The sequence below is a fragment of the Amia ocellicauda genome, unplaced genomic scaffold, assembly GCF_036373705.1.
Source record: "Amia ocellicauda isolate fAmiCal2 unplaced genomic scaffold, fAmiCal2.hap1 HAP1_SCAFFOLD_61, whole genome shotgun sequence".
NCBI classification, from domain to species: Eukaryota; Metazoa; Chordata; class Actinopteri; order Amiiformes; family Amiidae; genus Amia; species Amia ocellicauda.
Window position 1 is genome coordinate 448,909 of NW_027102991.1, and position 68,576 is coordinate 517,484.

General features: G+C 42.2%; 11 non-coding genes and 21 pseudogenes across 11 annotated transcripts; 1 reads left to right on the top strand and 31 right to left on the bottom strand.

The window, feature by feature from the left end:
* The first annotated feature begins 5,701 nt into the window (after nucleotides 1-5,701).
* LOC136739596 (U5 spliceosomal RNA) lies at nucleotides 5,702-5,816 on the top strand. Its single transcript, XR_010812920.1, has one exon. It is a non-coding gene; the product is annotated as a U5 spliceosomal RNA (small nuclear RNA).
* Nucleotides 5,817-24,404: 18,588 nt separating this feature from the next.
* On the bottom strand, nucleotides 24,405-24,523 carry LOC136739499 (uncharacterized; annotated as a pseudogene).
* A 224-nt stretch (nucleotides 24,524-24,747) lies between these two features.
* LOC136739602 (5S ribosomal RNA) lies at nucleotides 24,748-24,866 on the bottom strand. Its single transcript, XR_010812926.1, has one exon. It is a non-coding gene; the product is annotated as a 5S ribosomal RNA (ribosomal RNA).
* Nucleotides 24,867-25,083: 217 nt separating this feature from the next.
* Nucleotides 25,084-25,202, bottom strand: LOC136739624 (5S ribosomal RNA). Its single transcript, XR_010812947.1, has one exon. It is a non-coding gene; the product is annotated as a 5S ribosomal RNA (ribosomal RNA).
* A 211-nt stretch (nucleotides 25,203-25,413) lies between these two features.
* Nucleotides 25,414-25,532, bottom strand: LOC136739604 (5S ribosomal RNA). Its single transcript, XR_010812928.1, has one exon. It is a non-coding gene; the product is annotated as a 5S ribosomal RNA (ribosomal RNA).
* Nucleotides 25,533-25,749: 217 nt separating this feature from the next.
* On the bottom strand, nucleotides 25,750-25,868 carry LOC136739625 (5S ribosomal RNA). Its single transcript, XR_010812948.1, has one exon. It is a non-coding gene; the product is annotated as a 5S ribosomal RNA (ribosomal RNA).
* Nucleotides 25,869-26,079: 211 nt separating this feature from the next.
* LOC136739468 (uncharacterized) lies at nucleotides 26,080-26,198 on the bottom strand (annotated as a pseudogene).
* Nucleotides 26,199-26,413: 215 nt separating this feature from the next.
* On the bottom strand, nucleotides 26,414-26,532 carry LOC136739460 (uncharacterized; annotated as a pseudogene).
* A 223-nt stretch (nucleotides 26,533-26,755) lies between these two features.
* On the bottom strand, nucleotides 26,756-26,874 carry LOC136739573 (uncharacterized; annotated as a pseudogene).
* A 223-nt stretch (nucleotides 26,875-27,097) lies between these two features.
* LOC136739524 (uncharacterized) lies at nucleotides 27,098-27,216 on the bottom strand (annotated as a pseudogene).
* Nucleotides 27,217-27,436: 220 nt separating this feature from the next.
* LOC136739420 (uncharacterized) lies at nucleotides 27,437-27,555 on the bottom strand (annotated as a pseudogene).
* Nucleotides 27,556-27,771: 216 nt separating this feature from the next.
* On the bottom strand, nucleotides 27,772-27,890 carry LOC136739565 (uncharacterized; annotated as a pseudogene).
* Nucleotides 27,891-28,109: 219 nt separating this feature from the next.
* On the bottom strand, nucleotides 28,110-28,228 carry LOC136739492 (uncharacterized; annotated as a pseudogene).
* Nucleotides 28,229-28,438: 210 nt separating this feature from the next.
* On the bottom strand, nucleotides 28,439-28,557 carry LOC136739560 (uncharacterized; annotated as a pseudogene).
* Nucleotides 28,558-28,773: 216 nt separating this feature from the next.
* LOC136739426 (uncharacterized) lies at nucleotides 28,774-28,892 on the bottom strand (annotated as a pseudogene).
* Nucleotides 28,893-29,104: 212 nt separating this feature from the next.
* LOC136739442 (uncharacterized) lies at nucleotides 29,105-29,223 on the bottom strand (annotated as a pseudogene).
* A 215-nt stretch (nucleotides 29,224-29,438) lies between these two features.
* Nucleotides 29,439-29,557, bottom strand: LOC136739453 (uncharacterized; annotated as a pseudogene).
* A 210-nt stretch (nucleotides 29,558-29,767) lies between these two features.
* On the bottom strand, nucleotides 29,768-29,886 carry LOC136739506 (uncharacterized; annotated as a pseudogene).
* Nucleotides 29,887-30,116: 230 nt separating this feature from the next.
* Nucleotides 30,117-30,235, bottom strand: LOC136739500 (uncharacterized; annotated as a pseudogene).
* A 210-nt stretch (nucleotides 30,236-30,445) lies between these two features.
* LOC136739603 (5S ribosomal RNA) lies at nucleotides 30,446-30,564 on the bottom strand. The gene has a single exon (XR_010812927.1). It is a non-coding gene; the product is annotated as a 5S ribosomal RNA (ribosomal RNA).
* A 221-nt stretch (nucleotides 30,565-30,785) lies between these two features.
* On the bottom strand, nucleotides 30,786-30,904 carry LOC136739622 (5S ribosomal RNA). The gene has a single exon (XR_010812945.1). It is a non-coding gene; the product is annotated as a 5S ribosomal RNA (ribosomal RNA).
* Nucleotides 30,905-31,122: 218 nt separating this feature from the next.
* LOC136739421 (uncharacterized) lies at nucleotides 31,123-31,241 on the bottom strand (annotated as a pseudogene).
* A 214-nt stretch (nucleotides 31,242-31,455) lies between these two features.
* On the bottom strand, nucleotides 31,456-31,574 carry LOC136739543 (uncharacterized; annotated as a pseudogene).
* Nucleotides 31,575-31,798: 224 nt separating this feature from the next.
* LOC136739545 (uncharacterized) lies at nucleotides 31,799-31,917 on the bottom strand (annotated as a pseudogene).
* Nucleotides 31,918-32,137: 220 nt separating this feature from the next.
* On the bottom strand, nucleotides 32,138-32,256 carry LOC136739459 (uncharacterized; annotated as a pseudogene).
* Nucleotides 32,257-32,478: 222 nt separating this feature from the next.
* Nucleotides 32,479-32,597, bottom strand: LOC136739406 (5S ribosomal RNA). Its single transcript, XR_010812891.1, has one exon. It is a non-coding gene; the product is annotated as a 5S ribosomal RNA (ribosomal RNA).
* A 215-nt stretch (nucleotides 32,598-32,812) lies between these two features.
* Nucleotides 32,813-32,931, bottom strand: LOC136739523 (uncharacterized; annotated as a pseudogene).
* A 222-nt stretch (nucleotides 32,932-33,153) lies between these two features.
* On the bottom strand, nucleotides 33,154-33,272 carry LOC136739629 (5S ribosomal RNA). The gene has a single exon (XR_010812952.1). It is a non-coding gene; the product is annotated as a 5S ribosomal RNA (ribosomal RNA).
* A 209-nt stretch (nucleotides 33,273-33,481) lies between these two features.
* LOC136739631 (5S ribosomal RNA) lies at nucleotides 33,482-33,600 on the bottom strand. The gene has a single exon (XR_010812954.1). It is a non-coding gene; the product is annotated as a 5S ribosomal RNA (ribosomal RNA).
* A 221-nt stretch (nucleotides 33,601-33,821) lies between these two features.
* On the bottom strand, nucleotides 33,822-33,940 carry LOC136739528 (uncharacterized; annotated as a pseudogene).
* Nucleotides 33,941-34,155: 215 nt separating this feature from the next.
* LOC136739509 (5S ribosomal RNA) lies at nucleotides 34,156-34,274 on the bottom strand. Its single transcript, XR_010812904.1, has one exon. It is a non-coding gene; the product is annotated as a 5S ribosomal RNA (ribosomal RNA).
* Nucleotides 34,275-34,491: 217 nt separating this feature from the next.
* LOC136739567 (uncharacterized) lies at nucleotides 34,492-34,610 on the bottom strand (annotated as a pseudogene).
* Nucleotides 34,611-68,576: the final 33,966 nt, after the last annotated feature.

The following is a 68,576-nucleotide window of genomic DNA, read 5'->3' on the forward strand; positions in this document are numbered from 1 at the left end:
ATTAGAAATGTTAATCTGTGATTCATAACTCTAGAATGTGTAATATCATTTAGTTTTCTTAAATATAAATGTGTGTTGCATTAAACTGTTTTGTTGATAATTTTAGAAATAAAATCTGTCAACGCCGAGAAATATCTTCTCATTCCTGTTTAACTGTTTAGTCTGAAATTGACACAAGTTAATAGACATTAGATTATTGGTGGCCCTGCCTATCCTTAATCATTGAATAATAATCAGTTAAGGGAAATTGTGGTAACAAATAGGATCTTTCTCGGCACCTAAACGTAAATGAGACTGATATATATATAACGAGAAGTTACCTGACATAAATACTAACCTGCGTAGTTATTTAATGTCTGACTAATAATACTAACGAGAGACTCACCTTCGTCTTACTAACCGGTATTGTAGTCAATGTGTTTATAACCTTTTTTGTTTAACGATTTGTTAAACGGAATGTACGTGCTCTGTGCTGTCATAGCAGTAAGCTGAGAGAGGCTCGTCATGTCATCGCTGAGCTGGCTGGCTGGCTGGCTGGCTCTCTGTGTGTGTGTGTGTGTGTGTCTCTCTGTCTGTCTGTCTGTCTGTCTCTCTCTCTCTCTCTCTCCCTCTCAATTAAATTCATTTGTATTGTCAAAGCAATTGGACATGCATACATACATACATACATATATATGGAAAATAAACAATATGTGTACATCTCTTTCGGCATTAGTGGTGCCCTCACAGATGTGCAAGTTACATGACAGACAGACAGACAGACACACACACACTTTCACACACAGACAGACAGACAGACAGACAGACACACGCATATTATGGGTCTTTGTTGGGTAGTGAAATGGGTAGCATCAGTCGCAGTGTGGGTAATGTCAGGGAGCCAATCATAGTCCCCGTTATTTGCATATCGTGGCGCAAAGCTTTCTGGGAAAAGCAACTTAACACGTTTAGTCATGTATTTGTCCATAGTTTACACATGAGATGAAAGAGACAGTATGACGTATTGAGCACCTGGGATTCCTCATGTGTATGTGAGGGGCAGAGGAACCGGATCCCAAGTGTGCGTCCCAGGTGCTATAGGTTTCAAAGCATGCAGGGGAATAGGCACCCCACCCTGACACCTATAGAAGACTGGATAGGGAGATATAAATAGCAATGGGGAGACTCTTGTACTTGGTGTGGCTCTATCCATATAGTGGGGCCAGCAGCCACTTAGCAGGTGCAGCAATAGAAGCTCAGCCTGGGGAGACTGGATTTAGCATTTCCTCTCCATTTTGATAACTATCCATAATCATTTCTGCAAAATACTTCTATGATACCTATGTATGTTTTTTACTTGTACTATATTATACTATCAAGTATCAGTGTACACATACAATGTGACCTGTTACATTAATACAGAGGCCACGGAAGGCCAGATCACTAATAGCCACTGTCCCCTGATATTACACTTTTTTACAATCACTTTGGCACTCATTTCAGAACCTTGATGTCATTTTTCAAAACTCTAGACACTAAACTCACACCCGATGATCAAAATGCACATTTTTCAAAACTCTAACACTTTTTTACAATTGCTTGGATACAATACACATCAACCTCAGATCATTTGTTCATTGAACTAAAATGACACAACTTACATCAAAGTATTACCATTTCAAAATGCAATTCACACATTACATCTGAGATCACTGTCTATTCATTTCATTACAAAGATCTAACTATCAATTGATACAGCTGCTCAAAATGATAAGTGACTGTTGCATTACTCTTAATGCATAATTTTATGGAAACTGACAAACAATATTCCATGTTTCGATCATGAAAGTTTCAGGATAATGAGATCCATTGACACCAATAACCGAGGAGCATGAACCAGTTGGACTACATTATCTATGGATGTAATATTTCATCATCATTCATCATCATGTAGCACTTTTCCACACCATGTTTTCAGTGTGGAAGGAAAGTTAGAAATTCTTTCTCTAATACCTGTTTTTCTCTCTTGTATACTTAAGAAAGATAAGGTCAAGCTAGAAGGTCAGGCCAGAAGGTAGTTTGATTTCTGCTTGTTATTTACGATGAGAATCTTGGAGACAATGTCAAACAGTATGATTGAAGTGCCTGCTCCCTAATCCATGTGTTGATCTATGAACTCTGTCCTATAATGATATAAATTCTGCTTAGCTAACTTTTAAGATAACATAGTAATGACTTTTTGATTATAACCAGCTCTTTGATTTTTGTGTATAAAAGCTCTGACTGTTAAAATGAAGGCAGAGCGACTTTGGGATCTACTTGAGTCACTGTTCCTCTCCACGCTGCGTGTATTAAAGGCATTGCAACTAACGCTCCAACCTGGTTGAAGATGATTGTTCTTCCACATCAGATTTGACATTACTGTATGTATGCAGGCCCTTGTAATTGCTTTTCCAATACTGCCAACTGGTTATTGATGATTGATTTCACATTGTGGTACGAGTATCGAGTGAAATGAGTGCTATCCACCCCAGCAACACAGTGATAACATGGAGCCGGCAGGTCATCCAGGTCACAATAGAGGTCAAGCAGTGGGAGGAGGAAGACGTGGTGGTCAAAGGAATGGAAGGGGACATGCACCCCTTCTGAGAGGTGGTCGTGGGCCTCGTCATAGAGGAGGGCTTAGGCCTCACCAGAGAGGCAGCCATGGGCCTCATTTGAGAGGTGTTGGGGGAACGTGGTAGAGGACAAGGCCACGGACCAGACAGCGGCAGCAACAGCAAATAGTGTCCAGTGAAATCCGAGAAATAGTTGTAGAGCATGTTGTAAATCATGGCATGACCATGACTGAGGCAGCTACAATGATTCAATCAAACCTCAGAATCAACTCAGGATCAACTGTGGCCTCAATCATCAGAAATTTCCGTACTGAGAAGCGGCAAGTCTTCAGCATGCACTAAACATTAGGCTACTCTCAATTGTCAAATGACTGTATACTGCATACCAATGTGTAGCACAGAGTATAGTGTGCCTTTTGAAAGAAATGCAGACAGAGTGAAGCAGCTGATGACTGAGTATGTTCAGGTATGTTCAGTTTCAAGATGCCTCTTGTGAAAAATGGTTGTGAGAACCTGAACCAGAACACAGGGCTGATGGAAATTTAGAAGTACAGTAATCAATCCTTTGTTTTGCTTTTTACACTAAGCCAGGTGAGGAACACTGCAGTTGACATTTTACTGTAGTTTTGTTCTTTTTTGTAGCTAATTATTGTTGCATGGATTCAAAGAAACCTATGGTGTGATTTGATTGTATTGCATCAATACATTTCAGATTTTGTTCAATGATTCCACTGTGTCTGTAGTATTCTCTCTACTAGTCCTTTTACAGTGATGTATTTATGTGTAGTACCATAATGAAACATGTATCACATATTTTGTACTACAATATTTAATGATTGTACGAACAACTACACAGTGAAACTATCGGTATCTTCTGTGTTACTATGTTACTATGGTATTTCATGATAAATTAGTTATTTGAACCAACAAGTCTGCAAGTGCAAGGTTTCTTTAAAGATATGAAAGGCTGTCCAATGTTCAAAACATTGTATTGTGCAGTGTTACAAGTGATGACCGTTTTGAGTTTTGTGTCTAGAGTTTTGAAAAATGACATCAAGGTTCTGAAATTAGTGACAAAGTGATTGTAAAAAACTGTATATTCATCCTATTTAATGTGCTCTTTTAAAATGTACTTTTCTTTTTTATGTTGCCATTTCTGTTCTACCAATGTTTCAGTTGTTAGCCAAAGATTGACAGAGTACATCTCATACACACAGGCCAGACAGCAAGGATTTCTTTTTGAAATTCAATTACAAATGCTGCATGAATTCATCAATACGATTAGAGCTCCTGAAAACTCACTTTACAGCATCTCATTAGCAGTGAAAAGAAACCAAGAAAGTTGGGACAGTCGACTGTTTACCACTATGTAACATCACCTTTTCTTTTAATAACACTTATTAAGCACTTGGGCACTGAAGACACCACTTGGTTAAGTTTAGCAAGCGGGATTTTCCCCCATTCATCCATTATGCATTTCCTCAGCTGCGCAACTGCACAGGGCCTTCGTTGTCTTAATTTGCACTTCATAGTGCGCCACACATTCTCAATTCGGAGACAGGTCAGGACTGCAGGCAGGCCATGCTAGCACCCGCACTCTCTGCCTACGCAACCATGCGCTTGAAATCTGGGCAGAATGTGGTTTGGCGTTATCCTGCTGAAAAATGCAGGGACGTCCCTGGAAAAGATGATGTCTGGATGGCAGCATATGTTGCTCCAAAATGTGTACATCTCTTTCTGCAAAAATGGTGCCCTCACAGATGTGCGAGTTACATGACAGACAGACACTCATACACACTGTCACACCCACACACACACACACACTTTCACAGACAGACACATGCACACACACACACACTTTCACAGACACACACACACACACACACACACTTTCACAGAGACAGACACACACACACTTACATACATACATACATACATACATACATACAGTGAGGGAAAAAAGTATTTGATCCCCTGCTGATTTTGTGCGTTTGCCCACTCACAAAGAAATGATCAGTCTATAATTTTAATGGTAGGTGTATTTTAACAGTGAGAGACAGAATAACAGCCAAAAAATCCAGAAAAACGCATTTCAAAAAAGTTATAAATTGATTTGCATGTTAATGAGGGAAATAAGTATTTGATCCCCTATCAATCAGCAAGATTTCTGGCTCCCAGGTGTCTTTCATACAGGTAACGAGCTGAGATTAGGAGCACTCTCTTAAAGGGAGTGCTCCTAATCTCAGCTCGTTACCTGTATAAAAGACACCTGTCCACAGAAGCAATCAATCAATCAGATTCCAAACTCTCCACCATGGCCAAGACCAAAGAGCTGTCCAAGGATGTCAGGGACAAGATTGTAGACCTACACAAGGCTGGAATGGGCTACAAGACCATCACCAAGCAGCTTGGTGAGAAGGTGACAACAGTTGGTGCGATTATTCGCAAATGGAAGAAACACAAAATAACTGTCAGTCTCCCTCAGTCTGGGGCTCCATGCAAGATCTCACCTCGTGGAGTTTCAATGATCATGAGAACGGTGAGGAATCAGCCCAGAACTACATGGGAGGATCTTGTTAATGATCTCAAGGCAAACGTACAAAAACAGCAGGGGATCAAATACTTTTTTCCCCCACTGTACATACATATATATGGAAAAGAAACATTACAAGTATAAATCACAATAAGATGTAATAAAGTACAGATAAACAAAATGTAATAAAATGTGATCTTTTTGCAAATGCAGGGACGTCACTGGAAAAGATGATGTCTGGATGGCAGCATATGTTGCTCCAAAATGTGTACATCTCTTCTGCAAAAATGGTGCCCTCACAGATGTGCGAGTTACATGACAGACAGACAGACAGACACTCACACCCACACACACACACTTTCACAGACAGACAGACATACACACACACACACACACTCACTTTCACACAGAGACAGGCACACACACACACACATACATACATACATACATATGGAAAAGAAACAATACATTTATAAATCACAATAAGATGTAATAAAGTACAGAAAAACTAAATGTAAGAAAATGTGATCTTTAATACACACAAATATGTATGGCTGGTCGGATGCGTCTTGGACTCGGGTTCCTCTTCATTACGTATAACGCTTTTGCCTTTTGCTAAAGCTTTCCGTGGAGGGGATCGTGGGTGAGTTTGTACCATTTTTGGGAGGATCTGCCTTGTTGGGGCGGAGCTGTGATCCAGGTGAACAGCAGATCGGGCATAGGTGGGCATGTGGGCAGAGGAGTAGGAAGGCCGGTCAAGCAAATAAGCTTGCTAAGGTACGCAGCAGCAGCAAGCAGCCCCCCCATCCAGCCAGCCAGCCAGTCTGGCTGGCAGTGACTGAGTGGTTGACAGACGGCAAGCAACGGAATGTACGTGCTCTGTGATGTCATAGCAGTCAGCTGAGAGAGGCTCGTGATGTCATCGCTGAGCTGGCTGGCTGGCTGGCTCTGTGTGTGTGTGTGTGTGTGTGTGTGTGTCTATGTCTGTCTGTTTTTCTGTTTGTCAGTCTGTCTGTCTGTCTCTCTCTCTCTCCCTCTCAATTCTATTCATTTGTATTGTCAAAGCAATTGGACATACATACATACATACATATATATATATATATATATATATATATATATATATATATATATATATATATGTAGCGTAAGGTACACTTTTAAATTTCAATTAAAGAAGTGAATTCATAGTATCACCTTATCACGAATCCTGGAGTCTTGTAGAACTCAATTTCTGTAATAATTGGACGCAGACACCAATTCCAAAGATATAAATTGTCAAATTTATTTAAAAACAAAGACTAAATGTAGCACTACACTAATTATACAAAAGGGAAAAACTAATTAAAATTCAACTCTAGATCAACAAATCAAAGACAAATCACTTCCGTGACCAAATCAAAGACCATGGGATCCCATAGGATAACACACAAATCGTTAAACAAAAAAGGTTATAAACACATTGACTACAATACCGGTTAGTAATTCTAGGAATCACTAAGAAACAGTTGAAAGTGCTAAATTGCAGTTTCAGAAGATGAAAAAAAACTGTAACTGATGGGATATGTAGTACTTTATACTCGAGTGGTCTATGCGATTACACCCTGTTGGTGTTATTAAGAACGCCAAGTACCAGAATGCAGAGCGGGACTGTTTTTTGTGCCGTGACTTGTTGGGGGAAAAAGGCGCAGAAAAAACGGACGAGAAGGTGAAGGTAGTATGGCGGTGATGCACGCGTTGGTGAAGTGGGAAAGCGGGGTCGACAAAGACTCTTACAGCGTGATTCCCACTGCTTGCTTTCGCAATTTTGATTTATTCAGCATTGCTGATGATGACGAAGAGACGACTCGAAACTTCAGAGCAGAGTGGAGAGACACGAACAAACCTCCAAAAGGTGGATGGCCTGTCCATGAAGCGCAGATCATTATGACTGGTAACAATGTTTATTTAAAAAAAAAAAACATTAAAGTCTTTACATGCTATTTGATATATACAATCACAGTATATTTGAAATGAATGTTTAAGTTATTAATGTGTTGTACTTCTAACATACTCTTATAACATGGTAGATGGTGGTGAGGGCGCTAAAACTCGTCATACTTGACTGGCATTTGTAAGAACGATTTATTGTGTGTTGTGCTTTACAATAAAATCCCCCAAATCACAAAATAAATTAAACCAGATATAATTTAACTTCAGTTTTGATTCAGTGTTGGCTGTTCATCTTAATTTGTATGGTCAAAGCACAGTATTTTTATGACAAATAAATATAATCCCCAAATATCTGTGGACATAATGCAGGGTTTTATTTATTTTATTTTTATTTTAGGAAAAGAAGGCGAACTAAGAAGAAAACTTAATGACCTAACAAAAATGCCCTGTCCTAAAATGAAGAGAGTACCTAAACCAAACAAAAAACTTCAAATTTCAGATGATAGTGACCTTGATGAACCACAGTTACCGGTGAGATAATTACTGCAAATATTAAATAAATGTATTGCAGGATTGTTTTTTTTTAATCATATTCATATATATATATATTTTCATTTTAAACTCTTTTCCTCTCTGAATACAGCACAAAATAAGAAAGAAAACCGATGGAGCTTCAAGAATTAGATCCCGTCATATTCTACAGACATTTAAAGAGTCCAGTGAAGTTGAGCTACAGCAAAACGTTAAGCAGCTCGAAAAGGAAAACACAAGACTTAAAAATGAAAACCAATGTCTTCGAAACCGTATGGTTGATGGTAAGTTTTTTTATTTATAGCAAATAATTCCTTACCTTGATAAATGTTATTCTTCAGTAATTTAGATTCCAGAGTAATGTATTATAGTTGATCATACTGAAGTAATCTAGAACCACAATACAGACTCTTAATGTGCACTGTCTAATAGTTTAATAATACTGATTATTAAATAAAGTTTTCAACATAACTTCATAATCCTACATTAATGACTATATGCATTACATTAGACCTGGTAATTCTTGTATTTTATCTCTTTTATTTTTTTCGTAGCTAATGTTAATGACCCACAAAAAGGTCAGTTTGCCAATAACATAGAGCAAGTCTCTCAAGTATAATTGCAGGCATTGATGGTTTTGTTTTCACTTTGTATTAAATATATTACTAGAAATGATTATCATTTAATACTAAGGTTTTTTTCTCCAGAGATTCCAGACCTTTTGGACAATCTGAAAAAAATTGTAACAAAAGCCACATTGATCAGCAATGAAGACAAAAGTGTGTCACCATCAAGTGGTTCTGACAGCCCCACAGCAAATTGTTCTGAATCTGACAAAGAATCACCAAAACAGGTATAACACTCTTGGTCTACAATATTACAAAGACAAGGTAAAAATATATATATTGAAAACAAATATTGGTTGTAAACAATCTAATGATGCTACATTATCAGTTATATTCATAGTTATAGTTGATAATAAGAATGTAATTGAATTATGGGTGTCACAGATTCACTGACTTTATTATGTCTGTAAATTAATAAACTTAGAATTGAGACATACTGTGGTCTTTAATAACACATTTCTGTAACAAAATCACAGCCTTACTGATAATGTATTCCACTTAACATAATATAAGAATAGTTTGGGGATAAACTTGTTTTTTATTTACCATTGTCTTTTAGGTGGAAATATTCCCAGGCACTGGAGTTTACATTGACAAACTGTCCTGGATCCTTGCAGAGAGGTGCAGCACGAATACGTCATATGCAAGAACCCTGACGGTTGCTGTCTTTGACTTTCCAACATTATTAAAGAGCAATCTTCGTGGTGGTGGCAGCAAGAGAGATCCAACTTCGGAGAAAAAGACACCTCTGGATCGCTTAAAGGTGGAAGCCATATATGGTATGTAAATGCTGTTGTACAAAATTTCTAACTCTCCTTTTTAACTGTATAGAACACAAAGGGTTAGCATTTGAAATGTTCCTTTGGCCTTTGTTTTAGTTTCAGAGACTAGAGTTAATTTATTAATAAATAATAATACCTTACATGTAGCAGCTGGAAAGATCCCAAAGTGCTCTACAGACTCACTTCACCCACCACCCTCTGGGGTGCAGCCATTTTGTACCAGCAGATTACTACACAGCAGTAAAGGTGGAGTCATAACAAATTTGTTAGACCTGATTGAGGGAAGCCTGACTTAGAATTCAGCCACGTCACTCTTTCAACAACACCTTGTAAATCACCTTGGATTAATGCTTCAGACATATTAATACATAATAATAATGAATAGTGCCATGGGATCCTTGACAATATAAACTTTCATGTCTCATTTAAATTTGACTTTTGAGCAAATACTTCACATTTCAGTCCAGTTGTGCCACATCAATGTAATGCTTAAGCAAGGTATTAATGGAGAAAAGACTGCCTTTGCATAGCTGCTTCGCCAAGTACAGATTTTACTATGAACTAGTGTAAGACAAGTTTAAGAGCATACACCAAAACGTTTAAATACACCCACACACAAAAATGTTGATTTACTGTGGCAATATGTAACTAATGAACCCTTCTCAAAGATATGTGGTATGTTTATTAAAAGATTTTTATATATCTATGTGCAAGTCATTAAATCTATGTGATACATGTTTTTTAGGGGCTACCTTGAAAAAATTGCCCAGTACCCCAAAGAGTGTAATTGGTGGTGCAATTAACAGCAAGATAAATGAACTACGACACAGAATGAAACCAGAGTGAAGATTTGAAGAACCAGATCTGTATTTTTTGTTTTGTTTTCAACAGGGTTGGGGTCAATTCCAATTCAATTTTTAATTCCCTTTTCAATTCAATTCCAATAAAGAATATTATGTGAATGCAAAAAGTAATTGCAATTTTGAATTGATTTGTAGGAGGAATTGGAATTGAAAAACAGGAATTGACCCCAACCATGGTTTTCAGTGAGTGTTGTACAAATTGATAGGTCAGGGTTTCTGTAAAAACTTAATAGAGGCCAGCAGGCGTGCACGATCTGGGAAAAACTGCTCCACTACAACAGACCTCTTTCCCTTCGTTTTCTCTAAAAACCTCCTGATATCCTTCACTGCAGCTCTGACTCACCGAGGACGAGGAGGCGAGAGAGGAATCCGTGAAGCCGCCCTCACTGTCACTCCGAGCCGCGATGCTCCAGCGTGTAGCCGGACCTTTCCCCACCAAGCCGCTCGCTACCCCAGCTTCACTACTGTGCCACCACTTCTTTTACTGCCACTATTTACCAACACCGTCCGTGCTCCCTCCCAGCACCTTCTTAGTGCGTTTTTTCCACCCGGCGCCTCGGCTTGTACCGCCGAGCCTGGCCCTGCCTCCTCCTCGGCTACACCCTGTGTGTCTGTCCGCCCGTCTGCTGGCTGCTGAGGTTGTTCCTCGTCACTAACCAGCGCCCCGTGCACCGCCTCAACACCATCTCCCCCCGGCGTCTCGGTCGTCACTATCCCCCGCTGCCTCGACCCCGTCCCCCAGCTGTGCGTCATCGCCTCCGGGCAGCTCTTCCCCCGTCACGGCATCAGTGGTACCATCGGTCCGACCGGCGACTGTCTCCTCCGCCGGGGCTCGATCTCTGTCTGCCCGCTGCATCTGTGGCTGCGGGCCGGTGTCTCTATTCCTCCCCGCGTCGCCCCGCTCCTCCTCCCGCTCCCTGTCCTGCTCGGGACAGTTCCTCACGACATGCCCCTCGCTCCCACACCTGAAACACTTCATGGACTCCGAAGTAGCGAACACGACGTAGTCGGTATTGTCGATCTTAAATTTAAAAATGACATTAAGATCCTCATTGATGTTATTGAGGATCATATACAGCTGCCTTCGGAAGGACACGACGTGTTTCAGTTGCGGGGCTTTGCAGCCCAGCGGGACCCTCTTAATGCCGGACATCAGCTGCCCGAGCCGGTGCGGATGAACGGAGGGACGTTAGACAGCGTTACCTTCCGGGCAGGAGCAGCGAGCGGCAACACCGGGGTGAAAGTGTCGTCTAACACTGTGCCATTAGCCACTAGCTGATTGAGCAGATCAGTGGTTTTTAAGAAGATAACAATGGCAGCAGACTTGATATTTTCACACCCTGCTACCTCCCCAACCGCTAACACACACTGCTCTAGGGGGCAGAACTGCACCGGAGCGATCTTGACTCCATGGCGTCGGGTCAGTTTTTCAAAAGACGCATTCAGGGGGTCCGACCCCCCGACCCGGGAAGAACTACCGGTACTCCCCCCTCCCCTCCCCTGTTCCCCCACAATAAGAAAAGCACTGAAAACAGAAGACAAAATAAACAAACTGAAAAAAGTAAAGCAACAAAAAAACGCAGCCAAAGGACAGAGCTCTCAGCAGCACTCCCGCTCACTGCAGACCCCTCCCACACACTCCCAGCTGAGAGAGAGAGAGAGAGAGAGAGAGAGAGAGAGAGAGAGTGTTAGTGTCTGTCTGTCTCTCTCTCTCTGTAGATGCATCATAGGGAACATATGTAACAATCTCTCTTTTTGTTTACCAAAAATGAGAATGAACGTATTTCAAGTGGGTGTTGCCTTGGTTGGAAACGTTTTAAGATTATTTATGAAGTGTAAAGTGGATTTGTCTCAGTTCTCCGTAGTTTTCAATGTATGTGCCATTCAGTAGCGTTCATGTTACAGATGTGCCCTATGCAGTGGTAGGGTCAATAAAATGTCAGTAAAACTTTATTTTAGCAATTATGGAGGGGAAGAACTGCAAATAGAGGGTCCCCACTAATTATCTAACTTACCAACAACGTTTCAAATTAGGTCTTGCGAAGCTGCCAAATAATGCTGTATAATCGTATGTGTCTTCATACACCGGCTGCTATAGTCTGATAGCTTTGATTATATATATATATTTTCTCGTGAACCACAAATGCTATTTGCTTGATTTTTACAGAGTATGTTATAAATACCATTGTTATGAAGCCTGACAAATTGTATGCTGTAATTATGAATATTTTCAAATCATTTGTTTGTTTTTCCTAACATGTTACAAATGTTCCCTATGTGAAAGATGCATTATATCTTAATAACGTCTAAACAATTAAAGATATACAGATTATTATTTTTGGTAAAGTTATAATACATTGCTATTAACTATGTGTGTCAGTAAAAGTTTAAATTTCCTAAAGGATTTTTATTGATCTTGCAAAATAAGTGTTTAGGGAACATTTGTAACATAGAGGTGGGTTAGCCACCGGCTAAGGGCAGCGGCTCCGGCTCCAGCACCGTCACCATGTCGCTGGAAAAGCGCTAAGTGAGCTCACAGTGAGCTCAGTGTAATGTCTGCTCTGGTGAGCTCACAGTGTGACCTAGTCGTGAGTTCACGTCTTCACTGGGTAGTCCTTGACAACTTAATTGACTCAAATCTTGGGCTTAATTGGTCAAAATGACCATTGGTTGAAGGTACTCAGGGACTGATGTGTAGAGAGACTTATTAAACCTGCAGGATTGTGGTTTTCCCAGATCAGAATTAACCAGATCACCACAAAGGAACATGGTAGGTGCTATTGCAACACAGATTACACAAATACATTGAAATCCAAGTTTGCAGTGGTCCTTGGGCCATTGGGTGGTGATCCAGATCACTTCAGCAGGAATTTTGCAGTGGTCTGGACTACATCTCTCTCTCTCTCTCTCTCTCTCTCTCTCTCTCTCTCTCTCTCTCTCTCTCTCTCTCTCTCTCTCTCTCTCTCTCTCTCAATTCAGTGCATTTAAATTGTCAAAGCAATTGGACATACATATACACTCACCTAAAGGATTATTAGGAACACCTGTTCAATTTCTCATTAATGCAATTATCTAACCAACCAATCACATGGCAGTTGCTTCAATGCATTTAGGGGTGTGGTCCTGGTCAAGACAATCTCCTGAACTCCAAACTGAATGTCTGAATGGGAATGAAAGGTGATTTAAGCAATTTTGAGCGTGGCATGGTTGTTGGTGCCAGACGGGCCGGTCTGAGTATTTCACAATCTGCTCAGTTACTGGGATTTTCACGCACAACCATTTCTAGGGTTTACAAAGAATGGTGTGAAAAGGGAAAAACATCCAGTATGCGGCAGTCCTGTGGGCGAAAATGCCTTGTTGATGCTAGAGCTCAGAGGAGAATGGGCCGACTCGATTCAAGCTGATAGAAGAGCAACTTTGACTGAAATAACCACTCGCTACAACCGAGGTATGCAGCAAAGCATTTGTGATGCCACAACACGTACAACCTTGAGGCGGATGGGCTACAACAGCAGAAGACCCCACTGGGTACCACTCATCTCCACTACAAATAGGAAAAAGAGGCTACAATTTGCACAAGCTCACCAAAATTGGACAGTTGAAGACTGGAAAAATGTTGCCTGGTCTGATGAGTCTCGATTTCAGAGTCAGAATTTGGCGTAAACAGAATGAGAACATGGATCCATCATGCCTTGTTACCACTGTGCAGGCTGGTGGTGGTGGTGTAATGGTGTGGGGGATGTTTTCTTGGCACACTTTAGGCCCCTTAGTGCCAATTGGGCATCGTTTAAATGCCACGGCCCGTTGTTTCTGACCATGTCCATCCCTTTATGACCACCATGTACCCATCCTCTGATGGCTACTTCCAGCAGGATAATGCACCATGTCACAAAGGTCGAATTATTTCAAATTGGTTTCTTGAACATGACAATGAGTTCACTGTACTAAACTGGCCCCCACAGTCACCAGATCTCAACCCAATAGAGCATCTTTGGGATGGGGTGTGTAGCGTTATGTTGGGTGTATTTGGATAAGAGTATTTGGGCTCTGAGCTGAAGCACGGATCTAAAGAAGACCTCTCCCCCCCAAAGTTATCAGATTTCCTTTGCTCATCAGCTTGGAACTGGTTTGCATCAAAGTGACAGTTTTGGGGAGGATGGCACCGAGAAGAGGCCAAATAGTTTGTTATTCTGCTATGAGATGTCTGGAGAAAGGGGCCTGTGGGTGATAAAAACTCTTTGAAGTGGATGAGAGCCGAAATCCCGACATAGAGCTACGAACCCAGGCCAACCGGCATTTCCAAAAGATGGCATGGATTGACATCAGTCATAAATCAAGCCCCCCTCCAATAGGACACTGGGGGCTGAAACCGAAATCCAATCTCAAGAACGCAGGAACCAATCACCTATTGATCTGACAGACTATAAAGGACAAACACGGCCTTTCTTTCTCTCTCTCTCTCACCTGAACCAGTAACTCGCTGCCACAGCTCAACCTGTAGCTCTGTTGCCCGAACCGGAACCAGAAACCAACCAAGTCTTTGCCGGCAACAGAAGAGTTAAACTGGGAGAAGGAGATTGAGCGAAGAATTCTTTTAAAGGACTTTATTAAATAAATAACTTTACAGACCCACCTGATCAGTGGAGTTTTACAGCTGGACAATTGACTAAGTCGACTGAATACGAAAGTGTCAGTCATTTAAATAGCTATTTGAGTTTTAAGAAACTTGACCCTTGGAACAAACAGGGCCCTGCTTTCCTCAAAGACTTTGTCTTCAAGTAACTACGGTGGAACCCTGCTTACAAAGAAGATTTTGTGCACAACCTTGGAGCCTTCAAACCAGTGGAAAATCTGTTTGGAAACGACTCTACTTTCGCGAAACCCCAACTTCCAGGTGCATCGACTGAGTGGAAGTTCTTGGACAAAGCCGAACCGGACTGCCTTTGTTCCAAACCACACGGACCTCGTGCCGTGTGCTGTTATCTGAGCCTGAAGCCAGAGAGGCCTCTCTGTGACGAAGTTCACATAAGTTTAACAGTTTGGAGTTCATGATTCATGACATTTGAGAAATCAATAAGAAATGTTAATCTGTGATTCATAACTCTAGAATGTGTAATATCATTTAGTTTTCTTAAATATAAATGTGTGTTGCATTAAACTGTTTTGTTGATAATTTTAGAAATAAAATCTGTCAACGCCGAGAAATATCTTCTCATTCCTGTTTAACTGTTTAGTCTGAAATTGACACAAGTTAATAGACACCAGATTATAGGTGGCCTGCCTGCCTATCCTTAATCATTGAATAATAATCAGTTAAGGGAAATTGTGGTAACAAGTAATGATAGGATCTTTCTCTCCACCTAAACGTTAATGAGACTGATATATATATAACGAGAAGTTACCTGACATAAATACTAACCTGCGTAGTTATTTAATGTCTGACTAATAATACTAACAAGAGACTCACCTTCATGTTACTAACTGGTATTGTAGTCAATGTGTTTATAACCTCTTTTGTTTAACGATTTGTGTGTTATCATATGCGATCCCATGGTCTTTGATTTGGTCACGGAAGTGATTTGTCTTTGATTTGTTGATATAGAGTTGAATTTTAATTAGTTTTTCCCTTTTGTATAATTAGTGTAGTGCTACATTTAGTCTTTGTTTTGAATAAATTTGACAATTTATATCTTTGGAATTGGTGTCTGCGTCCAATTATTACAGAAATTGAGTTCTACAAGATTCCAGGATTCGTGATAAGGTGATACTATAAATTCACTTCTTTAATTGAAATTTATAAGAGTACCTTACGCTACAGGTGGAACGGGAGCTTCGTGCCCTGGATGTGCATCCCACAAATCTCCATCAACTGCAAGATGCTATCCTATCAATATGGGCCAACATTTCTAAAGAATGCTTTCAGCACCTTGTTGAATCAATGCCACGTAGAATTAAGGCAGTTCTGAAGGCGAAAGGGGGTCAAACACAGTATTAGTATGGTGTTCCTAATAATCCTTTAGGTGAGTGTATATGGAAAAGGAACAATATGTGTACATCTCTGCATATGGTGCCCTAACAGATGTGCAAGTTACATGACAGACAGACACTCACACACACTTTCAAAGACAGACAGGCAGACAGACACTCACACACACTTTCACAGACTCACTTTCACAGACAGACAGACACAGACACAGACACACTCACTTTCACACAGAGACAGGCACATTTTCACACAGAGACAGACACACAAACACACACAAACAGACACAGACACACATACTTTGACAGACAGACAGACAGACAGACACATGCATATTATGGGTCTTTGTTGGGTAGTGAAATGGGTAGCATCAGTCGCAGTGTGGGTAATGTCAGGGAGCCAATCATAGTCCCCGTTATTTGCATATCGTGGCGCAAAGCATTCTGGGAAAAGCAACTAAACACGTTTAGTCATGTATTTGTCCATAGTTTACACATGAGATGAAAGAGACAGTATGACGTATTGAGCACCTGGGATTCCTCATGTGTATGTGAGGGGCAGAGGAACCGGATCCCAAGTGTGCGTCCCAGGTGCTATAGGTTTCAAAGCATGCAGGGGAATAGGCACCCCACCCTGACACCTATAGAAGACTGGATAGGGAGATATAAATAGCAATGGGGAGACTCTTGTACTTGGTGTGGCTCTATCCATATAGTGGGGCCAGCAGCCACTTAGCAGGTGCAGCAATAGAAGCTCAGCCTGGGGAGACTGGATTTAGCATTTCCTCTCCATTTTGATAACTATCCATAATCATTTCTGCAAAATACTTCTATGATACCTATGTATGTTTTTTACTTGTACTATATTATACTATCAAGTATCAGTGTACACATACAATGTGACCTGTTACATTAATACAGAGGCCACGGAAGGCCAGATCACTAATAGCCACTGTCCCCTGATATTACACTTTTTTACAATCACTTTGGCACTCATTTCAGAACCTTGATGTCATTTTTCAAAACTCTAGACACTAAACTCACACCCGATGATCAAAATGCACATTTTTCAAAACTCTAACACTTTTTTACAATTGCTTGGATACAATACACATCAACCTCAGATCATTTGTTCATTGAACTAAAATGACACAACTTAACATCAAAGTATTACCATTTCAAAATGCAATTCACACATTACATCTGAGATCACTGTCTATTCATTTCATTACAAAGATCTAACTATCAATTGATACAGCTGCTCAAAATGATAAGTGACTGTTGCATTACTCTTAATGCATAGTTTTATGGAAACTGACAAACAGTATTCCATGTTTCGATCATGAAAGTTTCAGGATAATGAGATCCATTGACACCAATAACCGAGGAGCATGGTTTCTTAGGGTTACCATAGACTTGACTGTGTCTTCTTGTTTGTGAAGGAACAGGACTGTGTTTTCCTGTCTGGGTTCCCGCAGGCTTAAGTGGGTTTGACCTACTATTAGAAAAAAAAAAAAAAAGGAGCGCTAATTAATTGTTCAATATCTGATACGCCGGTGATAATATAAAATAACGTGTTTATAGTTTATAGAAGTTTATAGTGTTTATGGTAAATGAAGAAAAGTCATTAAGTTATATACAAGTTCTATAAATGCAAACATTGAAAAGCATGTTTGTTGTTATTCCTATATAGGATTTAGTATTATTTGTGTTTTCTTGTTTTTTGCTATTTTTTCTCCCCTGTCGTTTATTGTTATTTTGCGGGCTTGCACGCCTTGGTTGTTGTGTACAAAACGATACATAGAAAATGGGAAAACGTGTTACTGTGTGGGAACAGCTCTAGTAAGATGGGCGACCCGCCACTTAAAGGTACACATGTAAGGTACATGTATGATAACTATGGAGTGAAGCGGTGCGTTTGACTGGACAATAGGTGACAGAAAATTAAGGTTTCCAGAAGATGGGACTTTTGATTCAGATAGACTTGAGCACCTAAAAACGGTTTTGCAAAATAGGAATACAAAGCATTAAGAAATGAGAAACCAAAGCTAGCTATCTTAAAACATTTGTTAGAGAAAAGAAAGAAAAGACAACAGGCATAATTCAATCTGAATGCCCCGAAGACAAATTAAAAATATATATATATATGTTTTTCAGTATAAATGACAGTCCTCAAGATACTGAAGGAAAATTACTAGATAAGTAATAAATAAGGGTAGTTTGAGACACTGCAGGTCAATATAACATGCCAACCAAAACCATGGTATCTGAATTTACTATGGATATAAATTAATATGTGTCTCTTTGTATGTTTGTACGTTTTCAGTTTGCGCAAGGTAAATGTCCATATTTTGACTTTTTCATGTACTGTATAGTCCAGAATATGACTAAGAGAGTCATAAGTCACAAATAGTTACAGAATGATAGCTAAAAAACGCCAGTTAAATATGTTGTAATAACAGACCTACAAGAAAGTCAGCATTTAACTGTACACAGAATGCTATTGCAAACAGAAATAATAATACAAAATTAAGTTATTTAAATAGGTCTTACGAATACAGAAGTTAAAAGTAACATGTTAGAAATGGAATTAGAGCCAAATTTAGAAATAGGAATCCGAGGCAACCACAAACATTCGGTGAAGGTTTCTTACATATTGATAAATAGATAACCAGATACTCCAGGAAATTAACGATGTGCTCATTTGGAAGCTATGAGTTCCACAATGAAGAGTTTTTAAATCCCTAGTAATAGATCCCTAAATACAATGTGTAGGTAAGAAATTAACTATTGATCAGTTCAATCTGGATTCGGGAACAGTTCTTCTGAACCTGTACTGGTGTAGATTGGACTTCAATAGGAGGAAGTGACACAATAAAGACATGAGCCGCGCAGGAGGACAGTCTTAGTGCCCACGCAGGTTCTTAGTTGGGGAAATCATTGACTGGACACATTTTTTGAAAATGTGCTTTCCTGAAGTACCTGGACATCATTATTGAGATCAATGAAAAGGCTTATTTTCCAAAGATTAAATACATTCATTAACTACAATAATGTAGTGAAATGTATATAAATAGTAATAATACAAATCGATCAAATATAACTTGCATTTTCTTGTAAGAAATTAGGAATAGGAGAAAGAACAGCTGTTGGGATGCAGTGCGATGTTATCCAAAATTGAAAGCGGTTGAGAAAGGAGAGTTTGTTCTGTGTGAGACAAATGTACTGCCACGAGAGACTCTGATGGTGATTGACTGGAATATGAGGGAAAATAATGAAGTTACTACAGGTATAACTAAAGGTGTAACATAACTAATTTAATGAAACATAGTCATTGCAAGTTATAAAACTGTTTGGAAATAGTCCTTTCACAAACAGAAATACCCTATCAATTAGGAAGAGGGGGGCAGGGGGCAAGGGCCGTATGTGCTCCTCTGCTCCCCCTGTTCGCCTGAGCAGACAAGCAGCCTGAGATGAGAGAGAGAGAGAGAGAGAGAGAGAGAGAGAGAGAGAGAGAGAAGTCAGAGACAAGGCAGAGACTGTAAGTACGTGTAAGGGTTCATAACTTATTACAAACAGAGCAAGAGTGTAATGAATGGTAATTTACACTGCTTGTATTAATAATGATAATAATATTGATGTTGATACAGACGAATACGTCACATACTAGATGACAACCGCATAAAACTAATAATAATGAAAATAGGAATAATAGGAGTATGGAAATAATTTCAAATTATGGTTTATTGGTAAAAAATGAATTGAGAAACAAAGATTAATAACTGCCATCATTTACCCAACTACTATTAACTATGGTGTTGAAGGAGCTGCTGTAATAGTTATTGTAATGTTCTCAGGTATTTAAGTTAGATAAAAGGACAAAGATAAGCACATTGTTTTGAAACTTTGACAACTCCACACAAAAAGAGTATCTACACTAGGAAGTAAAGCTGATTCAATAAACACAGGAGATATGATGCTGCTGACGACAGCTGAGTGCTGTACTGAAATAATTTGATAAATGAGATAAATTGGAATCAAGATTATTATTATTTTGAATTGTCCCTTTACTAGAAACCTTATAGATTGTGCGAATGTCAACTAATGTGATAGAGATGCCTTTTATAAGGACGATCTCTGATGTTGTGTGAACCACACATTGTGTCTTCAGACTGATTTATTCCACATGGCAGATATGCATATTATGAATCGTGTCCTGAAGGAACCGATGTCTGACCCATATGGAGAAGATGCTGGTGTTCTTGTTGAGACACAGTAGGCCAAGGGCGCGGCTTTAAAGACAGCCTCACAGCAACTTGAACAGACCAATGCTGAGGTCCACTACGCTGAAGTGATGCTTGACTCAGTGGAGAAATAAGTTAAAATACTATAATTAAAGGTTTTCCAGATTATAGGAATCTACAATATATTGTGAAACTGCTCAGATGACGTCCGCAGTAGCACATATTCTTCTATTGATAGTTTAATTTATAATGTACTATTAGTGGAGATGTCACATTATTCAAATGAATAGAATGACAGCCATGAAGTCAGAATCAGTCCATTGCCCTTCACTTAAGATTTGTACAATGTATAATGTTTATAAATCAAAACGCAACAAATATATGTACAATACAGTTTACAAACTGAATTTGTAAAAAAGAATGTTTTGCTGACTTTTGTATTCTCTTTGAAGCAACAAAATGTATGTGTTATGTATGTCGTAACTAGGGTTTGACTTTTATGACCTGGGGCTGGATGAAATTTAATTTGAGATGCACTGTAAAAGCTCCAGGAAATTGCAACTGGCCACTGCACCTTCCATAAGAGAGCTCAAACATTTGCTAATGCATTGGTTGCCTCACAGGCACTCTTTCCCTGGTTTGCCCATGTGGCGCATGGTGTTGGCCACACGGGCAAAGGGGGGATGTGTGCATCAGTCTTTTAAATTGGTTTGCCCCAGGTTTTATAGTAACAGCTTAGCAATATTGTAGAACTTGCCACATTTGTCAAGCTCATAATCCTGCAATATGCAAATAGATTGTGTTCAAAAGCTTAAATGTTGTGGATATGAATATATACTTGTAATAATATATAGGTGTTCTAAATGGGTTGAAGCCTATCCCGTAGGAAGGCTGAAGTAGTAAAAGTAGCAAAAATACAGTTAAGGGATGTTATATGTAGATTTCGCATTCCAGGGAAATTTCCAGTGATAGGAACACTCACTTCACTGGGACAATAGTGCAGGAACTATGCAAAGCCCTGCGAGGTAAACAACATTTTCACTGCCCCATCAGGCTCAGTCAGCTGGAGCAGTGGAGAAACAAAATGGGATATTAAAGAATAAGCTGTCTAATATATGCAAACAAACAGGACTCAAACGTCCAGATCCCCTTCCTATAGTCCTAATGACAATGAAATCGTCAGCAAATTGAGAAAAACAGGTCTTTCTCCGTGTGAGATTATTATGGGATGACTTATGAGACTCTCCATCACTCCTCCATTGTCTGTAAGGGAAATGGACATCCACTTGATGGATGATGCTATGTTGTCTTTTTGTATGGGACTAACACGTGCTTTCGAAGCTGTCCATTCACAGATGAAAGCCGCCCAGACTGAACCATCCCAGCAGGTTTACCACCCCTTCCAGCAAGATGACTGTGTATATCAAAGCACACAAGAGAAAGTCCTCCCAACAGCCCAGGTGGACAGGGCCCTACCAGGTGCTCCTGACCACCCACACAGCTGTGAAGTGCCTAGGAACGACGACATGGATCCACTCCTCACACTGCAAACTTGCCAATCGAGGCGATCAGCACAACCCTGGTGGAGAACAGAGGGATAAAGGAATTGTTCTTCCACATCAGATTTGACATTACTGTATGTATGCAGGCCCTTGTAATTGCTTTTCCAATACTGCCAACTGGTTATTGATGATTGATTTCACATTGTGGTACGAGTATCGAGTGAAATGCGTGCTATCCACCTCAACAACACAGCGATAACATGGAGCCGGCAGGTGATCCAGGTCACAATAGAGGTCAAGCAGTGGGAGGAGGAAGACGTGGTGGTCAAAGGTGTAGCGTAAGGTACACTTATAAAATTCAATTAAAGAAGTGAATTTATAGTATCACCTTATCACGAATCCTGGAATCTTGTAGAACTCATTTTCTGTAATAATTGGATGCAGACACCAATTCCAAAGATATAAATTGTCAAATTTATTCAAAAACAAAGACTAAATGTAGCACTACACTAATTATACAAAAGGGAAAAACTAATTAAAATTCAACTCTAGATCAACAAATCAAAGACAAATCACTTCCGTGACCAAATCAAAGACCATGGGATCGCATATGATAACACACAAATCATTAAACAAAAAAGGTTATAAACACATTGACTACAATACCGGTTAGTAAGACGAAGGTGAGTCTCTCATTAGTATTGTTAGTCAGACATTCAATAACTACGCAGGTTAGTATTTATGTCAGGTAACTTCTCGTTATATATATATCAGTCTCATTAACGTTTAGGTGGAGAGAAAGATCCTATCATTACTTGTTACCACAATTTCCCTTAACTGATTATTATTCAATGATTAAGGATAGGCAGGGCCACCTATAATCTGGTGTCTATTAACTTGTGTCAATTTCAGACTAAACAGTTAAACAGGAATGAGAAGATATTTCTCGGCGTTGACAGATTTTATTTCTAAAATTATCAACAAAACAGTTGAATGCAACACACATTTATATTTAAGAAAACTAAATGATATTACACATTCTAGAGTTATGAATCACAGATTAACATTTCTAATTGATTTCTCAAATGTCATGAATAATGAACTCCAAACTGTTAAACTTATGTGAACTTCGTCGCAGAGAGGCCTCTCTGGCTTCGGGCTCAGATAACAGCACACGGCACGAGGTCCGTGTGGTTTGGAACAAAGGCAGTCCGGTTCGGCTTTGTCCAAGAACTTCCACTCAGTCGATGCACCTGGAAGTTGGGGTTTCGCGAATGTAGAGTCTTTTCCAAACAGATTTTCCACTGGTTTGAAGGCTCCAAGGTTGTGCACAAAATCTTCTTTGTAAGCAGGGTTCCACCGTAGTTACTTGAAGACAAAGTCTTTGAGGAAAGCAGGGCCCTGTTCGTTCCAAGGGTCAAGTTTCTTAAGACTCAAATAGCTATTTAAGTGACTGACACTTTCGTATTCAGTCGACTTAGTCAATTGTCCAGCTGTAAAACTCCACTGATCAGGTGGGTCTGTGAAGTTATTTATTTAATAAAGTCCTTTAAAATAATTCTTCGCTCAATCTCCTTCTCCCAGTTTAACTCTTCTGTTGCCGGCAAAGACTTGGTTGGTTTCTGATTCCGGTTCTGGCAACAGAGCTACAGGTTGAGCTGTGGCAGCGAGATTCTGGTTCAGGTGAGAGAGAGAGAGAGAGAAAGACTGTCCGCTGTTCCTTATAGTCTGTCAGATCAGTAGGTGATTGGTCCCTGAGTTCTTGAGATTGGATTTCGGTTTCAGCCCCCAGTGTCCTATTGGAGGGAGGCTTTATTTATGACTGATGTCAATCCATGCCATCTTTTGGAAATGCCGGTTGGCCTGGGTTCGTAGCTCTATGTCGGGATTTCAGCTCTCATCCACTTCAAAGAGTTTTTATCACCTACAGGCCCCTTTCTCCAGACATCTCATAGCAGAATTCCAAACTATTTGGCCTCTTCTCGGTGCCATCCTCCCCAAAACTGTCACTTTGATGCAAACCAGTTCCAAGCTGATGAGCTAAGGAAATCTGATAACTTTGGGGGGGGAGAGGTCTTCTTTAGATCAGTGCTTCAGCTCAGAGCCCAAATGCTCTTATCAAAATACACCCAAAATAACGCTACATATGTATGTATGTATGTATATATGTGTAGAAGGAAAATTAGAAATTATTTTCTTACACCTGTTTTTCTCTCTTGTATACTTAAGAAAGATACGGTCAAGCTAGAAGGTCAGCCCAGAAGATAGTTTGATTTCTGTTTGTTATTTACGATGAGAACCTTGGAGACATTGTCAAACGGTATGACCTACGTGCCTGTTCCCTAAAACCATGTGTTGACCTATGAACTCTGTTCTATAATGATATATGTTCTGCTTAGTTAGCCTTTAAGATAACATTGTAATGACTTTCTAGCATGTATGGATGTATGTATGTATGTATATATATATATATATATATATATATATATGTATGTATGTATGTCCAATTGCTTTGACAATACAAATGAATTGAATTGAGAGGAAGAGAGAGAGAGAGAGAGAGAGAGAGAGAGAGAGAGAGAGAGAGACAGACAGACAGACAGACAGCTCAGCGATGACATCACGAGCCTCTCTCAGCTGACTGCTATGACATCACAGAGCACGTACATTCCGTTGCTTGTCGTCTGTCAACCACTCAGTCACTGCTAGCCAGACTGTCCCTAAGACAAAGTGTACAATACTTCAATTATATCTCCTCCAGACAGATAAAGAATATTAAGAGCTACGATGAAGTTACCCAGGAGACGTAAAAAGCTTGCATCACCTGGTATTTCCTGGAGGTCACCCATCCAAGTACTGACCAGGCCCTGGCCCGTTTAGCTTCCGAGATCTGACGAGACGGGGTGCGTCCAGGACGGTGTAGCCGCAAGCCGAGAGGCCTGGCTGCATGATGTCTCTTAAAGGCTGGCGGGTATTGACGGAACTTCTAGCAAAAAAAAAAAAAAAAAAAAAAAAAAGAAAAACGGAGGCAAAAATATCAGTGCAGCAAATGGTGTTGAAAGTTGCCGGGTACGTGTACAATACTTCAATTATATCTCCTCCAGACAGAAAGAGAGTATTAAGAGCTACGATAAAGTTACCCAGGAGAAGTAAAAAGCTTGCAGCACCTGGTATTTCCAGGAGGTCACCCATCCAAGTACTGACCAGGCCCTGCCCCGTTTAGCTTCCGAGATCTGACAAGATCGGGCGCATTCAGGACGGTGTGGCCACAAGCCGAGACGCCTGGCTGCATGATGTCTCTTAAAGGTTGGCGGGTATTGACGGAACTTCCAGCAAAAAAAAAAAAGAAAAAAGAAAAATGGTGGGAAACATATCAGTGCAGCAAAGTGTGTTGAAAGTAGCCGGGTACGTGTACAATTCTTTAATTATATCTCCTCCAGACTGAAAGAGAGTATTAAGAGCTACGATGAAGTTACCCAGGGGACGTAAAAAGCTTGCAGCACCTGGTATTTCCAGGAGGTCACCCATTCAAGTACTGTCTAGGCCCTGCCCCATTTAGCTTCCGAGATCTGATGAGATCGGGCGCGTTCAGGACGGTGTGGCCGCAAGCCAAGAGGCCTGGCTGCATGATGTCTCTTAAAGGCTGGCGGGTATTGACGGAACTTCCAGCAAAAAAAAAAATAGAAAAATGGAGGGAAAAATATCAGTGCAGGAAAGGGTGTTGAAAGTAGCCGGGTACATGTACAATTCTTCAATTATATCTCCTCCAGACTGAAAGAGAGTATTAAGAGCTACGATAAAGTTACCCAGGAGAAGTAAAAAGCTTGCAGCACCTGGTATTTCCAGGAGGTCACCCATCCAAGTACTGACCAGGCCCTGCCCCGTTTAGCTTCCGAGATCTGACAAGATCGGGCGCATTCAGGACGGTGTGGCCACAAGCCGAGACGCCTGGCTGCATGATGTCTCTTAAAGGTTGGCGGGTATTGACGGAACTTCCAGCAAAAAAAAAAAAGAAAAAAGAAAAATGGTGGGAAACATATCAGTGCAGCAAAGTGTGTTGAAAGTAGCCGGGTACGTGTACAATTCTTTAATTATATCTCCTCCAGACTGAAAGAGAGTATTAAGAGCTACGATGAAGTTACCCAGGGGACGTAAAAAGCTTGCAGCACCTGGTATTTCCAGGAGGTCACCCATTCAAGTACTGTCTAGGCCCTGCCCCATTTAGCTTCCGAGATCTGATGAGATCGGGCGCGTTCAGGACGGTGTGGCCGCAAGCCAAGAGGCCTGGCTGCATGATGTCTCTTAAAGGCTGGCGGGTATTGACGGAACTTCCAGCAAAAAAAAAAATAGAAAAATGGAGGGAAAAATATCAGTGCAGGAAAGGGTGTTGAAAGTAGCCGGGTACATGTACAATTCTTCAATTATATCTCCTCCAGACTGAAAGAGAGTATTAAGAGCTACAATGAAGTTACCCAGGAGACGTAAAAAGCTTGCAGCACCTGGTATTTCCAGGAGGTCACCCATCCAAGTACTGAACAGGCCCTGCCCCGTTTAGCTTCCGGGATCTGATGAGATCGGTCGCGCTCAGGACGGTGTGGTCGCAAGCAAGAGGCCTGGCTGCATGATGTCTCTTAAAGGCTGGAGGGTATTGACGGAACTTCCAGCAAAATAAAAAAGAAAAAAGAAAAATGGAGGGAAAAATATCACTGCAGCAAAGAGTGGTGAAAGTAGCCGGGTACGTGTACAATACTTCAATTATATCTCCTCCAGACAGAAAGAGAGTATTTAGAGCTACGATGAAGTTACCCAAGTGACGATAAAAGCTTGCAGCACCTGGTATTTCCAGGAGGTCACCCGTCCAAGTACTGACCAGGCCCTGCCCCGTTCAGCATCCGAGATCTGACAAGATCGGGCGCGTTCAGGACGGTGTGGCCGCAAGCCGAGAGGCCTGGCTGCATGATGTCTCTTAAAGGCTGGCGGGTATTGACGGAACTTCCAGCAAAAAAAAAAAAAAAAAGAAAAAAAGAAAAACGGAGGGAAAAAAATCAGTGCCGCAAAGGGTGTTGAAAGTAGCCAGGTACGTGTACAATTCTTCAATTAAATCTCCTCCAGACAGAAAGAGAGTATTAAAAGCTACGACGAAGTTTCCCAGGTGACGAAAAAAGCTTGCAGCGCCTGGAATTTCCAGAAGGTCTCACATTCAAGTAATGACCAGGCCCTGCCCAGTTTAGCTTCCGAGAGCTGACGAGATGGGGCGCGTTCAGGACGGTGTGGCCGCAAGCCAAGACGCCTGGCTGCATGATGTCTCTTAAAGGTTGGCGGGTATTGACGGAACTTCCAGCAGAAAAAATAAATAATAATAAAAATAAAAAAATTGATGGAAAAATATCAGTGCAGCAAAGGGTGTTGACAGTAGCTGGGTACGTGTACAATACTTCAATTATGTCTCCTCCAGACAGAAAGAGAGTATTAAGAGCTACGATAAAGTTACCCAGGAGACGTAAAAGCTTGCAGCACCAGGTATTTCCAGGAGGTCTCACATTCAAGTACTGACCAGGTCTTGCCCCGTTAAGCTTCCGAGATCTGATGAGATCGGGCGCGTTCAGGACGGTGTGGCCGCAAACCTAGAGGCCTGGCTGCATGATGTCTCTAAAAGGCTGGCGGGTAATGACGGAACATCCAAGAAAAAAAAATAAAAAAAAAAATAGAAAAATGGAGGGAAAAATATCAGTGCAGCAAAGGGTGTTGACAGTAGCTGGGTACGTGTACAATACTTCAATTATGTCTCCTCCAGACAGAAAGAGAGTATTAAGAGCTACGATGAAGTTACCCAGGAGACAAAAAAGCTTGCAGCACCAGGTATTTCCAGGAGGTCACCCATCCAAGTACTGACCAGGCCCTGCCCCTTTTACCTTCCGAGATCTTACGAGATCGGGCGCATTCAGGACGGTGTGGCCACAAGCCGAGAGGCCTGGCTGCATGATGTCTCTTTAGGCTGGTGGGTATTGACGGAACTTCCAGCAAAAAAAAAAAAAAAAAAAGAAAAATGGAGGGAAAAATATCAGTGCAGCAAAGGCTGTTGAAAGTAGCCGGGTACGTGTACAATTCTTCAATAATATCTCCTCCAGACTGAAAGAGAGTATTAAGAGCTACGATGAAGTTACCCAGGAGACGTAAAAAGCTTGCAGCACCTGATATTTCCAGGAGGTCACCCAACCAAGTTCTGACCAGATCCTGCCCCGTTTAGCTTCCGAGATATGATGAGATCAGGCGTGTTCAGGACAGTGTGGCCGCAAGCCAAGAGACCTGGCTGCATGATGTCTCTTAAAGGCTGGCTAGTATTGACGGAACTTCCAGCAAAAAAAAAAAAAAAAAAAATAGAAAAAGGGAGGGAAAAATATCAGTGCAGCAAAGGGTGTTGAAAGTAGCCGGGTACATGTACAATTCTTCAATTATATCTCCTCCAGACAGATAGAGAGTATTAAGAGCTACGATAAAGTTACCCAGGAGACATAAAAGCTTGCAGCACTAGGTATTTCCAGGCGGTCTCACATTCATGTACTAACCAGGTCCTGCCCCGTTTAGCTTCCGAGATCTGACGAGATCGGGCGCGTTCAGGATGGTGTGGCCGCAAGCCGAGATGCCTGGCTGCATGATGTCTCTTAAAGGCTGGCGGGTATTGACGGAACTGCCAGCAAAAAAAAAAAAGAAAAATAGAGGGAAATATACCAGTGCATCAAAGGGTGTTGAAAGTAGCCGGGTACGTGTACAATTCTTCAATTATATCTCCTGGAGACAGAAAGAGAGTATTAAGAGCTACGATGCTGTTACCCAGGAGACGTAAAAAGCTTGCAGCACCTGGTATTTCCAGGAGGTCACACATCCATGTACTGACCAGGCCCTGCCCCATTTAGCTTCCGAAATCTGATATGATCGGGCGCGTTCAGGACAGTGTGACTACAAGCCAAGAGACCTGGCTGCATGATGTCTCTTAAAGGCTGGCGGATATTGACGGAACTTCCTGCAAAAAAATAAAATAAAAAGAAAAATGGAGGGAAAAATATCAGTGCAGCAAAGGGTGTTGAAAGTAGCCTAGTACGTGTACAATTCTTCAATTATATCTCCTGGAGACAGAAAGAGAGTATTAAGAGCTACGATGAAGTTACCCAGGAGACGAAAAAGGCTTGCAGCACCTGGTATTTCTAGGAGGTCTCCCATCCAAGTACTGACCAGTCCCTGCCCCGTTTAGCTTCCGAGATCTGACGAGATCGGGCGCATTCTGGACGGTGTGGCCGCAAGCCGAGAGGCCTGGCTGCATGATGTCTCTTAAAGGTTGGCGGGTATTGACGGAATTTCCAGCAAAAAAAAAAAATAGAAAAATGGAGGGAAAAATATCAGTGCAGGAAAGGGTGTTGAAAGTAGCCGGGTACGTGTACAATTCTTCAATTATATCTCCTGCAGACAGAAAGAGAGTATTAAGAGCTACGATGAAGTTACCCAGGACACGTAAACAGCTTGCAGCACCTGGTATTTCTAGCAGGACTCCCATCCAAGTACTGACCAGGCCCTGCCCCGTTTAGCTTCCGAGAGCTGACGAGATCGGGCGCATTCAGGACGGTGTGGCCACAAGCCGAAAGGCCTGGCTGCATGATGTCTCTTAAAGGTTGGCGGGTATTGACGGAACTTCTAGCAAAAAAAAAAAAAAAAAAAAAAAATGGATGGAAAAATATCAGTGCAGCAAAGGGTGTTGACAGTAGCTGGGTACGTGTACAATACTTCAATTATATCTCCTCCAGACAGATAGAGAGTATTAAGAGCTACGATAAAGTTACCCAGGAGACGTAAAAGCTTGCAGCACCAGGTATTTCCAGGAGGTCTCACATTCATGTACTGACCAGGTCCTGCCCCGTTTAGCTTCCGAGATCTGACGAGATCGGGCGCGTTCAGGATGGTTTGGCCGCAAGCCGAGATGCCTGGCTGCATGATGTCTCTTAAAGGCTGTCGGGTATTGACGGAACTGCCAGCAAAAAAAAAAAAGAAAAATAGAGGGAAAAATACAAGTGCAGCAAAGGGTGTTGAAAGTAGCCGGGTACGTGTACAATTCTTCAATTTTATCTTCTCCAGACAGAAAGAGAGTATTTAGAGCTACGATGAAGTTCCCCAGGAGACGTAAAAAGCTGGCAGCACCTGGTATTTCCAGGAGGTCTCACATTTAAGTACTGACCAGGTCCTGCCCCGTTTAGCTTCCGAGATCTGACAAGATCGGGCGCGTTCAGGACGGTGTGGCCGCAAGCCGAGATGTCTGGCTGCATGATGTCTCTTAAAGGTTGGCGGGTATTGACGGAACTTCCAGCAAAAAAAAAAAAAAAAAAAAAAAAAAAAAAAAAGAAAAATGGATGGAAAAATATCAGTGCAGCAAAGGGTGTTGACAGTAGCTGGGTACGTGTACAATACTTCAATTATATCTCCTCCAGACAGATAGAGAGTATTAAGAGCTACGATAAAGTTACCCAGGAGACGTAAAAGCTAGCAGCACCAGGTACTTCCAGGAGGTCTCACATTCATGTACTGACCAGGTCCTGCCCCGTTTAGCTTCCGAGATCTGACGAGATCGGGCGCGTTCAGGATGGTGTGGCCGCAAGCCGAGATGCCTGGCTGCATGATGTCTCTTTAAGGCTGGCGGGTATTGACGGAACTGCCAGCAAAAAAAAAAAAGAAAAATAGAGGGAAATATACCAGTGCAGCAAAGGGTGTTGAAAGTAGCCGGGTACGTGTACAATTCTTCAATTATATCTCCTGGAGACAGAAAGAGAGTATTAAGAGCTACGATGAAGTTACCCAGGAGACGTAAAAAGCTTGCAGCACCTGGTATTTCTAGGAGGTCTCCCATCCAAGTACTGACCAGGCCCTGCCCCGTTTAGCTTCCGAGATCTGACGAGATCGGGCGCATTCAGGACGGTATGGCCACAAGCCGAAAGGCCTGGCTGCATAATGTCTCTTAAAGGTTGGCGGGTATTGACGGAACTTCCAGCAAAAAAAAAAAAAAAAAAAAATAGAAAAATGGAGGGAAAAATATCAGTGCAGGAAAGGGTGTTGAAAGTAGCCGGGTACATGTACAATTCTTCAATTATATCTCCTCCAGACTGAATGAGAGTATTAAGAGCTACGCTGAAGTTACCCAGGAGACGTAAAAAGCTTGCAGCACCAGGTATTTCCAGGAGGTCTCCCATCCAAGTACTGACGAGGCCCTGCCCCGTTTAGCTTCCGAGATCTGACGAGATCGGGCGCGTTCAGGACGGTGTGGCCGCAAGCCGAGATGTCTGGCTGCATGATGTCTCTTAAAGGCTGGCGGGTATTGACGGAATTTCCAGCAAAAAAAAAAAAAAAAAAAATAGAAAAATGGAGGGAAAAATATCAGTGCAGGAAAGGGTGTTGAAAGTAGCCGGGTACGTGTACAATTCTTCAATTATATCTCCTGGAGACAGAAAGAGTATTAAGAGCTACGATGAAGTTACCCAGGAGACGTAAAAGGCTTGCAGCACCTGGTATTTCTAGGAGGTCTCCCATCCAAGTAGTGACCAGGCCCTGCCCCGTTTAGCATCCGAGATCTGACGAGATCGGGCGCATTCAGGACGGTGTGGCCGCAAGCCAAGAGGCCTGGCTGCATGATGTCTCTTAAAGGTTGGCGGGTATTGACGGAACTTCCAGCAAAAAAAAAAAAAATAAGAAAAATGGATGGAAAAATATCAGTGCAGCAAAGGGTGTTTACAGTAGCTGGGTACGTGTACAATACTTCAATTATATCTCCTCCAGACAGATAGAGAGTATTAAGAGCTACGATAAAGTTACCCAGGAGACGTAAAAGCTTGCAGCACCAGGTATTTCCAGGAGGTGTCACATTCATGTACTGACCAGGTCCTGCCCCGTTTAGCTTCCAAGATCTGACGAGATCGGGCGAGTTCAGGATGGTGTGGCCGCAAGCCGAGATGCCTGGCTGCATGATGTCTCTTAAAGGTTGGCGGGTATTGACGGAACTTCCAGCAAAAAAAAAATATAAAAAAAGAAAAAAGAAAAATGGATGGAAAAATATCAGTGCAGCAAAGGGTGTTGACAGTAGCTGGATACGTGTACAATACTTCAATTATATTTCCTCCAGACAGAGAGAGAGTATTAAGTGCTACGATAAAGTTACCCAGGAGACGTAAAAGCTTGCAGCACTAGGTATTTCCAGGAGGTCTCACATTCATGTACTGACCAGGTCCTGCCCCGTTTAGCTTCCGAGATCTGATGAGATTGGGCGCGTTCAGGACGGTGTGGCCGCAAGCCAAGAGGCCTGGCTGCATGATGTCTCTTAAAAGGCTGGCGGGTATTGACGGAACTTCCAGCAAAAAAAAAAAAAAAAAAAATGGAAAATGGAGGGAAAAATATCAGTGCAGCAAAGGCTGTTGAAAGTAGCCGGGTACGTGTACAATACTTCAATTATATCTCCTCCAGACAGATAGAGAGTATTAAGAGCTACGATGAAGTTTCCCAGGAGACGTAAAAAGCTTGCAGCACCAGGTATTTCCAGGAGGTCTCCCATCCAAGTACTGACGAGGCCCTGCCTCGTTTAGCTTCCGAAATCTGACGAGATCGGGCGTGTTCAGGACGGTGTGGCCGCAAGCCAAGAGGCCGGGCTGCATGATGTCTCTTAAAGGTTTGGCGGGTATTGACGGAACTTCCAGCAAAAAATAAAAAATAAATAAATAGAAAAATGGAGGGAAAAATATCAGTGCAGGACAGGGTGTTGAAAGTAGCCGGGTACATGTACAATTCTTCAATTATATCTGCTGGAGACAGAAAGAGAGTATTAAGAGCTACGATGAAGTTACCCAGGAGACGTAAAAGGCTTGCAGCACCTGGTATTTCTAGGAGGTCTCCCATCCAAGTACTGACCAGGCCCTGCCCCGTTTAGCTTCCGAGATCTGACGAGATCGGGCGCATTCAGGACGGTGTGGCCGCAAGCCAAGAGGCCTGGCTGCATGATGTCTCTTAAAGGTTGGCGGGTATTGACGGAACTTCCAGCAAAAAAAAAAAAAAAAAAGAAAAATGGATGGAAAAATATCAGTGCAGCAATGGGTGTTGACAGTAGCTGGGTACGTGTACAATACTTCAATTATATCTCCTCCAGACAGATAGAGAGTATTAAGAGCTACGATAAAGTTACCCAGGAGACGTAAAAGCTTGCAGCACCAGGTATTTCCAGGAGGTCTCACATTCATGTACTGACCAGGTCCTGCCCCGTTTAGCTTCCAAGATCTGACGAGATCGGGCGAGTTCAGGATGGTGTGGCCGCAAGCCGAGATGCCTGGCTGCATGATGTCTCTTAAAGGCTGGCGGGTATTGACGGAACTTCCAGCAAAAAAAAAAAAAAAAAAAAAAAAGAAAAATGGATGGAAAAATATCAGTGCAGCAAAGGGTGTTGACAGTAGCTGGGTACGTGTACAATTCTTCAATTATATCTCCTGGAGACAGAAAGAGAGTATTAAGAGCTACGATGAAGTTACCCAGGAGACGTAAAAAGCTTGCAGCACCTGGTATTTCTAGGAGGTCTCCCATCCAAGTACTGACCAGGCCCTGCCCCGTTTAGCTTCCGAGATCTGACGAGATCCGGCGCGTTCAGGATGGTGTGGCCGCAAGCCAAGATGCCTGGCTGCATGATGTCTCTTAAAGGCTGGCGGGTATTGACGGAACTGCCAGCAAAAAAAAAAAGAAAAATAGAGGGAAATATACCAGTGCAGCAAAGGGTGTTGAAAGTAGCCGGGTACGTGTACAATTCTTCAATTATATCTCCTGGAGACAGAAAGAGAGTATTAAGAGCTACGATGAAGTTACCCAGGAGACGTGAAAAGCTTGCAGCACCTGGTATTTCCAGGAGGTCTCACATTCAAGTACTGACCAGGCCCTGCCCCGTTTAGCTTCCGAGATCTGACGAGATCGGGCGCGTTCAGGATGGTGTGGCCGCAAGCCGAGATGTCTGTCTGCATGATGTCTCTTAAAGGCTGGCGGGTATTGACGGAATTTCCAGCAAAAAAAAAAAAAAAAAAAAATAGAAAAATGGAGGGAAAAATATCAGTGCAGGAAAGGGTGTTGAAAGTAGCCGGGTACGTGTACAATTCTTCAATTATGTCTTCTCCAGACAGAAAGAGAGTATTAAGAGCTACGATGAAGTTCCCCAGGAGACGTAAAAAGCTGGCAGCACCTGGTATTTCCAGGAGGTCACCCATCCAAGTACTGACCAGGACCTGCCCCGTTTTGCTTTCGAGATCTGACGAGATCGGGCGCGTTCAGGCCGGTGTGGCCTCAAGCCAAGAGGCCTGGCTGCATGATGTCTCTTAAAGGCTGGAGGGTATTGACGGAACTTCCAGCAAAATAAAAAAGAAAAAAGAAAAATGGAGGGAAAAATATCAGTGCAGCAAAGGGTGTTGAAAGTAGCCGGGTACGTGTAGAATTCTTCAATAATATCTCCTCCAGACTGAAAGAGAGTACTAAGAGCTACGATGAAGTTACCCAGGAGACGAAAAAGCTTGCTGCACCTGGTATTTCCAGGAGGTCACCCATCCAAGTACTGACCAGGCCCTGCCCCGTTTAGCTTCCGAGATCTGACGAGATCGGGCGCGTTCAGGACGGTGTGGCTGCAAGCCAAAAAGCCTGGCTGCATGATGTCTCTTAAAGGCTGGTGGGTATTGACGGAACTTCCAGCAAAAAAAAAAAAAAAAGAAAAAAAAATGGAGGGAAAAATATCAGTGCAGCAAAGGGTGTTGAAAGTAGCCGGGTATGTGTACAATTCTTCAATTATATCTCCTCCAGACAGAAAGAGAGTATTTAGAGCTACGATAAAGTTACCCAGGAGACGAAATAACTTGCAGCACCTGATATCTCCAGGAGGTCACCCATCCAAGTACTGACGAACCCTTGCCCCGTTTAGCTTCCGAGATCTGATGAGATTGGGCGCGTTCAGGACGGTGTGGCCGCAAGCCAAGAGGCCTGGCTGCATGATGTCTCTTAAAGGCTGACGGGTATTGACGGAACTTCCAGCAAAAAAAAAATGGATAAAGAAAAATGGAGGGAAAAATATCAGTGCAGCAATGGGTGTTGAAAGTAGCCGGGTACGTGTACAATACTTCAATTATATCTCCTCCAGACAGAAAGAGAGTATTAAGAGCTACGATGAACTCACCTAAAGGATTATTAGGAACACCATACTAATACTGTGTTTGACCCCCTTTCGCCTTCAGAACTGCTTTAATTCTACGTGGCATTGATTCAACAAGGTGCTGAAAGCATTCTTTAGAAATGTTGGCCCATATTGATAGGATAGCATCTTGCAGTTGATGGAGATTTGTGGGATGCACATCCAGGGCACGAAGCTCCCGTTCCACCACATCCCAAAGATGCTCTATTGGGTTGAGATCTGGTGACTGTGGGGGCCAGTTTAGTACAGTGAACTCATTGTCATGTTCAAGAAACCAATTTGAAATGATTCGACCTTTGTGACATGGTGCATTATCCTGCTGGAAGTAGCCATCAGAGGATGGGTACATGGTGGTCAAAAAGGGATGGACATGGTCAGAAACAATGCTCAGGTAGGCCGTAGCATTTAAACGATGCCCAATTGGCACTAAGGGGCCTAAAGTGTGCCAAGAAGACATCCCCCACACCATTACACCACCACCACCAGCCTGCACAGTGGTAACAAGACATGATGGATCCATGTTCTCATTCTGTTTACGCCAAATTCTGACTCTACCATCTGAATGTCTCACCTCTTTTTCCTATTTGTAGTGGAGATGAGTGGTACCCGGTGGGGTCTTCTGCTGTTGTAGCCCATCCGCCTCAAGGTTGTACGTGTTGTAGCTTCACAAATGCTTTGCTGCATACCTCGTTTGTAACGAGTGGTTATTTCAGTCAAAGTTGCTCTTCTATCAGCTTGAATCAGTCGGCCCATTCTCCTCTGACCTCTAGCATCAACAAGGCATTTTCGCCCACAGGACTGCCGCATACTGGATGTTTTTCCCTTTTCACACCATTCTTTGTAAACCCTAGAAATGGTTGTGCGTGAAAATCCCAGTAACTGAGCAGATTGTGAAATACTCAGACCGGCCCGTCTGGCACCAACAACCATGCCACGCTCAAAATTGCTTAAATCACCTTTCATTCCCATTCAGACATTCAGTTTGGAGTTCAGGAGATTGTCTTGACCAGGACCACACCCCTAAATGCATTGAAGCAACTGCCATGTGATTGGTTGATTAGATAATTGCATTAATGAGAAATTGAACAGGTGTTCCTAATAATCCTTTAGGTGAGTGTATATGTATGTATGTGTATGTATGTTCAATTGCTTTGACAATACAAATGAAATGAATTGAGAGAGAGAGAGAGAGAGAGAGAGAGAGAGAGAGGAATATGAGCTCCTAAAAAACATTTGTTTTTATACATAAGCGGATTTAATTTGTGATTTACAAATGAATATATAGCACTATAAACATACACAGAAGACATGGAATAGAAATTCAGAAGAAAAAGTATTCAAAAAATAATAATTTTAAGAGAAACACAAAAAGAAGAAAGCAGAGAGACAGTTCAGGAAGAAAAGTCAGAAAAGAAAAGCTGAAGACAAGAATTGGAGGTAAGAGACAAATAATTAAACAAAAAAATATGTATTAATAAAATAAATAAGCATTCTCAGTAGTTGACTCAGCCAATGAAAATGCAGAGCTCCGATTTGAATAGAGTGACAGTAGGAGAGAGCCCAACTGCCACTGAGACTGATAGAAATCTATCGAACAGCAGTCTGACTGCAGAGCTGCCTTTTGAAATCCGATACCCTGAAGACATTCGCTCTGCACAGGCTAAGAAGGACTACAAACAAGCTGTGATGAGAGCATCTCCTGAGACCCTCATCCTAGACTACACCGGTAAAGGAGAAAACAGGGTCAAGAACAATCTACTGTTCTACAGCGCCTTTCACAAAACCCTGTGCCAGACATACCCCAATAACAACAAGAGGGGCATTAGCAGAGGCAGGCAGATCTCAGTGCTGGTAGAGAAAGACACAGACAGTGTGATGCTCACTTTTAATGTATACCACAACGGGACCATCATGGTGCAGGGCAGCGAGAGCAGCCTGGACCAATTAGCTCTCGGCTTCCACACCTCAAAGCAGCAGACTGAGGTAGAGAAACAAGAGCCAGAGCCGGCCACCCTGCAGTCTGCCCCCAGCCACACGGAGCCAGACAGTGCCCCATCTCCCACAGACTGCCCCCCTGTCTCCCCAAAACTCTCCAGCAACATTAAAACACTAAAGGAATGCCTATCAGTGCTGGAGCTGGAGTTTGCGGAGTTCAGGGAGCAGACCTTGAGCACCCTGGCCCAGACCTCCTTGTGTGATCAGCTCCGGGATGAGATGCACAGACTAAAGATGCAGCACAAGGCTGAGATCCATGAGCTGAGAGCAGCAGTGAGAGACCTGGAGGAGCAGAGCCAAACCCTGAGGACGGAGCTGCGCAGAGCGAGGGAGGAGCTGACCAGGACACCCCAGCACAGCCAGCTAAGGAGCCTGCAGAGCCAGCTGGAGGAGCTAAGAGAGGAGCTACACATCACTGGAGCACAGAGACTGCACTGCACTGACCCCACAACACCTCCAACCCCTGACGCACCCACTGATCCACCCACACTCCCCACCACTCCTGACACACCCACTATCACCAGACCTGCCACTAATACACAACCCCCTGAAACGCCACTCCCCCAAAACACACCCACTGCCCCCACCACTCCCGACGCAAACCCGGAGTGGCAGGTCAATGCAGAGGTGGTCATTCTGAGCGAATCCAATGGGAAGTTCCTGGTTGAGAGGCGCCTCTTCCCTGGGCGAAAAGTGAAAAAGCTTTGGTGCTCCACAGCACAGAGAGCCCTGGAGCTGCTCTCCAAGAGGAGGCTTTGCCAAGTCAAACACATCCTCATCCACACCGGCACTAACGACCTGAGTGCCCGCAGGGGCGATGTGGCCTCAGCCCTGAGACAGGTAGCAACGAAAGCCACAGAGGAATTCCCAACTGCCAAAATTTCCATCTCCACACTGCTGCCCCGCACAGACGTGCCCCTGCACATCATCCAGGCCATCAACGCAGAAGTGTCCCGAAGATGTGCCCTCCTCCCCAACGTCCACCTGGCACACCACTGAGACATCCAGCCACATCACCTGTATGACCACGTCCACCTCAACAAGACGGGTGTGAGGATCATCTCAAAGGTCCTCAAGGACACAACCCTGGGCCGAAACCCCACACACCCCCACCTCGAGACCAGGAGCAAACCCCCCAGCCCCCGGCCACATCCCCAGCCACCGGCTCCACCCCAGCCCCAGCCCCTGAGACCCCGCGGCCCCATTCCCCACCCCCCCATCCCCAGAGGGCCCGTCCAGCACAGCAGAGCGGACAGCCGGGGACCAGCACAGCCACACAGCCACGCAGCAGCGGCTTCCAGAGCCTGGAGGCCCGATGCTGCCCAGCTGGCCCAGATAAGGCAACTCCTCAGTGTCATCTGTACCACACTGCTGAGTTAACTGAGCCTCAACACACATATATATGGTTGTGGAGATGGAGAGTAAGAAAAAATGTGATTTAATTATTCTGATATTTTGATGCAAAGATAAAATCTTTGAGTGATTATTATGTATATCCATATATACACTCACCTAAAGGATTATTAGGAACACCTGTTCAATTTCTCATTAATGCAATATCTAACCAACCAATCACATGGCAGTTGCTTCAATGCATTTAGGGGTGTGGTCCGGGTCAAGACAATCTCCTGAACTCCAAACTGAATGTCTGAATGGGAAAGAAAGGTGATTTAAGCAATTCTGAGCGTGGCATGGTTGTTGGTGCCAGACGGGCTGGTCTGAGTATTTCACAATCTGCTCAGTTACTGGGATTTTCACGCACAACCATTTCTAGGGTTTACAAAGAATGGTGTGAAAAGGGAAAAACATCCAGTATGCGGCAGTCCTGTGGGCGAAAATGCCTTGTTGATGCTAGAGGTCAGAGGAGAATGGGCCGACTGATTCAAGCTGATAGAAGAGCAACTTTGACTGAAATAACCACTCGTTACAACCGAGGTATGCAGCAAAGCATTTGTGAAGCCACAACACGTACAACCTTGAGGCGGATGGGCTACAACAGCAGAAGACCACACCGGGTACCACTCATCTCCACTACAAATAGGAAAAAGAGGCTACAATTTGCACAAGCTCACCAAAATTGGACAGTTGAAGACTGGAAAAATGTTGCCTGGTCTGATGAGTCTCGATTTCTGTTGAGACATTCAGATGGTAGAGTCAGAATTTGGCATAAACAGAATAAGAACATGGATCCATCATGCCTTGTTACCACTGTGTAGGCTGGTGGTGGTGGTGTAATGGTGTGGGGGATGTTTTCTTGGCACACTTTAGGCCCCATAGTGCCAACTGGGCATTGTTTAAATGCCACGGCCTACCTGAGCATTGTTTCTGACCATGTCCATCCCTTTATGACCACCATGTACCCATCCTCTGATGGCTACTTCCAGCAGGATAATGCACCATGTCACAAAGGTCGAATCATTTCAAATTGGTTTCTTGAACATGACAATGAGTTCACTGTACTAAACTGGCCCCCACAGTCACCAGATCTCAACCCAATAGAGCATCTTTGGGATGTGGTGGAACGGGAGCTTCGTGCCCTGGATGTGCATCCCACAAATCTCCATCAACTGCAAGATGCTATCCTATCAATATGGGCCAACATTTCTAAAGAATGCTTTCAGCACCTTGTTGAATCAATGCCACGTAGAATTAAGGCAGTTCTGAAGGCGAAAGGGGGTCAAACACAGTATTAGTATGGTGTTCCTAATAATCCTTTAGGTGAGTGTAATTATTAATAGTAATATAATATCAGTTGTAGACCACAAATTAAACTTTCTTATGTAGAAGAGACAAGTATAATAAAATATATTAACATGTCCTTTAAAATAAGCAGTTGGAATATGCAGGGTTTACGCTCCTCAACTTTTGGAATGAAGAGCACAGGCCCTGAACTGATCAACACTGTAAATAGTTCAGATGTTTTCATTCTTGTAGAGACTTGGTGCTGTGCAGATATGTCTATACACTGGATGGATACAATGGATACAGGGAGCTGATTGTGCCCTCCTATAAAAAACCCAAAGTCAGGTGTGGCAGGGCCTCGTGGGGGATTATCGTGTGGTACAGGGAGGAGCTCCGAGCAGCCCTATGCCCAGTACAGAGAGGAGACACACACCTGTGGATGAAAATCAGAAAAGACACCCTACAAAATAACACAGATATATACCTATGTGCAATTTATATGCCACCCGCAGACTCCCCCTACTATAATGAGGAAGGCTTTCATGAGCTTCAAAACGAAATCTGCCACTTCCAGACCCTGGGCTCTGTACTGCTGTGTGGCGATCTCAATGCCAGGACTGGCAGAGAGATGGACTACATCAATACAGAGGGGAACACACACCTGTTCGGAGACTCCCCGCTGTGCCACACACACACCTCCACACTGACACAGCCACGACAGCGTGGTAAACAAGAGCAGGAAGCAGGTAGTGCGCCTATGTAAAAGCCTGGGTCTATATATCATCAATGGCAGGACCAGGGGGTACTCTCTGGGGAGATTCACATACTGCTCGGCTCTGGGCAGCAGTGTGGTGGACTACGCCATAACTGACCTGGACCCACAAGCCAACAATGCGTTTATAGTCAGACAACAATCTCCACTATCAGACCACAGCCAAATAACACTTTACCTAAAAAGATCAGCGCAGCCACAAGTCAGAGCCAAACTTCCCACAAAACTGGTCTCCCTGCCACCCAGTTAGAGATGGTCAGAGCCCAGCACAGAGAACTACACAAGAGCCCTGAATAGTGATGAGATTGAAAACATGTTAGACAGATATCAATCCTCACACTATCAAATAAACCAAAACGGAATAAACTCAGCCACCAAAACACTGAATGAAATATTTGAGAGACTGGCTTTAAAATCAAACATTAAAACAATTAAAAACCAAAATATGAAATCGTCTAAAAGAAAAAAAGAACAGTGGTGTGACCAGGAGTGTGAAACTTCTAGGAAACACCTGAGACATCTCTCCAACACTAAACACAGAGAGCCCGACAACCAGGAGGCTCGCCTCAGCTACTGCCAGGCCCTGCGGCACTACAAGCAACTCCTCAGTAAGAAAAAAGACCACTATATGGGCAGAATAAATACCCCAAAAACAAAAAATGAAATACCAATTCAAAATGGAGAAATCTGGAAAACACACTTTGAAAAACTTTACCAAAATGTTGAAAACAATCCAAAGCCAGAACAGGTTAAAATATTAAAAAACCTAAATAAATTGGAAGAAATCATTAAGAATAACCAAAATCCCTTAGATAACCCATTTACAATACAGGAACTAAAACATCAACTCAAAATCCTCAAACCCAGGAAAGCCAGCGGCCCCGACAGCATCAGCCCTGAGATGCTGAAGCACAGCAGCCCGCAGCTGCAGGAGGCTCTGCTCAAACTCTTTAACCTGGTGCTGAGAGCCGGGTGTTTCCCTGAGGTCGGGAATCAAGGATTGATCACCCCGATTTTTAAAAGTGGAGACAAATTAGACCCCAATAACTACTGGGGCAGCTGTGTGAGCAGTAACCTGGGGAAGGTGTTCTGCAGTATCATCAACGCCCAGATACTGGCCTTCCTTACCAAGCACAGTGTCCTGAATAAGAGTCAGATTGGCTTCCTACCAAAACACAGCACAACCGATCATATTTACACTCTACACACCCTCATAAATAAATATACCCAAAACAATAAAGGAAAAATATTTGCCTGTTTTGTAGACTTTAGAAAGGCATTTGACTCAATCTGGCACAAGGGATTATTTTATAAACTTCTACAGAGTGGTGTAGGGGGTAAAGTTTATGACATCATTAAATCAATGTATTCTGAAAACAAATGCGGAGTTCAAATTGGCAACTCAAGAACAGAGTTCTTCACTCAGGGGCGGGGAGTGAGACAGGGCTGCAGTCTGAGTCCAACACTGTTCAACATCTACATCATCGAGTTGGCCACAGTGTTGGAGCAGTCTAACGCCCGCAGCCTAACTCTCCATGACACAGAGATCAAGTTCCTGCTCTACGCAGATGACCTGGTGCTGCTGTCGCCCACAGAGCAGGGGCTTCAGCAGAACCTGGCGCTGCTAGAGCAGTACTGTCAGAAATGGGCCCTGGCAGTCAATCTGGACAAGACCAGAGTTATGGTTTTCCAGAAAAAAGCCCCATCTCAGGGAAACAGGTACCGCTTCACTCTGGGCAGCACTGGATTAGAGCACTGCACCAGATACAACTACCTTGGCCTGACCATCAGTGCGTCAGGGAGCTTCAGCCTGGCTATAAACGCATTAAAAGACAAGGCACGCCGGGCATTTTATGCCATAAAGACACAATTTGGGAAAACAACAATACCAATAACTATTTGGATTAAAATATTAAACTCCATCATCCAACCAATCCTGCTATATGGGAGCGAAGTGTGGGGTCCCCTCATGAACCTCAATAACAACAATTGGGACAAAAGCCCCATGGAAATATTCCACCTAGAATTTAATAAAAACATCTTACACGTACACAGAAACGCCCCCACGGCTCTGAGGCTCACAGAGCCCGAACACACAATGACCAAAACAACAACAATTGGGAAAATTGACATGTACCTGAAAAGCAAATACACAAAAGATTAGAGACACGAATTAGAATTACAAAACAAATTGGAATGCTACCGGGCCCTGAATAGAAACATTACATTGGCTGAATACTTAAAAATCCAAAATATAAAAGAGAGACAAAATCTAACTAAATACAGGCTCAGTGACCACAGCCTCGCCATTGAAAAAGGCCGCTACAGAAAATTCTGGGTTGCCAGAGAAGAGCGGCTGTGCAGCCAGTGTGACCTAGGGGAGGTCGAAACACAGGCGCATTTCCTGCTGTCCTGCCCTAAATACACAAAAATCAGGGAGACATACTTTAAAATATTAAAAATGCATATCCCTGAGTTCAGCATGATCCCCGATTGCTGCAAACTCCCCGTCCTGCTGGGAGAGGAGGAGCGCACTGCCTTCTTAGCAGCGCAATATGTATCCACCTGCCACAGCCTGCGAGACAGTGTGTAGACACCAGCCTGTGGCACTCCATTTGCAAAACAAAATAAAAACAGTGATTTTTCTGATGTCATGACACAAATTTTGATACAAACAACAAAAATGGTTTATATCCTACTTAATTTTATTTCAATGTGTACTATATTTGTTCCACTGAATCTTGTATTGCAATGTTTTGTCTTGATTGATAGAACATTTGTATCTGCTTTGGCAATATTGTGATAGATCATGCCAATAAAGCACCTTTGAATTGAATTGAAATGAATTGACAGACAGACAGACACACGCACACACACACACACACACACACACACACACACACAGAGCCAGCCAGCCAGACAGCCAGCCAGCTCAGCCATGACATCACGAGCCTCTCTCAGCTGACTGCTATGACATCACAGAGCACGTACATTCCGTTGCTTGCCGTCTGTCAACCACTCAGTCACTGCCAGCCAGACTGGCTGGCTGGCTGGATGGGGGGGCTGCTTGCTGCTGCTGCGTACCTTAGCAAGCTTATTTGCTTGACCGGCCTTCCTACTCCTCTGCCCACATGCCCACCTATGCCCGATCTGCTGTTCACCTGGATCACAGCTCCGCCCCAACAAGGCAGAGCCCCCCAAGAATGGTACAAACTCACCCACGTTCCCCTCCACAGAAAGCTTTAGCCCAAAATAAGGGACACATTCTGCCCAATATGTCAGCGCCAACCACAGCCTGAGGGACACAGTGACACACGAGCACCGGCTGTAAATATAATGTAAATACTCGTTTGTAATGCATGTCATTGTATTTCAAAAAAGGAATCTGGAAATGGTATACCTATTTTCTTTATTTGTATGTATTAAAGATCACATTTTATTACATTTTCTTTTTCTGTACTTCATTACATCTTATTGTGATTCATAATTCTATTATTTATTTTCCGTGTATATGTATGTATGTATGTATTGTGACAAACCAAGGGGCAGGGTCATACATGGCAGATATGTCAGGCCAGGTCTGCTGCAAGGTGTGTACTCTAGGGTAGAATACCGACCCTAGGCAACTACACTCCCCAGAAACCCTCAGGCAGCCATTCTAGCACCTAATGTGGTCACTTGGTGTTACTTCCTCAATTATTCACCAGGTATATAAGGCGGGCCTGAGAGAGAGAGAAGTGAGAGACAATAGGGTGAGTTATCTGGAAAACAGAGGTAGCTCATAAGGAGAAAGCCAAGACTTATTTATTCCAGACTTTGTTTAAAATAGAATGATTATGTAAGATTAGTTACAACTCCAGTGTGAGTTAGGTTTTGTTTTCAGATTTGTTTTGTTTGAAGTAAACATACAGGCACAGCCCTGTATTTGCAACCTCCTCCCTGGGTCATGACTGGTTTTTACTCCTAAGAAGATCACAGAGAAGACCCGCACATGTGTACAGCCAAGGCGTTTTGTCACATTTGGTGTAGAATGCGGGCAGCACCTCATGAAACCCAGACTGGCTGAGTGAATTTTTTTATCCAAAAAAAAAAAAACTACAGGCTGTAATAGCCCAACAGGAAGCGACCAGGGTGCAGCAGGTGGCTCACCAGGATGCTATGCGGATGCATCAGGAAGCACTGCAGGTCCAGCATGATACAAATAAAATGTTTAGAGAAGAGCAGGAAAAGGTGACTAAAGAGCTGAAAGAGAGTGTTGAAGCACTTGCAACCAGGATTGGGCCACAGGGGGCTGCAACCCATTCCACTCCCCGCACCAATCACTTTCTGCAGAAAATGACAAAACAGGACGATGTTGAGGCCTTCCTTATGACCTTTGAGAGGACAGCAGAGAGAGGGATGGCCAAAAGATTCCTGGGCAGGGCTTGTGGCACCTTATCTGGCAGGGGATGCACAGAAAGCGTACTTTGATCTGGAGCTGAAGGACGCCCAGGACTATGATAAATTGAAAGCGGAGATAATGACCCGATTGGGCGTGACCACCGCAGTGAGGGCACATCGGTTTCAGCAGTGGGCCTACCAACCAGGACAACCAATCCGAACGCAGATGTTTGATCTGATCCATCTGGCCAGGAAATGGCTACAGCCAGAGGTCCATTCATCAGCCGAGGTGGTGGAGGCCATAGTCCTTGACAACTACCAACGCTGTTTGCCCAAGGACGTTCGACGCTGGGTTGGCCAGAATGAGGTGCTGTCCGCTGACACCTTGGTGGCCATTGTAGAGCGGTTCTATACAGCCGGAGCAGCAGAGCATGTACCAGAGGTTAAAAACTCGTTCCCCAGGCCATGACGAACCAGCGGACCGGGTAAGATGGTTCCAAAGTACTCTGGGAAACATGACGCGCTGGATTGGAAGAAAAGAGCAAGACTGGGGGGGGCAAAGGTGGGGCCTAAAGCCGAGACTAAGGGTTATAGGGGGTCACCATCACAACCAATTGTCTGCTACAATTGTGACAAAGTAGGACATAATGCGGCCCACTGCCCAGGTAGAGAGGAACCAATGCAATGTAATGTGTGTGATATGGGGAAAGAGAAACCGGTATTTTATGCCTGCCCTGTTGGGACGGATGTTTTCATAGGCGGAGTACCTAATCCAAAACACATGTGTACAGTGATAGTCGATGAGAAAGAAGTGGCTGCTCTACTCGACTCTGGCAGTATGGTTACACTGGTCACAGAAAAATTAGTAGCGACCAACAAGCTGGATAGACATCAGGAGCTCAGTATCACATGCACACATGGTGACACACGCCCCTATCCCAAAGCCCTTGTAAACATACAGACAGAGGCCGGGAAACTAGATTACGAAGTCGGTGTGGTACCCAACATGCCATATGATGTGATACTGGGACGATATTTTCCTAATTTTGGAAAACTAGATAGAAAACATAGTAAATTGGAAATGCACACTGAAAACTGTAAGCCAGAAGTTGCCTCGATCCCACAACTAGAGCTAAAAGTAGACCTGGTTCCAGTTGAGTCGACAGTGAAGGTTTTGGTTGGGGAAAATTAAACTGAAAACATAGGGGTGGAATGTAGTGACGTAGATGACCCTATGGAGGGTGAGGAACCCAGCACTAGCAGGGTGGGTGAGAATCCATTCATAGAGACCCCTGAAGCTGACAATGTAGAAGTGTCAGTGTTAGAGGGACTCCCCACTGATTTTGGCAGCGCACAGGTGCGAGATCTCACTCTACACTATGCTAAAGAAAATGTGAAGGTAGTAAATGGGACCCCTATGACTACTGCAGACCCGCCAACAGCTTATCCTTATTTTATGGTAAAAAATGACCTATTGTACCGTGTAAATAAGATAGGGGTGGACATTGTGGAGCAATTGCTAGTTCCCACCCCATTCAGACGAACAGTTCTCAATCTGGCACATGGGCATATCCTGGGGGGACATCTGGGGATGGACAAAACCAAGGATAGACTCCTGAGGAGGTTTTACTGGCCAGGCGTACATGCAGACGTGACAGAACATTGTAGCTCATGTCCTGAATGTCAACTACATGCTCCTAAACCAGCCTTCAGAAGCCCACTGGTCCCTTTGCCCATCATAGAGACCCCCTTTGCTAGGATAGCTATGGATGTGGTGGGACCTCTCCCGAAATCAGCCAGAGGGCATCAGTATATACTGGTTATTTTGGATTATGCCACCAGGTACCCAGAAGCCATTCCACTGCGGACCATGGCTTCAAAAGGTATTGCAAAAGAGCTAATGTTGATGTGTAGTAGGGTGGGGATACCGAGGGAGATATTAACAGATCAGGGCACACCCTTTATGTCTAAGGTTATGACCGATCTGTGTAAATTGTTGCAGGTTAAGCAGTTGAGAACATCAGTCTACCACCCACAAACAGATGGGTTGGTTGAGAGATTTAATAGGACCCTGAAGTCCATGCTAAGAAAGGTAATCGATAAGGATGGGAAAAATTGGGAATTCATGCTGCCCTACTTGATGTCTGCCATTAGGGAAGTCCCACAGGCTTCCCTGGGCTTTTCGCCTTTTGAACTGTTATATGGGAGGCACCCCAGGGGGATATTAGACATAGCCCGTGAAACGTGGGAACACGAGTCCACTCCTTTCCGGAGTGTAGTCGAGCACATCAATGCTATGCAAGAGAGAATAGCCACAGTCACTCCCATTGTGAGAGAGCACCTAAGGCAGGCACAGGAACACCAACAATTCGCCTATAATCGTCAGGCTACACTGAGGGTGTTCCAGCCTGGTGATAGGGTGTTGGTGTTGGTTCCCACTGTAGAATGTAAATTTCTGGCTACGTGGATGGGACCTTATGAGATTATAGAGCGAATACGGGAAGTGAACTATAAGGTTCAGCAACCCGGCCGCCGACCCCCAGAACAAATATATCATGTCAACTTAATAAAAGCCTGGAAGGACAGGGAAGTGTTGATGTTGACTTACCCCCCTCAGCCACTAGGGACACCGAAGGTGAATATTGCAGCTGCCTTGTCACCTGACCAGTTGAAGGAGGTGAACGACTTGATAATACGTAATAGGGAAGTTTTCTCAGGCATACCGGGGCGTACCCATTTAGTCTCTCACAACATTGTGTCTCTCCCAGGAAAGAAGGTAAATATGAGGCCTTACAGGGTACCAGAAGCTCGCAGGAACACTATTAGAAATGAGGTTAAGGAAATGCTGGAGGCAGGGGTTATTGAAGAATCCCACAGTGAGTGGTCCAGCCCTATAGTCATGGTTTCCAAACCTGATGGCTCCTGGAGATTCTGTAATGATTTTAGAAAGGTTAATGAAATTTCAAAGTTTGATGCATACCCAATGCCCCGAGTAGATGAATTGTTAGAGAATATTGGGAATGCTCGCTATATTTCAACTATTGACTTAGCCAAGGGCTACTGGCAGATTCCCTTGACCCCGGGTGCCAAAGAAAAAACAGCCTTTGCAACCCCAGATGGTCTGTTTCACTACACAGTGATGCCCTTTGGCCTGCATGGTGCTCCTGCCACCTTTCAAAGGTTGATGGACCACATACTTAGACCACACAGGACGTATGCGGCAGCATATTTAGATGATGTGGTCATTCACAGTCCAGATTGGGAATCACATTTGTCTCAGCTCCAAGCGGTATTGGATTCAATACATGCAGCAGGCCTGATGGCTAATCCAACCAAATGCAATTTGGGGTTGGAAGAGGCCAAATACTTGGGCTATACAGTAGGGAGGGGTATGGTGAAACCCCAAATATCCAAGGTTGAAGCCATAAACTCTTGGCCTAGGCCTGTCAATAAAAAGCAGGTTAGGGCATTTTTAGGGTTAACTGGGTATTACCGGAGGTTTATTCCCAACTATGCTACCTTAGCGGCCCCTCTGACTGATATGACTAAGGCTACAGAACCCAATATGGTTAGATGGGGTGATACAGCAAACCGGGCTTTCCGGAGCCTACAGGAGGCGCTCTGCCGCAACCCCGTTTTAATGGTACCTGACTTTCAGAAAGAATTTATAGTCCAGACGGACGCCTCTGAGGTGGGGATCGGAGTGGTTTTGTCCCAAAGAATGGGTGATCACGAACACCCGGTGTTGTTCCTTAGCAGAAAGTTGGAATCCAATGAAATAAATTATTTGGTAGTTGAAGAAGAATGTTTGGCAGTGAAGTGGGCTTTGGACAGTCTTCGATACTATTTGTTGGGCAGGCACTTCACCCTGATCACTGACCATGCCCCCCTCACTTGGATGCATCGTTCGAAAGACAGGAATGCCCGTGTGATGAGGTGGTTTTTGAGTCTCCAACATTTTCATTTCACCCTGCAGCACAGGCCAGGGAAGGCCATGGGGAATGTTGATGGGCTGTCCCGGGTGCATGCTTTTTTGCGGCTGTCGCTCGACCTATGGGGTCGCAGCTGGGGGGGAGGATGTGGGACAAACCAAGGGGCAGGGTCATACATGGCAGACATGTCAGGCCAGGTCTGCTGCAAGGTCTGCACTCTAGGGAAGAAAACCGACCCTAGACAACTACACTCCCCAGAAACCCTCAGGCAGCCTAATGTGGTCACTTGGTGCTACTTCCTCAATTATTCACCAAGTATATAAGGCGGAAAGATAGAGTCAAGCTAGAAGGTCAGGCCAGAAGCTAGTTTGATTTCTGTTTGTTATTTACGATGAGAACCTTGGAAACAATGTCAAACGGTATGACCTACGTGCCTGTTCCCTAAAACCATGTGTAGACCTATGGACTCTGTTCTAAAATGATATATGTTCTGCTTAGTTAGCCTTTAAGATAACATAGTAATGACTTTCTAGCATGTATGCATGTATGTATGTCCAATTGCTTTGACAATACAAATGAATTGAATTGAGAGGGAGAGAGAGAGAGAGAGACAGACAGACTGAAAAACAGACAAACAGACACACACACACACACACAGACATACACACACACACACAGAGCCAGCCAGCCAGCCAGCTCAGCGATGACATCACGAGCCTCTCTCAGCTGACTGCTATGACATCACAGAGCACGTACATTCCGTTGCTTGCCGTCTGACAACCACTCAGTCACTGCCAGCCAGACTGGCTGGCTGGCTGGATGTGGGGGATGCTTGCTGCTGCTGCGTACCTTAGCAAGCTTATTTGCTTGACCGGCCTTCCAACTCCTCTGCCCACATGCCCACCTATGCCCGATCTGCTGTTCACCTGGTCACAGCTCCGCCCCAACAAGGCAGATTCTCCCAAAAATGGTACAAACTGATCCACGTTCCCCTCCACGGAAAGCTTTAGCCCAAAATAAGGGACAAATTCTGTAACAACATAATGGATGCCCACCCAACCTGTGACAAAACTGAGAAAAAAGAAAAACGCCAGTCCTCCTGGGGGAGGGACACACAGCCACCCTGGCTGCCCAATATGTCAGCGCCTACCACAGCCTGAGGGACACAGTGACACACGAGCACCGGCTGTAAATATAATGTAAATACTTGTTTGTTATGCATGTCATTGTATTTCAAAAAAGGAATCTGGAAATAGTAAACCTATTTTCTTTATTTGTATGTATTAAAGATCACATTTTTTTACATTTTCATTTTCTGTACTTAATTACATCTTATTGTGATTCATAATTCTATTATTTATTTTCCGTGTAGATGTATGTATGTATGTATGTATGTATGTATGTATGTATGTATGTATATGTATGTATGTCCAATTGCTTTGACAATACAAATGAATTGAATTGAGAGGGAGAGAGAGAAAGAGAGAGAGAGAGAGAGAGAGAGAGAGAGAGGAATATGAGCTCCTAAAAAACATTTGTTTTTATACATAAGCGGATTTAATTTGTCATTTACAAATGAATATATAGCACTATAAACATACACAGAAGACATGGAATAGAAATTCAGAAGAAAAAGTATTCAAAAAATAATAATTTTAAGAGAAACACAAAAAGAAGAAAGCAGAGAGACAGTTCAGGAAGAAAAGTCAGAAAAGAAAAGCTGAAGACAAGAATTGGAGGTAAGACCTTTCACCTATAGAGACAAATAATTAAACAAAAAAATATGTATTAATAAAATAAATAAGCATTCTCAGTAGTTGACTCAGCCAATGAAAATGCAGAGCTCCGATTTGAATAGAGTGACAGTAGGAGAGAGCCCAACTGCCACTGAGACTGATACAAATCTATCGAACAGCAGTCTGACTGCAGAGCTGCCTTTTGAAATCCGATACCCTGAAGACATTCGCTCTGCACAGGCTATAAGGACTACAAACAAGCTGTGATGAGAGCATCTCCTGAGACCCTCATCCTAGACTACACCGGTAAAGGAGAAAACAGGGTCAAGAACAATCTACTGTTCTACACCGCCTTTCACAAAACCCTGTGCCAGACATACCCCAATAACAACAAGAGGGGCATTAGCAGAGGCAGGCAGATCTCAGTGCTGGTAGAGAAAGACACAGACAGTGTGATGCTCACTTTTAATGTATACCACAACGGGACCATCATGGTGCAGGACAGCGAGAGCAGCCTGGACCAATTATCTCTCGGCTTCCACACCTCAAAGCAGCAGACTGAGGTAGAGAAACACGAGCCAGAGCCGGCCACCCTGCAGTCTGCCCCCAGCCACACGGAGCCAGACAGTGCCCCATCTCCCACAGACTGCCCCCCTGTCTCCCCAAAACTCTCCAGCAACATTAAAACACTAAAGGAATGCCTATCAGTGCTGGAGCTGAAGTTTGCGGAGTTCAGGGACTAAAGATGCACCACAAGGCTGAGATCCATAAGCTGAGAGCAGCAGTGAGAGACCAGGAGGAGCAGAGCCAAACCCTGAGGACGGAGCTGCACAGAGCGAGGGAGGAGCTGACCAGGACACCCCAGCACAGCCAGCTGAGGAGCCTGCAGAGCCAGCTGGAGAAGCTAAGAGAGGAGCACAGAGACTGCACTGCACTGACCCCACAACACCTACAACCCCTGACGCACCCACTGACGCACCCACTGATCCACCCACACTCCCCACCACTCCTGACACCCCCACTATCACCAGACCTGCCACTAATACACAAACCCCTGAAACGCCACTCCCCTAAAACACACCCGCTGCCCCCACCACTCCCGACGCAAAACCCGGAGTGGCAGGTCAACACAGAGGTGGTCATTCTGAGCGACTCCAATGGGAAGTTCCTGGATGAGAGGCGCCTCTTCCCTGGGCGAAAAGTGAAAAAGCTTTGGTGCCCGACAGCACAGAGAGCCCTGGAGCTGCTCTCCAAGAGGAGGCTGTGCCAGGTCAAACACATCCTCATCCACACCGGCACTAACGACCTGAGTGCCCGCAGGGGCGATGTGGCCTCAGCCCTGAGACAGGTGGCAAAGAAAGCCACAGAGGAATTCCAAACTGCCAAAATCACCATCTCCACACTGCTGCCCCGCACAGACGTGCCCCTGCACATCATCCAGGCCATCAACGCAGAAGTATCCCGAAGATGTGCCCTCCTCCCCAACGTCCACCTGGCACACCACTGAGACATCCAGCCACATCACCGGTATGACCACGTCCACCTCAACAAGACGGGTGTGAGGAAGGTCCGTTTTTAGTGTTTCTCTGAACACATCCAAGCTTACCTAGGCGCTACATATTATTTTCAATTACCCGTAATTCTGATCTGTATTTTGGCTTGTTAATAGAAGTTATTGAAGTTGGACTCCTAATTCAAAATAACCAATATGTATCTCAACGTAATTTACTGACAGACATCACTCTTTATCACTTTCACTTTTGAAGGAACTGCTTTGTATTCTGTGTATTGTTTTATTGTAGTGCTGCTTCCTTTCTTGGCCAGGTTTTACTTGCAAAAGTGATTTTATTCTCAATGTAAGCTCAAAGTCAAATAGTTTAAATAAGAAAACAATGTATTGAAATGAGAACATCATGAACCTGTGTAATTGTGCTGAAGGACAAGCACTGAAAGCAGAGAGAATTTTGTGTTTGGCATTGAATAGCCTTAAAGAAAACTATGCCGTTTTTGGAAACTTTCATATTTAAGTTGAATGTAGGCAAAAACATTCCAGTCACTCTGAAGAGAGAATACAGTTTACTGTTCGAATAAGTAGCCCCTGAATTGAAGATAAAAATCAAAAGTGCTGTTCGTAATTAGTTTACACTTTTACATCAGATGTCTTGTTTTTGCGTTCCAAATTGAGGAGTTGTGGCATATAATGTAAATGAAGTTACTTCACTAGTAGTGCGATTTTTACGTTGTGTATGTGTGTTTGTATATATGAACTCATACATTTTTTAAAGATTGTATTTGGAAAACAAATTCAGGTATAGCACGTGTCCCCCTTTTGAATGGGTTCTATATATAACATTTTAAAACGAATGGTTCTGTGTAGAACGCTATGTTTGGGGGTTCTTCATGTAACCCCTTTGAAGGGGTTCTACATAGAACCATAAAGGGATCCACCAGAGCGATTACTCGAGGAACCCTTTATGGTTCTGTGCAGAACAATTTCTTCTAAGAGTGTGGAGTGTCGCCACACAATTTCTCTCAGAGGGCTTTTGACCAATGGCAATCCAATCCTGAATGACGTCACCACTATCCTGTTGTACTTTATGGGAGAGATGTATTAAGTAGTTTATAATGAGAAGAATAACAATAATCACCTGTTTTTCATAGGTTTTGTATCCATGGTCTCCTTCATATTAGGAAAGGAAGTTGATCCATAGCCTACTCAGAGACAACTGAGAGTTGGTCTCTGAGCAGCAGCACAAAGGGGTCGAGTCTCTCAATGTCCGTGTGTTGGAGATATTCCACCATATTGGTCCCAGCCTTTAAAACAATGTTAAAGAAGATGTTAAAGATATTGTAGAAATATATTGCAGAAGAGCAGAACTACAATCACACTTTTTCAATGCTATTGCTGTTTTCTACCTCCCTGGTGAGGTACCAATGCGGGAAGTTTGAGAGAGTATTTCTAAAATGTGTATGATCCAATACACACAGTTATTTAAAAAGCTGACGTCTTGTACATGCTCACCAGAACCAAGCCTAATTAAATAACACATTTAATATTAAATAAGTACATGTGCAGTAGCCACTTGGACAATTACAGATCCCCAGGTCAAAACACAACAGAAAGACATGGAAGATCGTATTTTCAAATCACATCTGTGGCCCCCATAACTGTAATTTGGTATTAGTGGGTCAAAGGATTTATTTGGTTCAAGTGATAATAAGATCATATTTTGAAAACAAACACTACAGGATGTCATATTTAAAATGACTGTGAGTACCTTTCTTTAGTGACGGTTCTGAGGGGGGCAGGGATTAGTTGAGTGTGCTAATTGGAGCTGTGAAGTGTGCAGAGAAAATACAAATGTTTTCTTTTAATATGAAAACAAAGAACTTTTTTTAACACCGACCTGGGATTGTGTTTCTTTCCAAGTTTCCTTATTGTTTCTGAGAAGAGATTGTTCACTTGCAAAGTGAACTGGACCCGTGTGACTCGCAGGTAAGGAGAGCCCGTGTTGAACTAAGATGGCTACAGTGAGTTTTCCTGGACAAAGCTCGGGCAAAGGATAGCGCAGAGTGCACCTGCACCTGAGATTGTGTTGAGAAGCTTTGTGATAAGAGCAGGTAAAGAGGGAAAAGAAACACAAGTATTTTCTTTGTTTGAAGAACACATTTTGTTTTAACTGAAACGGGACTACAACTTTTGAAAGGGAAATAGTTGCTAGTGCACTGTATTTTTATTGAGTTTATTAGAAGAAAAAAGCTTATATTTTGGACAGAACGAACTCGTTTGGCATGCAACTAGCAGCAAACGATGTGAAGCAAACAAAACAGTTAGCAAGTTAGCAAGTTACAGTCTGTCCTAGGTCCGGGGGTGCTTATGGTTGTTTATGGGTTCCCTTACCTTAGCCAGTGTCATGTACGGGTGTCCGTACCTTACTGGAGTGTTTGTTTTTATTATAATATATATACATAATATAATATATAATAATGTAATATTTCAGATAAATCGTCACAGTGAGTGACACCAGCATTATTGGTTTTTTGAGAAATAAAAAAACAGAATGTAGAGAAGAAAATGTTGGAAGGAAGTTGGGAGAAAGACTGGTCTCCGAAGGAGCACCGGGACTGGTGGAAGCAACAACAACCAGATAAGACAGAGAAAGGAATTGTGATATTGTGTCAGGTTGGTGAGAATCAAGAAAAGAAAATAACAGAAATGGAAGATCATCATAAACAGTAATGTGAATTGAGAGCAGAAGTTGTGAAAAATACGATAGAATTAATAGAACTACAAGGCAAATTAGAAGGGCAAGAAAAGTGGTCAGAAAAGGTGAAGGTGTAGGTGCGCGATGTGCTGCCGTGTTAGGAGCGCGTCGCGACACAGATCACTCCGAGGACGACAGGCCCGATTGGGATGATTTAGATCGCAAAGCATGGGAATATGAAAAAGGAGGTTTTGCTAGCACTCCTCCCCCATATAATCCGGAATATAAATCAATCACTGATTTTGGTTATAATAATACATTGTATCCAGATCTGACCGCTCTGAAAACGGTCCCAGCTGCACCCATGCAAGTCAAAACTAGACAGAGTAAAGAGGAAGGTCAATCAATAGTCTATACTACTAAAACCCATGTCCCCTTCTCCCCAGGAGAAAAAGAAATGATATGGGCGTCCCTCCCAAAATTAAAACCAAACCAGGGTAACACAACTTTTTGGGATATTCTAGATGAAAAGATGGTTATTCACCTCCTTCACCCGCACGATGTACACATCATCGTGAAGGCTAAATGTCCGCCCAACATTTGGATACAGTTACTACGAGAATATCAGACCGGGGAGTGGGCTAATGTAGCCTCTACAGATGAGGAGGAAATAACAGAACTTTTTCACAATGGATCAAGAAAACTGAGATAGTGAAATAATGAAATAATCGAGTGGGATTATTTGACATTTTATTCTAAATAATCATAAGCTTAAATAATAAGTTATAAGGGCTGTTTGAGACACTGCAGGGTCAATAAAACATGCCACAGATCGGATATCTGAATTATCTTTAGATATCAATGTGTATGTGCTTTGTGTGTTTATGAATATGTATAGTTTGAAGGTGATATAAGGTAAATGTCTATGTTTTGGCAATCATTTTAGAATTATATTTAAAAATGTAACAACAGATTTATCATATTCATGAGGATCTTTGGCTCTATACAGAGTGCCTCAAGCATCAGAAATCAGAAAGAAAGACTATTATAAGAAAAGTAATCCAAAATATACATTGAATAAACAGATGGATAATAATAGTAATACATAAATAGTCATGGTGTCTCCACAAGAAGAACCAGAATTTGTTTGTTAAACATCATGTTATGGACAAGCTCTGTCAAAAGTCAAATTCAAGGAAACGAAAGGCTAGAAGAGAGCCTGGTGCAGCCCTGACAGCCTGTGAAAGCAGGAGAATGTAAACAGTCTGGTGACATGTTACAGTCTTTCAGAAAATGTTTGGTTATTGGTGCCTAGCATATAATACCTGAAATGAAAGTCAAAGTAGACCATGGTTTTAAGATGAGTGATGTAGGAAAAGGGTAAGATACCGCAGAAGTATAAGATTACAACTATAGAATAAGTAAGCTCAAGTAATATAAAATGCTTTACAGGAGAAAAGTAAGAATGGAAAGGAAGAGTAAAAGAGAAGGTGTCCTAGGATTATGGGAATCATTATTGAGATCAATGGCCTATTGGCTAATATTTTGTTAGGTACATATATGACTTCAATAAACGAATAATGGAGTGACATCTGTATAAATATAAATAAAACATATTGATAAAAAACCTGAATACATTTCTTGTAAGAAATTAAGAATAGGAGAAAGAATAGCTGTTAGAATGCAGAGCAATGTTAACCAAAGTTGAAGAGGGTTTGAGTAAGTTGACGAGGGTCTGAGTAAGTTGATAAGGCTTGGGAAGCAGGAAAAGGCGAGTTTGATGTGTGTGAGACAAATGTGCTGCCACTTTTAGCACAGAGAGCTTCTGATGGTGATTGAATGAAACGTGGGAAAATAAATAAACTTGATGTAGGATAAATGAATAAATAATTGAATGAGATATGAGCCGCAGAGACCTCCCACATTGGAAAGTGGACTACAGCAGATAATCCTCTCCTCTCCCAGGGCAGGGTGATTAAGTGGGGACGCGTGTGAAGAGTGCAGGTGGACCCAGGTGAGTTGTGAAAGAAAGAAGAAACAAAAATAATAAGGCACGCGTGCAAACAATCAAAATAATACTAAGTGAATAACAAATTAAACAATAAAGTGAAAGATAATCAACACACAAAATAATGGCAATATAGAACCAAACAAAATACACAAGCCATATTGCATAAAGTGAAGTGAAATATAAATATAATAAGTAATGGTGATTAAGGAGCTAATTAACACCGTCCGTGACATTTACATTGGTTGGGTGTGTGGATAGCAGGAATAATTTTTGTTTTATTGAAATACAAAATAATTCTATTTTTCCGAAGTGCTGAACTTTAATACAGTCTAGAAAGATTAATATTTTTTGTCTTGGGCTATATTATTATTACCATAGTTTTTCTATTGTATAAGTATCTTGGAGTAGAGGCATAGGTGGGCATGTGGGCAGAGGAGTAGGAAGGCCGGTCAAGCAAATAAGCTTGCTAAGGTACGCAGCAGCAGCAAGCAGCCCCCACATCCAGCCAGCCAGCCAGTCTGGCTGGCAGTGACTGAGTGGTTGACAGACGGCAAGCAACGGAATGTACGTGCTCTGTGATGTCATAGCAGTCAGCTGAGAGAGGCTCGTGATGTCATCGCTGAGCTGGCTGGCTGACTGGCTGGCTGGCGGGCTGGCTGGCTCTGTGTGTGTGTGTGTTTGTGTGTGTGTCTGTTTTTCTGTTTGTCAGTCTGTCTGTCTGTCTGTCTCTCTCTCTCTCTCTCTCCCTCTCAATTCATTTGTATTGTCAAAGCAATTGGACATACATACATACATACATACATATATGTAGCGTAAGGTACACTTATACATTTCAATTAAAGAAGTGAATTCATAGTATCACCTTATCACGAATCCTGGAGTCTTGTAGAACTCAATTTCTGTAATAATTGGACGCAGACACCAATTCCAAAGATATAAATTGTCAAATTTATTTAAAAACAAAGACTAAATGTAGCACTACACTAATTATACAAAAGGGAAAAACTAATTAAAATTCAACTCTAGATCAACAAATCAAAGACAAATCACTTCCGTGACCAAATCAAAGACCATGGGATCCCATAGGATAACACACAAATCGTTAAACAAAAAAGGTTATAAACACATTGACTACAATACCGGTTAGTAATTCTAGGAATCACTAAGAAACAGTTGAAAGTGCTAAATTGCAGTTTCAGAAGATGAAAAAAAACTGTAACAGATGGGATATGTAGTACTTTATGCTCGAGTGGTCTATGCGATTACACCCTGTTGGTGTTATTAAGAACGCCAAGTACCAGAATGCAGAGCGGGACTGTTTTTTGTGCCGTGACTTGTCGGGGGAAAAAGGCGCAGAAAAAACGGACGAGAAGGTGAAGGTAGTATGGCGGTGATGCACGCGTTGGTGAAGTGGGAAAGCGGGGTCGACAAAGACTCTTACAGCGTGATTCCCACTGCTTGCTTTCGCAATTTTGATTTATTCAGCATTGCTGATGATGACGAAGAGACGACTCGAAACTTCAGAGCAGAGTGGAGAGACACGAACAAACCTCCAAAAGGTGGATGGCCTGTCCATGAAGCGCAGATCATTATGACTGGTAACAATGTTTATTTTAAAAAAAAACATTAAAGTCTTTACATGCTATTTGATATATACAATCACAGTATATTTGAAATGAATGTTTAAGTTATTAATGTGTTGTACTTCTAACATACTCTTATAACATGGTAGGTGGTGGTGAGGGCGCTAAAAACTCGTCATACTTGACTGGCATTTGTAAGAACGATTTATTGTGTGTTGTGCTTTACAATAAAATCCCCCAAATCACAAAATAAATTAAACCAGATATAATTTAACTTCAGTTTTGATTCAGTGTTGGCTGTTCATCTTAATTTGTATGGTCAAAGCACAGTATTTTTATGACAAATAAATATAATCCCCAAATATCTGTGGACATAATGCAGGGTTTTATTTATTTTATTTTTATTTTAGGAAAAGAAGGCGAACTAAGAAGAAAACTTAATGACCTAACAAAAATGCCCTGTCCTAAAATGAAGAGAGTACCTAAACCAAACAAAAAACTTCAAATTTCAGATGATAGTGACCTTGATGAACCACAGTTACCGGTGAGATAATTACTGCAAATATTAAATAAATGTATTGCAGGATTGTTTTATTTAAATCATTTTCATATATATATATATATATATATATATATATATTCATTTTAAACTCTTTTCCTCTCTGAATACAGCACAAAATAAGAAAGAAAACCGATGGAGCTTCAAGAATTAGATCCCGTCATATTCTACAGACATTTAAAGAGTCCAGTGAAGTTGAGCTACAGCAAAAAGTTAAGCAGCTCGAAAAGGAAAACACAAGACTTAAAAATGAAAACCAATGTCTTCGAAACCGTATGGTTGATGGTAAGTTTTTTTATTTATAGCAAATAATTCCTTACCTTGATAAATGTTATTCTTCAGTAATTTAGATTCCAGAGTAATGTATTATAGTTGATCATACTGAAGTAATCTAGAACCACAATACAGACTCTTAATGTGCACTGTCTAATAGTATAATAATACTGATTATTAAATAAAGTTTTTCAACATAACTTCTTAATCCTACATTAATGACTATATGCATTACATTAGACCTGGTAATTCTTGTATTTTATCTTTTTTATTTTTTTCGTAGCTAATGTTAATGACCCACAAAAAGGTCAGTTTGCCAATAACATAGAGCAAGTCTCTCAAGTATAATTGCAGGCATTGATGGTTTTGTTTTCACTTTGTATTAAATATATTACTAGAAATGATTATCATTTAATACTAAGGTTTTTTTCTCCAGAGATTCCAGACCTTTTGGATAATCTGAATTTTTTTTTAACAAAAGCCACATTTATCAGCGATGAAGACAAAAGTGTGTCACCATCAAGTGGTTCTGACAGCCCCACAGCAAATTGTTCTGAATCTGACAAAGAATCACCAAAACAGGTATAACACTCTTGGTCTACAATATTACAAAGACAAGGTAAAAATATATATATTGAAAACAAATATTGGTTGTAAACAATCTAATGATGCTACATTATCAGTTATATTCATAGTTATAGTTGATAATAAGAATGTAATTGAATTATGGGTGTCACAGATTCACTGACTTTATTATGTCTGTAAATTAATAAACTTAGAATTGAGACATACTGTGGTCTTTAATAACACATTTCTGTAACAAAATCACAGCCTTACTGATAATGTATTCCACTTAACATAATATAAGAATAGTTTGGGGATAAACTTGTTTTTTATTTACCATTGTCTTTTAGGTGGAAATATTCCCAGGCACTGGAGTTTACATTGACAAACTGTCCTGGATCCTTGCAGAGAGGTGCAGCACGAATACGTCATATGCAAGAACCCTGACGGTTGCTGTCTTTGACTTTCCAACATTACTAAAGAGCAATCTTCGTGGTGGTGGCAGCAAGAGAGATCCAACTTCGGAGACATTAAGATCCTCATTGATGTTATTGAGGATCATATACAGCTGCCTTCGGAAGGACACGACGTGTTTCAGTTGCGGGGCTTTGCAGCCCAGCGGGACCCTCTTAATGCCGGACATCAGCTGCCCGAGCCGGTGCGGATGAACGGAGGGACGTTAGACAGCGTTACCTTCCGGGCAGGAGCAGCGAGCGGCAACACCGGGGTGAAAGTGTCGTCTAACACTGTGCCATTAGCCACTAGCTGATTGAGCAGATCAGTGGTTTTTAAGAAGATAACAATGGCAGCAGACTTGATATTTTCACACCCTGCTACCTCCCCAACCGCTAACACACACTGCTCTAGGGGGCAGAACTGCACCGGAGCGATCTTGACTCCATGGCGTCGGGTCAGTTTTTCAAAAGACGCATTCAGGGGGTCCGACCCCCCGACCCGGGAAGAACTACCGGTACTCCCCCCTCCCCTCCCCTGTTCCCCCACAATAAGAAAAGCACTGAAAACAGAAGACAAAATAAACAAACTGAAAAAAGTAAAGCAACAAAAAAACGCAGCCAAAGGACAGAGCTCTCAGCAGCACTCCCGCTCACTGCAGACCCCTCCCACACACTCCCAGCTGAGAGAGAGAGAGAGAGAGAGAGAGAGAGAGAGAGAGAGAGAGAGAGAGAGAGAGAGAGAGAGAGAGAGTTAGTGTCTGTCTGTCTCTCTCTCTCTGTAGATGCATCATAGGGAACATATGTAACAATCTCTCTTTTTGTTTACCAAAAATGAGAATGAACGTATTTCAAGTGGGTGTTGCCTTGGTTGGAAACGTTTTAAGATTATTTATGAAGTGTAAAGTGGATTTGTCTCAGTTCTCCGTAGTTTTCAATGTATGTGCCATTCAGTAGCGTTCATGTTACAGATGTGCCCTATGCAGTGGTAGGGTCAATAAAATGTCAGTAAAACTTTATTTTAGCAATTATGGAGGGGAAGAACTGCAAATAGAGGGTCCCCACTAATTATCTAACTTACCAACAACGTTTCAAATTAGGTCTTGCGAAGCTGCCAAATAATGCTGTATAATCGTATGTGTCTTCATACACCGGCTGCTATAGTCTGATAGCTTTGATTATATATATATATATTTTTTCTCGTGAACCACAAATGCTATTTGCTTGATTTTTACAGAGTATGTTATAAATACCATTCTTATGAAGCCTGACAAATTGTATGCTGTAATTATGAATATTTTCAAATCATTTGTTTGTTTTTCCTAACATGTTACAAATGTTCCCTATGTGAAAGATGCATTATATCTTAATAACGTCTAAACAATTAAAGATATACAGATTATTATTTTTGGTAAAGTTATAATACATTGCTATTAACTATGTGTGTCAGTAAAAGTTTAAAAAATCCTAATAATTTTTTATTGATCCTGCAAAATAGGTGTTTAGGGAACATTTGTAACATTAGGGTTACGATTTGCCATAGACGCGGAATGAGTTTGATTGTGATGTTAAATGGGGTTTAAAGAGAGTCGCCTCGGTGCTGATTACTATTGCTGTGTTTCTCCACTTCTACTCCATGCTTGGGAACGCCCACATCCAGTGACGTCAAAACCGGTGGAAAAGCGGGCCGGTTCAAAAAAGATCAGCTGGATCCCAGGCCGAGCAGCAGCTCCGGCTCCAGCACCGGCACCATGTCGCTGGAAAAGCGCTAAGTGAGCTCACAGTGAGCTCAGTGTAATGTCTGCTCTGGTGAGCTCACAGTGTGACCTAGTCGTGAGTTCACGTCTTCACTGGGTAGTCCTTGACAACTTAATTGACTCAAATCTTGGGCTTAATTGGTCAAAATGACCATTGGTTGAAGGTACTCAGGGACTGATGTGTAGAGAGACTTATTAAACCTGCAGGATTGTGGTTTTCCCAGATCAGAATTAACCAGATCACCACAAAGGAACATGGTAGGTGCTATTGCAACACAGATTACACAAATACATTGAAATCCAAGTTTGCAGTGGTCCTTGGGCCATTGTGTGGTGATCCAGATCACTTCAGCAGGAATTTTGCAGTGGTCTGGACTACAACTCTCTCTCTCTCTCTCTCTCTCTCTCTCTCTCTCTCTCTCTCTCTCTCTCAATTCAGTGCATTTGAATTGTCAAAGCAATTGGACATGCATACATACATACATACATATACACTCACCTAAAGGATTATTAGGAACACCTGTTCAATTTCTCATTAATGCAATTATCTAACCAACCAATCACATGGCAGTTGCTTCAATGCATTTAGGGGTGTGGTCCTGGTCAAGACAATCTCCTGAACTCCAAACTGAATGTCTGAATGGGAATGAAAGGTGATTTAAGCAATTTTGAGCGTGGCATGGTTGTTGGTGCCAGACGGGCCGGTCTGAGTATTTCACAATCTGCTCAGTTACTGGGATTTTCACGCACAACCATTTCTAGGGTTTACAAAGAATGGTGTGAAAAGGGAAAATCATCCAGTATGCGGCAGTCCTGTGGGCGAAAATGCCTTGTTGATGCTAGAGCTCAGAGGAGAATGGGCCGACTCGATTCAAGCTGATAGAAGAGCAACTTTGACTGAAATAACCACTCGCTACAACCGAGGTATGCAGCAAAGCATTTGTGATGCCACAACACGTACAACCTTGAGGCGGATGGGCTACAACAGCAGAAGACCCCACTGGGTACCACTCATCTCCACTACAAATAGGAAAAAGAGGCTACAATTTGCACAAGCTCACCAAAATTGGACAGTTGAAGACTGGAAAAATGTTGCCTGGTCTGATGAGTCTCGATTTCAGAGTCAGAATTTGGCATAAACAGAATGAGAACATGGATCCATCATGCCTTGTTACCACTGTGCAGGCTGGTGGTGGTGGTGTAATGGTGTGGGGGATGTTTTCTTGGCACACTTTAGGCCCCTTAGTGCCAATTGGGCATCGTTTAAATGCCACGGCCCGTTGTTTCTGACCATGTCCATCCCTTTATGACCACCATGTACCCATCCTCTGATGGCTACTTCCAGCAGGATAATGCACCATGTCACAAAGGTCGAATCATTTCAAATTGGTTTCTTGAACATGACAATGAGTTCACTGTACTAAACTGGCCCCCACAGTCACCAGATCTCAACCCAATAGAGCATCTTTGGGATGGGGTGTGTAGCGTTATGTTGGGTGTATTTGGATAAGAGTATTTGGGCTCTGAGCTGAAGCACGGATCTAAAGAAGACCTCTCCCCCCCAAAGTTATCAGATTTCCTTTGCTCATCAGCTTGGAACTGGTTTGCATCAAAGTGACAGTTTTGGGGAGGATGGCACCGAGAAGAGGCCAAATAGTTTGTTATTCTGCTATGAGATGTCTGGAGAAAGGGGCCTGTGGTTGATAAAAACTCTTTGAAGTGGATGAGAGCCGAAATCCCGACATAGAGTTACGAACCCAGGCCAACCGGCATTTCCAAAAGATGGCATGGATTGACATCAGTCATAAATCAAGCCCCCCTCCAATAGGACACTGGGGGCTGAAACCGAAATCCAATCTCAAGAACTCAGGAACCAATCACCTATTGATCTGACAGACTATAAAGGACAAACACGGCCTTTCTTTCTCTCTCTCTCTCACCTGAACCAGTAACTCGCTGCCACAGCTCAACCTGTAGCTCTGTTGCCCGAACCGGAACCAGAAACCAACCAAGTCTTTGCCGGCAACAGAAGAGTTAAACTGGGAGAAGGAGATTGAGCCGTACAAAGAATTCTTTTAAAGGACTTTATTAAATAAAGAACTTTACAGACTGCGCTGCCCGCCTGTGCCCACCTGATCAGTGGAGTTTTACAGCTGGACAAATGACTAAGTCGACTGAATACGAAAGTGTCAGTCATTTAAATAGCTATTTGAGTTTTAAGAAACTTGACCCTTGGAACAAACAGGGCCCTGCTTTCCTCAAAGACTTTGTCTTCAAGTAACTACGGTGGAACCCTGCTTACAAAGAAGATTTTGTGCAAAACCTTGGAGCCTTCGAACCAGTGGAAAATCTGTTTGGAAACGACTCTACTTTCGCGAAACCCCAACTTCCAGGTGCATCGACTGAGTGGAAGTTCTTGGACAAAGCCGAACCGGACTGCCTTTGTTCCAAACCACACGGACCTCGTGCCGTGTGCTGTTATCTGAGCCCGAAGCCAGAGAGGCCTCTCTGCGACGAAGTTCAGATAAGTTTAACAGTTTGGAGTTCATGATTCATGACATTTGAGAAATCAATTAGAAATGTTAATCTGTGATTCATAACTCTAGAATGTGTAATATCATTTAGTTTTCTTAAATATAAATGTGTGTTGCATTAAACTGTTTTGTTGATAATTTTAGAAATAAAATCTGTCAACGCCGAGAAATATCTTCTCATTCCTGTTTAACTGTTTAGTCTGAAATTGACACAAGTTAATAGACACCAGATTATAGGTGGCCCTGCCTATCCTTAATCATTGAATAATAATCAGTTAAGGGAAATTGTGGTAACAAGTAATGATAGGATCTTTCTCTCCACCTAAACGTTAATGAGACTGATATATATATAACGAGAAGTTACCTGACATAAATACTAACCTGCGTAGTTATTTAATGTCTGACTAATAATACTAACAAGAGACTCACCTTCATCTTACTAACTGGTATTGTAGTCAATGTGTTTATAACCTCTTTTGTTTAACGATTTGTGTTATCATATGCGATCCCATGGTCTTTGATTTGGTCACGGAAGTGATTTGTCTTTGATTTGTTGATATAGAGTTGAATTTTAATTAGTTTTTCCCTTTTGTATAATTAGTGTAGTGCTACATTTAGTCTTTGTTTTGAATAAATTTGACAATTTATATCTTTGGAATTGGTGTCTGCGTCCAATTATTACAGAAATTGAGTTCTACAAGATTCCAGGATTCGTGATAAGGTGATAGTATAAATTCACTTCTTTAATTGAAATTTATAAGTGTACCTTACGCTACAGGTGGAACGGGAGCTTCGTGCCCTGGATGTGCATCCCACAAATCTCCATCAACTGCAAGATGCTATCCTATCAATATGGACCAACATTTCTAAAGAATGCTTTCAGCACCTTGTTGAATCAATGCCACGTAGAATTAAGGCAGTTCTGAAGGCGAAAGGGGGTCAAACACGGTATTAGTATGGTGTTCCTAATAATCCTTTAGGTGAGTGTATATGGAAAAGGAACAATATGTGTACATCTCTGCATATGGTGCCCTAACAGATGTGCAAGTTACATGACAGACAGACACTCACACACACTTTCAAAGACAGACAGGCAGACAGACACTCACACACACTTTCACACACTCACTTTCACAGACAGACAGACACAGACACAGACACACTCACTTTCACACAGAGACAGGCACATTTTCACACAGAGACAGACACACAAACACACACAAACAGACACAGACACACATACTTTGACAGACAGACAGACAGACAGACACATGCATATTATGGGTCTTTGTTGGGTAGTGAAATGGGTAGCATCAGTCGCAGTGTGGGTAATGTCAGGGAGCCAATCATAGTCCCCGTTATTTGCATATTGTGGCGCAAAGCATTCTGGGAAAAGCAACTTAACACGTTTAGTCATGTATTTGTCCATAGTTTACACATGAGATGAAAGAGACAGTATGACGTATTGAGCACCTGGGATTCCTCATGTGTATGTGAGGGGCAGAGGAACCGGATCCCAAGTGTGCGTCCCAGGTGCTATAGGTTTCAAAGCATGCAGGGGAATAGGCACCCCACCCTGACACCTATAGAAGACTGGATAGGGAGATATAAATAGCAATGGGGAGACTCTTGTACTTGGTGTGGCTCTATCCATATAGTGGGGCCAGCAGGTGCAGCAATAGAAGCTCAGCCTGGGGAGACTGGATTTAGCATTTCCTCTCCATTTTGATAACTATCCATAATCATTTCTGCAAAATACTTCTATGATACCTATGTATGTTTTTTACTTATACTATATTATACTATCAAGTATCAGTGTACACATACAATGTGACCTGTTACATTAATACAGAGGCCACGGAAGGCCAGATCACTAATAGCCACTGTCCCCTGATATTACACTTTTTTACAATCACTTTGGCACTCATTTCAGAACCTTGATGTCATTTTTCAAAACTCTAGACACTAAACTCACACCCGATGAACAAAATGCACATTTTTCAAAACTCTAACACTTTTTTACAATTGCTTGGATACAATACACATCAACCTCAGATCATTTGTTCATTGAACTAAAATGACACAACTTAACATCAAAGTATTACCATTTCAAAATGCAATTCACACATTACATCTGAGATCACTGTCTATTCATTTCATTACAAAGATCTAACTATCAATTGATACAGCTGCTCAAAATGATAAGTGACTGTTGCATTACTCTTAATGCATAATTTTATGGAAACTGACAAACAATATTCCATGTTTCGATCATGAAAGTTTCAGGATAATGAGATCCATTGACACCAATAACCGAGGAGCATGGTTTCTTAGGGTTACCATAGACTTGACTGTGTCTTCTTGTTTGTGAAGGAACAGGACTGTGTTTTCCTGTCTGGGTTCCCGCAGGCTTAAGTGTGTTTGTAAACTGCAGCGTAGGTTTGACCTACTATTAGAAAAAAAAAAAAAAAGGAGTGCTAATTAATTGTTCAATATCTGATACGCCGGTGATAATATAAAATATCGTGTTTATAGTTTATAGAAGTTTATAGTGTTTATGGTAAATGAAGAAAAGTCATTAAGTTATATACAAGTTCTATAAATGCAAACATTGAAAAGCATGTTTGTTGTTATTCCTATATAGGATTTAGTATTATTTGTGTTTTCTTGTTTTTTGCTATGTTTTCTCCCCTGTCGTTTATTGTTATTTTGCGGGCTTGCACGCCTTGGTTGTTGTGTACAAAACGATACATAGAAAATGGGAAAACGTGTTACTGTGTGGGAACAGCTCTAGTAAGATGGGCGACCCGCCACTTAAAGGTACACATGTAAGGTACATGTATGATAACTATGGAGTGAAGCGGTGCGTTTGACTGGACAATAGGTGACAGAAAATTAAGGTTTCCAGAAGATGGGACTTTTGATTCAGATAGACTTGAGCACCTAAAAACGGTTTTGCAAAATAGGAATACAAAGCATTAAGAAATGAGAAACCAAAGCTAGCTATCTTAAAACATTTGTTAGAGAAAAGAAAGAAAAGACAACAGGCATAATTCAATCTGAATGGCCCGAAGACAAATTAAAAATATATATATATATATGTTTTTCAGTATAAATGACAGTCCTCAAGATACTGAAGGAAAATTACTAGATAAGTAATAAATAAGGGTAGTTTGAGACACTGCAGGTCAATATAACATGCCAACCAAAACCATGGTATCTGAATTTACTATGGATATAAATTAATATGTGTCTCTTTGTATGTTTGTACGTTTTCAGTTTGCGCAAGGTAAATGTCCATATTTTGACTTTTTCATGTACTGTATAGTCCAGAATATGACTAAGAGAGTCATAAGTCACAAATAGTTACAGAATGATAGCTAAAAAACGCCAGTTAAATATGTTGTAATAACAGACCTACAAGAAAGTCAGCATTTAACTGTACACAGAATGCTATTGCAAACAGAAATAATAATACAAAATTAAGTTATTTAAATAGGTCTTACGAATACAGAAGTTAAAAGTAACATCTTAGAAATGGAATTAGAGCCAAATTTAGAAATAGGAATCCGAGGCAACCACAAACATTCGGTGAAGGTTTCTTACATATTGATAAATAGATAACCAGATACTCCAGGAAATTAACGATGTGCTCATTTGGAAGCTATGAGTTCCACAATGAAGAGTTTTTAAATCCCTAGAAATAGATCCCTAAATACAATGTGTAGGTAAGAAATTAACTATTGATCAGTTCAATCTGGATTCGGGAACAGTTCTTCTGAACCTGTACTGGTGTAGATTGGACTTCAATAGGAGGAAGTGTCACAATAAAGACATGAGCCGCGCAGGAGGACAGTCTTAGTGCCCACGCAGGTTCTTAGTTGGGGAAATCATTGACTGGACACATTTTTTGAAAATGTGCTTTCCTGAAGTACCTGGACATCATTATTGAGATCAATGAAAAGGCTTATTTTCCAAAGATTAAATACATTCATTAACTACAATAATGTAGTGAAATGTATATAAATAGTAATAATACAAATCGATCAAATATAACTTGCATTTTCTTGTAAGAAATTAGGAATAGGAGAAAGAACAGCTGTTGGGATGCAGTGCGATGTTATCCAAAATTGAAAGCGGTTGAGAAAGGAGAGTTTGTTCTGTGTGAGACAAATGTACTGCCACGAGAGACTCTGATGGTGATTGACTGGAATATGAGGGAAAATAATGAAGTTACTACAGGTATAACTAAAGGTGTAACATAACTAATTTAATGAAACATAGTCATGGCAAGTTATAAAACTGTTTGGAAATA